The sequence below is a fragment of the Bombina bombina genome, chromosome 3, assembly GCF_027579735.1.
Source record: "Bombina bombina isolate aBomBom1 chromosome 3, aBomBom1.pri, whole genome shotgun sequence".
NCBI lineage: Eukaryota > Metazoa > Chordata > Amphibia > Anura > Bombinatoridae > Bombina > Bombina bombina.
The window spans coordinates 215,029,540-215,101,628 of NC_069501.1; the positions used below are offsets into that span (position 1 = coordinate 215,029,540).

General features: G+C 40.5%; 1 protein-coding gene across 1 annotated transcript; it reads left to right on the plus strand.

Moving 5' to 3' along the window:
- Positions 1–24,126: 24,126 nt before the first annotated feature.
- LOC128653066 (uncharacterized) lies at positions 24,127–51,290 on the plus strand. The gene is made up of 4 exons (XM_053706131.1): positions 24,127–24,498; positions 28,417–28,521; positions 31,152–31,221; positions 49,956–51,290. The coding sequence occupies exons 1-4, from the start codon at positions 24,196–24,198 to the stop codon at positions 50,243–50,245; spliced, it is 768 nt and encodes a 255-aa protein (XP_053562106.1). The 5' UTR covers positions 24,127–24,195; the 3' UTR covers positions 50,246–51,290.
- Positions 51,291–72,089: the final 20,799 nt, after the last annotated feature.

The following is a 72,089-nucleotide window of genomic DNA, read 5'->3' on the forward strand; positions in this document are numbered from 1 at the left end:
CATGGAGGAGGTGAAGTTTAGGAGTCTGAAGAAAAATGTTGATTTCATCTACAAGCAAGTTTTGGGGTATAGCCGTATTCTATGTCATTCCTTGCAAAACATTATAGACATATGTATAATATACCCACAATCCCCCTCTTATAGGTGTATTATTGATGTCCTAGTTTCTATATTGTATTGTAACCAAAGGTGTTGGGTTTCTGCTGACACATGTCAATTGTATTACCAAACAATACTGTCTAAAGGGATCATCTCCATTACACCTTCAATGTAGGTGACAATGCTGCTTTGAAAATGTCACCAGCATCACGACTCATAGAGAGTATAGTAAAACGTCTCTCAGCAAGACACTGATGTCAGTAGTTTTGAATATTTTACTAGCAATCTCATTCCAGTGATGGATTCCTTTTGAAAATATTGCCACATTGTAAATGTTTCATTCATCAGGGCCCATGTGTGTAACAAACATATAGGGGTTAACGCATACTGTAGGTCTAGGACTGTGCTGTTTTTTTGGGGGGGGGGATGTTTCTCTGTCTCCATATTGCACCCACAGATGACAAGTCTCCACCAGAACCCCGCACATGCAACAAACAGAACCCACTAACTTCTAATGAAACCTACTTACCTAACTCCCCACATCACCTGCTCCTTAAACAACCCCCTGCACTTTCCTACCCTTGTCAATAATCCTCAATATATTCACCCGCCCTTCCAAACCATAAAAATACAACTTACACGTCATTGCAATTCCCCAACAGATAACTTTTCTAAAGTAAAACCAATATGACCTTATTAAAATAAACAAGCAAACCCCTAAAATCTCCAGGTAAAGAATCTTCTCAAGTTTCATTATGGCTATAAATTTAATTTCCCATTTCTTTGGTCCCTCGCAGAGGTCTTGGTAATTACATGAATTTCTTTACCTTGCTAAAGGTTTTTTTGTCCTTTGTCATAATCACTATATGAAAGTCATAAAATAATCAAGCTGCGTTCCAACTATTGTATAACAAAATCTAAAAAGATTGTAACAGAGCCCATTGTGTAACTGGGATCTGCTAGTGAGACTTTAGTTTTGGTGCTACAATAGAGGCAGACTAGGCGACCTTTCAAGGGTACCCTTGCAGGTGGGGGGTGCAAATTTGGTGCATAACATAATTTTTTTCTTAATGTGCATATTTATGTTTTTGCTGCATAACTTGGGCTTCATAGTAGGAACCATATCTGGTGTCATAATGGCTAGAATGGGAGGAGACTCCTCTGAAATATATGGAGGCAGAGAGTAGAGATCAGCCTTTATAGAATATTGGTGGAGGCAGTGACAGCAGTGGGACCAACAGCCTAATGGGTATTACTGGGGCTGATAGGCACTCATTGGAGCACTGACAATCCTTCAACTTTTAATATACACTGTGCACGGTATCTGGTGTGTATGTGTATAACTATAAATATATGTGTGTGTGTGTTTCTATACATCATATATATAATTGCACAGAACAACATGTCGATTATCGGTTTACTTTACATGCATGTCTATACATTAAAGTATAGATTGCCATAATCATTTTTCTGCACAACATGTTCTATTTTATTGTATAGATCCTTGGCATAATTATACAATGCAATGTGTTCATTTTCAGTGTATAAATGTTTGGCATCATTATGCAGCACATCTTACGACCGCTGCTTCTTAATTCCTGATTCTGGTGATCCTGAAGGCTCGCGCAGAATAAGATGGTTGACATCTTAATAAATTGGCCCAAAATGATTTTTTCAATCAATTTTTCTTTGTTCTATTGCTATCTTTATTTGAAAAAGAAGGCATCTAAGCTAAGTTTTGGTTTAGTACACTGGACAGCACTTGTTTATTGGTGGGGGAATTTATCCACCAATCAGCAAGAACAACCCAAGTTGTACCCCATCTAAACTTACATTCTTGCTTTTCAAATAAAGATACAAAGAGAATGAAGAAAATTTGATAATAGGAGTAAATTTAGAAAGTTGCTTATAATTACATGCTCTATCTGAATCATGAAAGAAAAAATTTGGGTTCAGTGTCCCTTTAATTAAACATTTTATATTGCAATCTCAAAAGGTTTAATGTCTCTTTTATACAATCATCTTCTGTAATTAGCCTTGCACTTCTTTAATATAATGTGTATAATAATCTCTTTACTTTCCTGATGGACTTTTTGAATATATTTTAAAGCTTAGTGCAATTCATTTTCTGACTAAAAAATGACAGGTTATAGGGTATGTTTAACATTTTATCATAGAATCCCAAATGCCTTAAGCCTTAGGGATCTTATTCTCTGTTTTGTAATATCATGGCAAGTGTTGCTAAGTACAGCAGATAGACAAAGTATACCGCTTTACTCTCCCGGGACAGCTTGTTGCCATAATTCTCAAGCTTTTTGATTTGTGAAAAATCTATTTATTTTTATAGTCCTGTGATACACTTTGTCAATAAAATACAGTTAGATAAAAGTACAGTCAAACAAATTAAAATACATTTTAATAATAAACCTTGATTTCACTGATAAATACAGATTATATTATTTATTTTTAACAATATGGTGACCTTTAAAATATATATATATATAGTATTGTATATTGTTACATTCCATTTACATGATCTGGTGGTATAAGAACACACAGAAAAAATAAATTGCACACATGTTGTATCTAACAAATAATTGTTTACGAGTGTGTGTGCACGTGTCTTAAGCCATCTGACAGCAGTGTTTAACCCTTTCATGACAGGGTCATACACGTGATCGCGAGATTTCAATTATGGGATCGGGTCAGGGGGCGTCCCTATGACGCTAGGCACGGCCTCCAGACTGCGATCAAATCCAGGAAGGGCCGTTGGCTAAAGCCCAACTCTGTTTGGATGGAATACAATGCCATAACGGCGCTAAACGGTTAAAACATTGTTTATAGTCATGTTATATATAGTTACAAACACTGCTGCCATAGCCGCTATAGACACGTGCACACTCCTAAGCTCATATCAGCCTACCTAGGCTTAGTCTTCAAAAAATTATACCATGAGAACAAATCAAATTTGATATTAAAAGTAAATTGGAAAGTTGTTTAAAACTGTTTAATTTTGGCTTTACTGTCAATTGTTGTGTTTAGGTGATGGTAAGGGTTAACTTGCTTTACGGGGTCAGTGGGTTGGTGTTAGGGTTAGCATTGCAAAAAGAAGTGTTGTAGCATTTCATTATTGCACCTATGTTCAAATATTATGTCGTGTTTCAACTAGGGTTGCCAGATGTTTGCAACAAAAATACCGGACAGATAAGGGGGGGGGGTTTAAAAAAAGTGTATCTATCTATCTATCTATCTATCTATCTATCTATCTATATATATATATATATATATATATACACAGTGGGGGAAAAAAGTATTTAGTCAGCCACCAATTGTGCAAGTTCTCCCACTTAAGAAGATGAGAGAGGCCTGTAATTTTCATCATAGGTATACCTCAACTATGAAAGACAAAATGTGGAAACAAATCCAGACAATCACATTGTCTGATTTGGAAAGAATTTATTTGCAAATTATGGTGGAAAATAAGTATTTGGTCAATATCAAAAGTTCATCTCAATACTTTGTTATATATCCTTTGTTGGCAATGACAGAGGTCAAACGTTTTCTGTAAGTCTTCACAAGGTTGTCACACACTGTTGCTGGTATGTTGGCCCATTTCTGCATGCAGATCTCCTCTAGAGCAGTGATGTTTTGGGGATGTCACTGGGCAACACAGACTTTCAACTCCCTCCAAAGGTTTTCTATGGGGTTGAGATCTGGAGACTGGCTAGGCCACTCCAGGACCTTGAAATGCTTCTTACGAAGCCACTCATTCATTGCCCGGGCAGTGTGTTTGGGATCATTGTCATGCTGAAAGACCCAGCCATGTTTCATCTTCAATGCCCTTGCTGATGGAAGGAGGTTTGCACTCAAAATCTCACGATACATGGCCCCATTCATTCTTTCATGTACACGGATCAGTCGTCCTGTTCCCTTTGCAGAGAAACAGCCCCAAAGCATGATGTTGCCACCGCCATGCTTCACAGTAGGTATGGTGTTCTCTCTCCTCCAAACATGACAAGTTGTGTTTCCACCAAACAGTTCTACTTTGGTTTCATCTGACCATATGACATTCTTCCAATCTGCTTCTGGATCATCCAAATGCTCTCTAGCATACTTCAGATGGGCCCGGACATGTACTGGCTTAAGCAGGGGGACACGTCTGGCACTGCAGGATCTGAGTCCCTGGCGGCGTAGTTTGTTACTGATGGTAGCCTTTGTTATGTTGCTCCCAGCTCTCTACAGGTCATTCACTAGGTCCCCCCGTGTGGTTCTGGTATGTTTGATCACCGTTCTTGTGATCATTTTGACCCCACGGGGTGAGATCTTGCATGGAGCCCCAGATCGAGGGAGATTATCAGTGGTCTTGTATGTCTTCCATTTTCTAATTATTGCTCCCACAGTTGATTTCTTCACACCAAGCCTCTTGCCTATTGCAGATTCAGTCTTCCCAGCCTGGTGCAGGTCTACAATTTTGTTTCTGGTGTTCTTTGACAGCTCTTTGGACTTCACCATAGTGGAGTTTGGAGTGTGACTGTTTGAGGTTGTGGATAGGTGTCTTTTATACTGATAACAAGTTCAAACAGGTGCCATTAATACAGGTAATGAGTGGAGGATAGATGAGCCGCTTAAAGAAGAAGATACAGGTCTGTGAGAGCCAGAAATCTTGCTTGTTTGTAGGTGACCAAATACTTATTTTCCACCATAATTTGCAAATAAATTATTTCCAAATCAGACAATGTGATTGTCTGGATTTGTTTCCACATTTTGTCTCTCATAGTTGAGGTATACCTATGATGAAAATTACAGGCCTCTCTCATCTTCTTAAGTGGAGGAACTTGCACAATTGGTGACTGACTAAATACTTTTTTGCCCCACTGTGTGTATATATATACAGTATATATATATATATATATATATATATATACTGTGTGTGTATATATATATATACATACTGTGTGTATATATATATATATATATATATATATATATATATATATATATACAGGGAGTGCAGAATTATTAGGCAAGTTGTATTTTTGAGGATTAATTTTATTATTGAACATTATCAAAGCTGAATAGTTTTGGAAGTAGTTTTTAGTTTGTTTTTAGTTATAGCTATTTTAGGGGGATATCTGTGTGTGCAGGTGACTATTACTGTGCATAATTATTAGGCAACTTAACAAAAAACAAATATATAAGCATTTCAATTATTTATTTTTACCAGTGAAACCAATATAACATCTCAACATTCACAAATATACATTTCTGACATTCAAAAACAAAACAAAAACAAATCAGTGACCAATATAGCCACCTTTCTTTGCAAGGGCACTCAAAAGCCTGCCATCCATAGATTCTGTCAGTGTTTTGATCTGTTTACCATCAACATTGCGTGCAGCAGCAACCACAGCCTCCCAGACACTGTTCAGAGAGGTGTACTGTTTTCCCTCCTTGTAAATCTCACATTTGATGATGGACCACAGGTTCTCAATGGGGTTCAGATCAGGTGAACAAGGAGGCCATGTCATTAGACTTTCTTCTTTTATACCCTTTCTTGCCAGCCACGCTGTGGAGTACTTGGACGCGTGTGATGGAGCATTGTCCTGCATGAAAATCATGTTTTTCTTGAAGGATGCAGACTTCTTCCTGTACCACTGCTTGAAGAAGGTGTCTTCCAGAAACTGGCAGTAGGACTGGGAGTTGAGCTTGACTCCATCCTCAACCCGAAAAGGCCCCACAAGCTCATCTTTGATGATACCAGCCCAAACCAGTACTCCACCTCCACCTTGCTGGCGTCTGAGTCGGACTGGAGCTCTCTGCCCTTTACCAATCCAGCCATGGGCCCATCCATCTGGCCCATCAAGACTCACTCTCATTTCATCAGTCTATAAAACCTTAGAAAAATCAGTCTTGAGATATTTCTTGGCCCAGTTTTGACGTTTCAGCTTGTGTGTCTTGTTCAGTGGTGGTCGTCTTTCAGCCTTTCTTACCTTGGCCATGTCTCTGAGTATTGCACACCTTGTGCTTTTGGGCACTCCAGTGATGTTGCAGCTCTGAAATATGGCCAAACTGGTGGCAAGTGGCATCTTGGCAGCTGCACGCTTGACTTTTCTCAGTTCATGGGCAGTTATTTTGCGCCTTGGTTTTTCCACACGCTTCTTTCGACCCTGTTGACTATTTTGAATGAAACGCTTGATTGTTCGATGATCACGCTTCAGAAGCTTTGCAATTTTAAGAGTGCTGCATCCCTCTGCAAGATATCTCACTATTTTTGACTTTTCTGAGCCTGTCAAGTCCTTCTTTTGACCCATTTTGCCAAAGGAAAGGAAGTTGCCTAATAATTATGCACACCTGATATAGGGTGTTGATGTCATTAGACCACACCCCTTCTCATTACAGAGATGCACATCACCTAATATGCTTAATTCGTAGTAGGCTTTCAAGCCTATACAGCTTGGAGTAAGACAACATGCATAAAGAGGATGATGTGGTCAAAATACTCATTTGCCTAATAATTCTGCACTCCCTGTATATATATATATATATATATAAGTAAAGGAAAAACTTGCTTTTTACTGTAAGGATTTATTGAAAAGTTCCAGTGAGTGCAAGTTTTTCCTTTACTAATATTGATACCTACTAGCACCCTGGCAGTCAACCTGAAACTCTGTGTGTGTGTGTGTATATATATATATATACACACACACATTTTGTGTGGGTGAAGGAAGGGTGATATTAATATAACAATTTTTTAAAAGAACTGTCTGAGACTGAGACACATACCTCATGTATTATTTAGACTGACTTAGTCTAATCTAAGATTTCACTGCTTCAATTGCACTATTCTTATCTTGCAACCGAGTAAGCAGCATAGACTAACACTGTAGACAGCGCAGCCCGCCCCGCAGGTCTTCCTGCTGTCGTGACTTCACGAGCGTGTCTCAGTCTCACACACATTCACAGCAGCACGCAGGCACGCACGGCGATCAGCTGCTGTGAGACAAGTACAGTGTAGGGCTAAAAGGTGCCGGTGGACAAGGGCTGACTTAGTTGCTGGGTAGGTAGGGGATGCGGCTTGGACTCCGGCAATGGTAGGACAATGAAATAGATGCAAGTTTTGCAACATTAAAAAAAAATGTAAAACACTTTTAAACACACCTTAACTACCTAAGGTTATGTCCGTTTTTTTTAAATTGAATTACCGGGCAGTAGCCTGAAATACCGGACAGTCCGGTCTATTACCGGACACCTGGCAACCCTAGTTTCAACCCTGCAAAGAGGTTTAACACATAGGTCAAAACAACTTCAGAGCAGCAATGTACTACTGGGAACGAATTGAAACACATCTGGTGAGCCAATGGCAAGAGGCATATGTATGTAGCCACCAATCACCAACTAGCTCCCAGTAGTGCATTGCTGCTCCTAAGGCTAAACAGGTTTGCTTGCTAGAAACGATACCAAGAGAACTAATTACATTTAATAATAGAAGTAAACCAGAAAGTCCCTTAACATGAAATAATAATCAATAATGAAAGTTTAATTTTGATTTTTATGACCCTTTAACTTCTTCATTTTTTCCATAGAACATTAGATAATTTAGGGGTCATAAAAAGGTTGTACAACTGTTTAATGTAGAGAACAGAAACTATAGGAGTGAGAATATACAGCATTGTTGTGACAGCCAAACAATACTTTACCGCAATGCTGTGCTATAGTTTCTATAGGAGGTCACTCACAACCTTTTTCACTACCGAGTTGTTACGTCTGACTCAACAAGGTATGGTAGCTTGCAAGCTGCTTCTCTTTGTCCTTGTATTGTGCACAATGTGTATTAAAGGGACATGAAACTCAAAAATGTTCTTTCATGATTTAGGTAGAACAAACAATTTTAAGTTTACTTCAATTATCAAATTTGCTTCATTCTTGGTATCATTTTTGAAGGAGCAGCAATGCACTACTGGTTTCTAACTGAACACATCGGTGTGTTTATGCAGCCACCAATCAGCAGCTAGAACCTAGGTTCTTTGCTGCTCCTGAGCTTACATAGATAGACATTTCAGCAAAGGATAACAAGAGAAGGAAGCAAATTAAACAATAGAAGTAAATTGGAAAGTTGTTTAAATTCATATGCTCTTTCTGAATTAAGAAAGCATTTGGGTTTCATGTCCCTTTAAACTAAGAAAATAGGAAGTCAGACATCATTTCTTGAGCAACATTTACTGAACACAGTGTGCAATGTGTTGGAAACCTAAATATATGAGCTTATATTATTGTTTAGGAGAAAGAATGTGATTTTATTGCAAAATTTGTGTGTTGGGAAATACTGGTGAAATAGCTGAGTATGCAGAAAAGGATATATATATTTATATATATTACCTAAGTATCTCTTCAACAAAGAATACCATGGGAAAGAAGTAAATTTGACAATAGAAGTGAACTGGTCTGGAAACTATTTTTAATATTGTTTGCTGTATCCAGGGACAGACTGGGACCAAAATGAAGCCCGGACATTTTAAGCCAGAGCAGCCGACTCCGGTATATATTGTGTGTCTGCGTATGTATATGTCTGTATGTATATATATATATATATATATATATATATATATATATATATATATATATATATATATATATATACATATATATACATATATATATATATATATATATATATATATATATATATATATATACATATATATATATATATATATATATATATATATGTACAGGGAGTGCAGAATTATTAGGCAAGTTGTATTTTTGAGGATTAATTTTATTATTGAACAACCACCATGTTCTCAATGAACCCAAAAAACTCATTAATATCAAAGCTGAATAATTTTGGAAGTAGTTTTTAGTTTGTTTTTAGTTATAGCTATTTTAGGGGGATATCTGTGTGTGCAGGTGACTATTACTGTGCATAATTATTAGGCAACTTAACAAAAAACAAATATATACCCATTTCAATTATTTATTTTTACCAGTGAAACCAATATAACATCTCAACATTCACAAATATACATTTCTGACATTCAAAAACAAAACAAAAACAAATCAGTGACCAATATAGCCACCTATAACAAGGGCACTATACCCCGAGAGGTCAACGCAGAACCCAGAAGGAGGGCTATTGCAACAAGAGTGACGTGAGTTAAGCTGTAAAGCTTTTCGGCTTATTTTCTTTTCCTCTCTCACTGGACACACATGTTTGTATGTTTGCATAGATACTGTGTTGAACACCTTTGACACTCCACCACACTGAAGCAACTTTATAATCTCCACTGCTAGCTACATTATAAGAGACTTTTGTACAAATGCGCATGGAATAAAGTACATATACTTACAGCCAGCAGCAGAAGTAAGAGGACAGGCGCAGTCCTGCACTTATCACATTAGCATTTGTACTATACCGGTCTCCTGAGACTTTCCAGGTCAGCTACAACTTTCCCTTTTTTATGGTCTGTAGTGTACCAGACAGAGGTGCAGATCAAATGCTCCCCCACTAGACTACCAGAGAAGGAATACTCCCCATGGATTTGAAATTAATATTAATTGTACATTTATAATATTATATTTATATTATAATTTATTACATATTTATATAATCTTCAAGTTTATGCTATGTATGTGATTATTTTTTAGATGTGTATTAGAATCTGTGTAAGTGTATTAATCAAATTCAATCAATGTATTATTGTTCCTGCTAATTATACCCACAACTTAATAAAATGTGCTTAGCTTTTAGAGAGAGCAGACCAAAAGAGTCCTTATTTTATTTCTCACCGTTTACTTGCAGATAGCAATACTTAGAGTAGAGAAAATCCTAAAATGAAAAAGGAACATATTAGTACTTCACTGTATATGTTACAACCCCACTGGGAGCATAATCATGAAGACATCCCATGTAAACCTAAACTATTTTTTTTTTTTTAAATTCTTTTTATTGAGAGCCAACACATGAGTACAATAATCAACAATTCCACACAGTATCATGAAGGTTACATCCACAGATACAGTAGGCATACCATCCCCTGAGGGACGATATTATTCAGGACATAACAGAGATTCAGTAGATTAATACATGACAATTAAGATAATCCGGATGTTAATGACAATTTACATTTTTGGTATCTACATATGTTTAGCCCTCTCTTTTTACATTTTCATCCCCAACTAGTCCCCGAACCCGTCCCCCAATCCCCAAAGCACTAACCACCTTAGCAACCTGACATAACTAGACTAAGACAACAAACTAAACTAAAATAAAGCAAAACTAAACCCTTAACTTCTCGCGCTAATACCTTGGACATGTAGAGCACCTTGTGAGACAAGTGAAAAGCATGTCACCAACCTGGAATACCATGTAGTCTGTATAGTGTTGGCCAGTAAAGACAGCTAGATGGGCCACTCCCACACTCCTAAAAGTGATTGCATAAATACTTTGCATGGTGATTGATTAACAACCAGTTTTTTTTTTTTTTTTAAAGGATCTAAAATCAGGGCTGATAGTCGTAAGGACAGTGGTGAGGTGATTACCATGAAGTCAGTGTAGGAGTTGGCCAAATAAATGCCTCCGAGTTATGATGCGGTATTAAGAGAGAGAGGCAGCCCAGACCCCTCCCTAACCAGAGACTTTGTGCTAATTCAAAAAGGGGGTTTAAAGACTTGTAGGACACTGAAACAGAGATTAGGTCAAAATGTTGTGATGGTGTCTTAACTTGCTTTTGTTATTGTCAGTAATCAAATGGCTGCTGCAGAGGATGGGCATATGACAAGTAAACAATTTACATAAGAGGCGTTCAAAAGTTGCACAGAGTCTGAGTTTCCAGCAAATATTGCAAGATAAGCAGGTGATCTATAGCCAAAGAGAAAATGAGGCATGTATTTCAAGAATATGAGCAGTACTAGCTGATTTCATAACTTCATTACCAAGGATTTCTCACCATTAGCCTCCTAAACCCTCTAATTTTAAACTTAATTAAACTAAACCTAAATCAAATTAACAAAAAGTAATAAAACATAAAGCAAACAAACAAATAGAGCACACAGATGTACCCAATTCTACTCTAAGGGTAACAGTTACATATAAGCAGGGAGACGGGACACCTTCGATTTAAGATTGTAATATACATATAATATTGTTGGTATAGTTAGTGAGGAAGGCAGAGTGAATAAGCGGATGCTCAGGCTTTCCTAATGCCACGTATCAGTTAATGTATTCCTTGCAGGGATTAATAAGTTCGTTTAGATAGATAATTATTAGATCTAACATTTATGACATAAAATAACGGTTATATGACAGTAGCAAGTGTTTAGCACATAGAGGCAGTTATAGGGCTTAAGGTAAACATGATAGCCTTGTTACCAGAATTAGAGACAAACATCGCAGTATTCCATGCACTATCCAACTAACTAGGGAGCATTTTAAACTAAAATTAAAAAGTGATATTAGGAGCAAAAGGATGGCAGCTCAGCCAATTCCAGTGGAAAGGCGAAGTTCATGTTGCCTGGAGTTCCGAGAAAGCAGCAGCATCAAACCCAGGGCGTCCTCCCCAGACTGCTGCGTACAGGATAGTGTAGGCTGCCTAGGTTGTGATGTGTCCAGGGAGTTAAGCCGCAGCGTCTCCCACTCGCCACACAGGAAGATCAGTGATTGAACGGCACAATCCCCTTGCCTAGTGCCACTGCTAGCTGATGTTTCCGTGTGACTTTGCAGGAAAGTCATTGGACCATAGAAAAGTAGGGCCTTCAGCAGCGTCTCTAAGTCCGAACAGTGTGGCTGAGCTGCAAGCATGATAGCTGGGTCTACCTGCATCCCACAATGTGGCATCACTCCCCCCATGTCCGTCTTACATTCAGTCCAGGGTCGGTGCTCCACAGGGCAGGTTATCAGTTTGTCATCCAGTACCATAGGAGGAGTGTGGAAAGGTTCCCAGGGTTGGTCGTGTATCCATGAGCCCTCACTTTCTGGGGCTTGCGATTCTGGTGCAGAGCATTTTGCTTGGCGTTCCGGCTCTGTAAAACACTGTCGCCCAGCGGTATGGGCCAGCTGTATTAGTTTTCCACAGCTGTGAAGTAGGTGGTCAAATTTAGGTGCAAAAGTGGCTAGCAGTGTCTCAGCAAGATCTCCTTCCGTAATCGTTGCCACGTGGGCAGTGGAAGCCGGCACAGGCATGATACGACTATAGTGGGTGTTATAATGTTGATATGGGGTGCAGCCACTGTGTTAATATGAATCAGGATTCCAGTATCAGCTGTAGATCAGTTTTAACAGTGTCCGATTCAGCTGAACTGATGCGCCAACATGGCGGACCACAAGGGTTTCGTGAGTTGCTCCCGGGGGCTAGGGCCGGTGTAATGCCCTTCACTTTCAAAAAGTCGGCTAGCGATGACCGTTTCCAAGTCTCCTAGCAAGACACATAACGTGGGGAGCTGGATGGCGGTGTAAAATGATAAATAAATGTTATTTGTAGCTCAGACATGCAGAGCTCCCAGCACTTGCTTCCACCCAGTAGTCCCGCCCACCGGAAGTCAACCTAAACTATTTTTTAAAATAATTTTGAGAAAAATAAGTCGTTTTTGGTTTTCTGGAACCGGCAGCAGAGAGATAGGTTGAACTTGAAACCAGTCCACATCTGCTCTAAAAATATTTTTGTTTATTTTTTTTTTGTTTTTGTTTTTCTATCCGATTAATTGAAAAAATAATCGACCAACTAATCGATAATGAAAATAATCGTTAGTTGCAGCCCTAATAACATGCAATTATGAAATATAAAGTTTAGATCTGTTTTTTTTTAAAAGATGCAATTTTATTCTGAAGGTTTACTGTCCATTTAACCATGTGGCATATGTTTACGTTTTGATTTGGGGTGTATCCAAAAGAGCATGCTCCAATAGGTATAAGACATGTAGCTTGGGAAGCTTAGTTTACCTCTATGTGTACATGTTATGGATAGTCAATTGGTGTAATATCCTGATGACGCTTGTAACTTAACATGCTGATTACCTCACAGGGGCATGGCCGAATGACTGCACGGCACCAAATTTTAGAATGTAAGTAGTGTATATAAGCTCACTCTGGTTATTATGCAATCTTAATTGGGAACATGAAGTGACAATTAATTTGATATTGTATCCATTTGGTAAAGGTACAAGTTAGTACTGAAATGTCATGGAACTTCATTTTAACTATATAGAATAAATGTTATGTTTCATATAATCCAGTGAGTACAGTCTTCTTGGGAACTCTCTCTCTCTCTCTCTCTCTATATATATATATATATATATATATATATATATATTATATATATATACACACACACACACACACACACAAAGGCATACCTTATTTTATTGTGCTCTTTTTACATATTGAAGGTTTGTGGCAACCCTGTGTCAAGCAAGTCTATCTGCACCATTTTTCCAGCATATATACACATATAAACACATAAATACACATAAATATACATATACAGTGGGGCAAAAAAGTATTTAGTCAGCCACCAATTGTGCAAGTTCCCCCACTTAAGAAGATGAGAGAGGCCTGTAATTTTCATCATAGGTATACCTCAACTATGAGAGACAAAATGTGGAAACAAATCCAGACAATCACATTGTCTGATTTGGAAAGAATTTATTTGCAAATTATGGTGGAAAATAAGTATTTGGTCAATATCAAAGGTTCATTACAATACTTTGTTATATATCCTTTGTTGGCAATTACAGAGGTCAAACGTTTTCTGTAAGTCTTCACAAGGTTGTCACACACTGTTGCTGGTATGTTGGCCCATTCCTGCATGCAGATCTCCTCTAGAGCAGTGATGTTTTGGGGCTGTCGCTGGGCAACACAGACTTTCAACTCCCTCCAAAGGTTTTCTATGGGGTTGAGATCTGGAGACTGGCTAGGCCACTCCAGGACCTTGAAATGCTTCTTACGAAGCCACTCCATTGCCCAGGCAGTGTGTTTGGGATCATTGTCATGCTGAAAGACCAAGCCACGTTTCATCTTCAATGCCCTTACGAAGCCACTCTGTTGCCCAGGCGGTGTGTTTGGGATCATTGTCATGCTGAAAGACCAAGCCACGTTTCATCTTCAATGCCCTTGCTGATGGAAGGAGGTTTGCACTCAAAATCTCACAATACATGGCCCCATTCATTCTTTTCATGCACACGGATCAGTCGTCCTGTTCCCTTTGCAGAGAAACAGCCCCAAAGCATGATGTTGCCACCCCCATGCTTCATAGTAGGTATGGTGTTCTTTGGTTGCAACTCAGCATTCTCTCTCCTCCAAACACGACGAGTTGTGTTTCTACCAAACAGTTCTACTTTGGTTTCATCTGACCATATGACATTCTCCCAATCTGCTTCTGGATCATCCAAATGCTCTCTAGCATACTTCAGACGGGCCCGGACATGTACTGGCTTAAGCAGGGGGACACGTCTGGCACTGCAGGATCTGAGTCCCTGGCGGCGCAGTGTGTTACTGATGGTAGCCTTTGTTACATTGGTCCCAGCTCTCTGCAGGTCATTCACTAGGTCCCCCCATGTGGTTCTGGTATGTTTGCTCACCGTTCTTGTGATGATTTTGACCCCACGGGGTGAGATCTTGTGTGGAGCCCCAGGTTGAGGGTGATTATCAGTGGTCTTGTATGTCTTCCATTTTCTAACTATTGCTCCCACAGTTGATTTCTTCACACCAAGCTGCTTGCCTATTGCAGATTCAGTCTTCCCAGCCTGGTGCAGGTCTACAATTTTGTTTCTGGTGTCCTCCAACAGCTCTTTGGTCTTCACCATAGTGGAGTTTGGAGTGTGACTGTTTGAAGTTGTGGACAGGTGTCTTTTATACTGATAACAAGTTTAAACAGGTGCCATTAATACAGGTAATGGTTGGAGGACAGAGGAGCCTCTTAAAGAAGAAGATACAGGTCTGTGAGAGCCAGAAATCTTACTTGTTTGTAGGTGACCAAATACTTATTTTCCACCATAATATGCAAATAAATTCTTTCTAAATCAGATAATGTGATTGTCTGGATTTGTTTCCACATTTTGTCTCTCATAGTTGAGGTATACCTATGATGAAAATTACAGGCCTCTCTCATCTTCTTAAGTGGGAGAACTTGCACAATTGGTGGCTGACTAAATACTTTTTTGCCCCACTGTATACACACCACCAGCAAAAAGATTATGACTCAATGAAGGCTTAGATAAAGGTTGACTTTTTTTTTTTTTTTTTAAATTCACTTTTTATTAAAGGAAACGGAGTAAGTACAGTGATAATCTTAGTCCATTCATGCAATCGATATACATACAGGTAGTATCACAAATACAAATATTCATGCTTGACTTTGGGGAATAGTGTCCATGTAATACAGTGAGTCCAATGGGATGTTATGCACAGCTCCAATGATTGCTCTTGGTTTCACACTCCGTTCCTTTGAAGGTTTTTCTCTTATTTTAACAAATAAACAATAATATACAATTTACAACTCATAACTTAACCTGAATCTATAACAAAAACAATTAACTATCTGGTGCCTCTGTTCTACCAGTATCAACCAAATCAGAAGGCGTGAGGGGTAGGGGGGAGACAAGGGTGGAGAGAGAGGAGCAAGCAGAGAGAGAGAGAGGAGAAGAAAAAAAAAACAAAAACAAAAAAAAAAAACCTTTTTCAGAATAACATGACCTCTAAAGAGGCATTGGTCCGCTCTCTATCCGGTGGGTTCTGCCCTTCCCCTCTGATATTCATTTGTAAAACTGCCTCCAGATGAGCAAATGGTTTCATTATTTGATTCTGTATGGAAGGATCTAACGTGTCTATGTACAGGCTCCATTTGTGAAGGAAGGGGCGTAACCTATTAACTGTGTCAAGTTTGACATCATGCTGTTCCACAAAAAGCTGTTTAAGCACCATATGTTTCAACTGTGCTATGGTTGGCGGTTGTCTAGTAATCCATCTTATGAGAATGCATTGTCTGGCCAACATAGTGTATAGAGAGAGAAATTTATGCAGTCTCTTGTGTGTATCCTCCCATTTCAGTAGGAAAATTTCTAGCTCTGTGAATTTGATTTTTATTTGGAAAGTAGACTTTAGCCAGTATTGGCATTGAGCCCAAAATCTCCCGATCTTTGGACAGGTGTAAAAATAGTGTTGTAATGAGGGAGTAGTCATTCTGCATTTAATACAGTGGTCCAGAATTCGTTTGTCCCATTTAGAAAGTCTGTGTGGAGTGATATAATCCAAATGTAGAAGTCTAACCTGTGATTCTCTATGTGTGGTCGCTAGCGATGCCTGTCTAGCTTTCTCCAGGCTCTCTTTGATGTCTTGTGTTGTCAATTCCGTCGAGCATAAGGTATTGAGTTTTTGCAACATTTTTGCCAGAACCACAGGTTCTTTTTGTCGCAAAAGCCGCGTATAAATGTGTGATAGTGAGAATGATTCCATCCGGAACATGGTCTGGGTTATTGCGAAGGGGGATATTTCCCAGAAGCTCTCATTAGACGCTTGGATCGATCCTATATAGTGCCTTAGCTGTAAGTAGGCATAGAAATGGCCATTTGGGATTGAGAATTTGGATTTTAATTCCTGAAATGTGCGGACTGTGTGTTGCAGCGGGTCCAGCACATCTCCTATAATTTTGAGGCCTAACCCTTCCCAGATACGAAAGGGTTCCTGATCCATTCCTGCGGGGAAATCTGGGTTCCCCACCACTGGGATGAATTTCGCGGAGGGAGAGTCTACATGGAGATATCTGTGAATCTTGTGCCAGGCTCTCAGTGGGTCTCTATATGCTACATTATTAAGGATGTAAGGTTGACTTTTTTAAGCAATAAAGTATTTTTTAATTAAGGTATGTACATTTTTTTTAAGACATAATGCTATTTCACACTAAGACTACAATATAGTGTAAATATAATGTTTATATGCACTGATAAACAAAAAAGTAATGTGACTCACTTTATTGCTCTATTTGCTTTATTGCGGTGGCCTGGAACCGGACCCACAGTATCTGCCTGTATATATGTGTGTAACAGTTACACTCTCACCAAATTCTATAACTGCCAGGGTGCTGTCTTCAAATTGATATAAGGTCCATATAAAGCACTCACTGGTCTTTAGTCACCTCTGTAAAAAACTTTTATTTATATTATATATGAATAAAAGTTTTTTTACAGAGGTGACTAGAGACCAGTGAGAACTTTATATGAACTATATATATATATATTTACAAATCTATATGTTGAAACATGCTTATGCTGTAAAAGCATTTTGCAACAGTGGATTGTAGAAGGTATAGTCCAATATATTGTTTTGTAAGCTGTGTTAGTGGAAGTCAGGCTATGCACATACATTACACACAGAGAGTACATAGACTTGTCACACATACACTCTTTTGACACAGATACGCTTAACACAGAAATCACATACACACACACATATGTATATGTGTGTGTGTGTATATATATATATATATATATATATATATATATATATCTATATTTACAATACAAAAGTAAATTAAATGGGAAAAAAACGTATGTTAAGTTCCCAAAATAAGGTTTAAAAATCAATAAAAAAATCCCCTACACCAGAAATGTAATAATCCTATTATATAAAAGGCCAAGTGTGTTTGTCTGAAGCTGTCATGCGCAGTAGAGACAGCACGAGGACAAACACACCTGGCCTTTGAGTCCTGCTCCTAGCTGATCTGCCGCCTGCGGCAGAAGTGGGCGTGGACGGGCGTGAGCGGGGCGTGACTGGCGTGAAGGGGGTGTGGACGGCCGTGAATGGCCGTGGAGGGGGCGTGGCCGAGCATGAAGCGGCGTGGCCGAGCATACAGGGGGCGTGGCCGGGAGATAGAGAGGGGAGGGAGATAGAGAGGAGAGAGAGAGATAGAGAGGAGGGAGAGATAGAGGAGGGAGAGATAGAGAGGGAGGAGAGGGGGGAGAGAGAGAGGAGAGGGGGGAGAGAGAGAGAGAGAGGAGAGGGGGGAGAGAGAGAGGAGAGGGGGGGAGAGAGAGGAGAGGGGGAGAGAGAGAGGTGAGGGGGAGAGAGAGAGAGGAGAGGGGGAGAGAGAGAGAGAGAGGAGAGGGGGGAGAGAGAGAGAGAGAGGATAGGGGAGAGAGAGAGGATAGGGGGAGAGAGAGAGGATAGGGGGAGAGAGAGAGGGGGAGAGAGAGAGCTCAAAAGAGAGGGGGAGAGAGAGCGCAAAAGAGATGGGGGAGAGAGCTCAAAAGAGATGGGGAGAGAGGGGGGAGAGCGCGAAGAGAGGGGGGAGAAAGAGAGCAAAAGAGGGGGGAGAGAGAGAGAAAAAGAGAGGGGGGAGAGAGAGCGAGCAAAAGAGGGGGAGAGAGAGAGAGCAAAAGAGAGGGGAGAGAGAGCGCAAAAGAGAGGGGGGAAGAGAGAGCACAAAATAGAGGGGGAGAGAGAGAGCAAAAGAGAGGGGGGATAGAGTGCAAAAGAAAGGGGAGAAAGAGAGCACAAAAGAGGGGGGAGAGTGAGAGAGAGCAAAAGAAGGGGAGAGAGAGAGCACCAAAGAGAGAGGGGGGAGAGACAGAGGGGGAGAGAGGAGGGGAGAGAGAGAGAGGAGGGGGGAGAGAGAGGAGGGGGGGGAGAGAGAGAGGAGGGTGGGAGAGAAAGAGGAGGGGGGGAGAGAGGAGGGGGGAGAGAGAGGAGGGGGGAGAGAGAGAGAGGAGGGGGGAGAGAGAGAGAGAGAGAGAGGGGAGAGAGAGAGGAGGGGGAGAGAGAGGGGAAGGAGAGAGAGAGGGGAGGGAGAGAGAGAGGGGGGAGAGAGAGAGGGGGAGAGAGAGAGAGAGAGAGAGAGAGAGAGAGAGAGAGGGAGAGAGAGAGCTCAAAAGAGAGGGGGAGAGAGAGCGCAAAAGAGATGGGGGAGAGAGAGAGCAAAAGAGAGGGGGGAGAGAGAGAGCAAAAGAGAGGGGGGAGAGAGAGCAAAAGAGAGGGGGAGAGAGAGCGCAAAAGAGAGGGGGAGAGAGAGCGCAAAAGAGAGGGGGACAGAGAGCAAAAGAGAGGGGGATAGAGAGAGAGCACAAAAGAGAGAGGGAGAGAGAGAGCAAAAGAGGGGGGAGAGAGAGAGAGAGCACAAAAGAGAGGGGGGAGAGAGAGCAAAAGAGAGGGGGGGGGGAGAGAGCAAAAGAGAGGGGGAGAGAGAGCGCAAAAGAGAGGGCGAGAGAGAGAGCGCAAAAGAGAGGGGGGAGAGAGAGACAGAGAGCAAAAGAGGGGGAGAGAGAGCACAAAAGAGAGGGGGGAGAGAGAGAGGAGGGGGGAGAGAGAGAGAGGAGGGGAGAGAGAGAGAGAGGAGGGGAGAGAGAGAGGAGAGGGGGGAGAGAGAAAGGGGGGGAGAGAGAGAGCTCAAAAGAGAGGGGGAGAGAGAGCGCAAAAGAGATGGGGGAGAGAGAGCGCAAAAGAGATGGGGGAGAGAGAGCTCAAAAGAGAGGGGGAGAGAGAGCGCAAAAGAGATGGGGGAGAGAGAGAGCAAGGGGTGGGACCACTGTACTGCAAAAAAATGGCCCGTGTGAACGGGCTTTAGGACTAGTATTATATAAAATACAATGTATTGGGAAGTTACATTTAAAAAAAAAAAAAACTTACTTATTTAAAGGGACAGTATACGCTCATTTTCATATAACTGCATGTAATAGACACTACTATAAAGAACAAGATGCACATATACTGATATAAAAATCCAGTATAAAACTGTTTAAAAACTTACTTAGAATCTCACAGTTTAGCTCTGTTGAAAAGGGAGCTGGAAAGCCCACTGCAAGTGTGAAATAAGAAACTCCCCCCCTCTCCCCCTCCTTTTGCATATGAAAAGACCCTTTGCACAAACAGTAGCAAGCTGGAGAAGGTAGCTGACAGTATTCACATAAAACTTTGGGGCTTGGTTAGGAGTCTGAAAGTCAGAGCAATGTTATTTAAAAATAAGCAAAACTATACTTTTTTTTTAAAAAAAAAACTTTATGGGCTAATATAAATAGATCATCTGCAAAACATTTATGCAAAGAAAAAATGAGTGTATAATGTCCCTTTAAACCTTTTTATCTCAATATGTACATAATATGCACAAATATGTAATTATTGCCTATTATTATTAATTACTAAATGTAGTAAATTACGATTTCAATAAAAAGGATGTTTTATATTTGCCAAACATGGATTATAGGGATGTAGTATATGCACCTGCACCGCAAACTCACCTTAATAAACTTAATACACTGTATAACTCGTTCTGCTGATTTGTGCTACAATGTAACTACAGGACCCACCATTGTGACATGCTAAAAGAACTAAACTGGCTGTCGCTGGAATCCAGATGCACCCTCCATCTTTCCTGTTTCCTGCCTTGTGTTTAAGAGCCTTTCTGGGAAGCTCCCACCCTACCTGAGCAGAATGCCCCCCCCCCCGGCAATTCAGGGCCGGACTGGGAAATCAGACCAGCCCTGGAAATTTGTATAGACAGGCCCAACCTGCCCCCTCCAACATAGTCACGCCCCCTCCAAGCCAGCAAACTTTTCCCCTTCAACTATATATTTATATATATATATATATATATATATATATATATAATAAAAATACAAATATTGTGAGTTAAGCAGGCAGTTTATACACAAATGAAATACTTGCAGACATACTTACACATACTTGCAGACACACTACATACACATGCAGACACACTATATACACTTGCATACAGACGCACACCACAACATACACATACATGCAGACACAAAACCTACACATACAAACCGACACACACATACATGCAGGCACAAAACATACACACACCACAGAGTATAGGATTTTTAGGTGGCTAATTAAAATGCCTAGAAAAGCAAAACATAGACCTCTTTTGACACTGTGACTTGATGCCACATGTATGGGTCACTCACAGAGTACCCCCCTTGCTTTGATGCTGCATCAGCAGCAGCACCCAGACGTCCCAGCTTCAGATTTCACTCACTGCACAGTGCACACTGACTGACAGACACTGAAAGTGCAATAAAATGATGCGCCCAGCCCCACTGCAATAAAATGAAGCCCCATCTCCCCTGCAATAAAATGATGCCCCCTGCAATAAAATTATGCCCCCAACAAAAATATGATGCCCCCAGCACAAAAATTATGCACCATCTCCCCTGCAATAAAATGATGCCCCCTGCAATAAGATGATGCCCCCAGGCCCAGCCCCACTGCAATAAAATGATGCCCCCAGTCCCACTGCATTAAATGATGCCCCTAGCAATAAAAAAAATATGATGCCCCCAGCACAAAAATTATGCCCCTGCAATAAAATGATGCCCCATCCCCCTGCAATAAAATGATGCCCCATCCCCACAGCAATAAAATGATGCCCCATCCCCACAGCAATAAAATGATGCCCCATCTCCCCTGCAATAAAATGATGCCCCCAACAAAAATATGATGCCCCAAGCAATAAAAAGATGTCCCCGGCCCCCTGCAATAAAATGAAGCCCCCCTGCAATAAAATTATGCCCAGTCCCCCTGCAATAAAATTATGCCCCCAGCAAAAAAATATGCCCCAAGCCCCCCTGAAATAAATGATTCCCCCAGCCCCACTGCAATGATGCCCCCAGCTATAAAATTAAACCCCCAGTCCCCCTGCAATAAAATGATACCCCATCCCAACTGCAATAAATGATGCCCCAGAAATAAAATGAAGCCCCCAGCTCCCCTGCAATAAAATGATGCCCCAGCCCCACTGCAGTAAAATGATGCCCCCAGCCCCACTGCAGTAAAATGATGCCCCCAGCAATAAAATGATGCCCAGTCCCCCTGCAATAAAATGATGCCCCCTGCAATAAAATGATGCCCCCAGCCCCCCTGCAAAAAACAATGCCCCCAGCAATAAAATGATGCCTCAGATCTCCCCTGCAATAAAATGCCCCCAGCCCCCCTGCAAAAAAACAATGCCCCCAGCAATAAAATGATGCCTCAGATCTCCCCTGCAATAAAATGATGCCCCCAATAAAATATGATGCCCCCAACTCAGGCGCAATGACTGTTACATCATGTACACCAGTGCTTTCCAAACTGTGCGTCGGGACACACTAGTGTGTCGGCAGCAGTGTGTAGGTGTGTCCCTACTTCAGCACAAATTTTTTTAAATTTAATTTTTGTAAAAAAATGTTTTGGGTTTCTGACATCCCGCCTGCCTGCTTCGCATATCACATGGTTGACACATGATTGATACCTAGGGGGTCACAGATCTTCTTGACCTATTGGCACAGCTCAGTGTGAACTGAAACTATTCCAATTGGCGGCTTTGGCGGCACATTGGCTCGTGACTGCACGTGTAGTCAGTGAGTGGGACAGCAGTGTGTTTGCAGCGCGGGCAGTAGTCAATCGGACTCACCGAGCTCTGAGGGCGGCAGCTTAAACGCTGAGCTGAAGTCAGAAGTCAGTGGGGGTTTTTTTGCAGCTAACTCCCAGTAGTGCATTGCTGCTCCTGCTCTTGATATATGGATAGGAAGTGGAAGCTTAAAAATGCTTGATGATGAAATGCGAGTGTCTTTATCTAATATTCCACCAAATATTCAGAAATTGTGTTCATCCCATCAACCTCATACATCCCATTAAAATAGTAAGTAGTTATTATAAACTTTTTTTTTTAATTCTTGCACATACATACTGTTACTTGTAAATACATTTAGTTATTATATAATTTATATATGTGTCCGTATCTCTTAAAACAAGTTAGTTTAACCTCCTTTTTGCTAGTACAACTGAATTACTGTGTCGCGAAATGATGTAGGTCTAAAAAGTGTGTCACCAAGATGAAAAGTTTGGAAAGCTCTGATGTACACGTTTGTGTTTATATTGATAACACATACACACTACTGCCTAGATATTCCTATTATTCCACGTATTTTATGGTGGAACTGGGAAACTTAAGTTGAGAGTATATGATTTGTTCCACTCACTATAAACTACCCCTGTGCTGGCCTGCATCCTCCATACTCTGTACTGTAACAGAGTATGGACTCAGGGTGCCGGGGTAGTTTATAGTGAGTGGAACGTCTGAGCGGTCACTGAGTTGTTGTAAGCAATGTATTGTGTGCACAAACCCTGCTTACTTACCGCCCATCAGACTCAGTGTGATCTGGCTCAGACAGCCTCTGCAGCCGCGTGTGTGAAGGCTGTGGTTGCGTAACTTTCAGAATAAGTGGTAACTGGGTCACGTGACAGCGGGTGCTGACGTCACTGCCTGCCTGTCACTCACCTGTGCCGGGCGGGTAAAAAATTGTGGGAATTTGTTTTTAAAAAATTGCGCACAAAAAAAAAAAAATTAAATTAAAAAATATATATATATTTCTTTTGTTTGTTGGAACCGGTGTGGTGGGCACAGCAAAGGGAGCCTAACAGCCGCACTGATCAGGGCAAAAAAAAAAAAAAAGTGCTGCTCTCAGTCTCTGCAGCAGCTGAGCCAGCCCAGCTGAGCTGTCGGCCAGCGGCCCACCGGGATTTTTCCCGGTATCCCGGCTGCCCAATCCGGTCCTGCGGCTATTCCCACCTCCTATAACCTCCGATCCAGTACCAGCACATTATTTAGCTTGCCTCAATACAAAAAGAATACAGCTCGATCCTCCATTTCCTACAGAGCAACACAATTAAGGAAGACCTCCAACACACTTTCAAACCTTCCCCAAGCCTAAAATCATTTAGATATCCCTCTTTGCATATCTCAAAACATAATGCACCTGTCATGGTTGATTATATATTTCCTACCTGTTCTATGTTACATTTTTGCATATATTGTGTATTATTATTGTTTTTGTATTTTATTGTTACCCTATTGTATTAATGCAATGTTTTGTGGACCCAGGACATACAGTACTTAAAAACGAGAGAAATCTCAATGTATAAAATAAATAAATAAATATTTGAAAACTATTAGATGGCATGCAGTACTGAATATGACCAGCAGGTGCCAGTGAAACACTGTAATAAGGGGAATTAGCAGTCTTGTAGCACTTCCAGGTCTCTTACTTCCTGCAACTGAAGTGTGTTTTAGAGATCATGATCCTATAAAATAATAAGAAGCCTTTCAGCAGGTAATGGCTGAATTACCAGCTCCTGGACTGCAATTGAAGACCCTAGAGCAGAGAAAACACAAAGGCCAGAACCTGTATTATCAGATCTACTTATGGAAGGTTCAACAGCTGCCTGCGGATGTGCACAGATTTTGCGATCCACAGCTACCAGGGACCCGCAGAAAGGAGCTGCTGCACTCGCTAAGGAGCCTGGAGGAGGATTCCAGCTGCCAACGCCTGCAAATACTCTTCTCTTTCTCCGTGCCCAGCCCAGAGGTGCTAGACCTGCTGTGTGCCCTGCGCCTGCCTCTGGTGTCTGCAGGAGCTGTAAGTAGCAGGCACCAGCGGGACCATGCAGTGCAACAAACCTATGTCAAGTTTATGTTCCAATAGTGCTGCAGCTAATTGTTGTGTCTCAGAGCTCCTGTGTGTTCATCAGGTTGTAAAAAGGTCGTTTGTAAATGTACTCTGTGACAATTTTTCTAGTTTTTTTTCCGTTATTAAATATAATTCTGAAATATTTTAGCACGTGTTTAGAAATGTCCTGACCAAATAATATTGCACTACTGTACTGGCCACATCAAACGTTATTCTTATCCATGCTTTAAAGGGACACTAAACCCAAAAGTTTTCTTTCATGATTCAGATAGAGTATACATTTTTAAACAACATTCCAATTTACTTCTATTATCTAATTTGCTTCATTCTTTAGATATCCTTTGCTGAAGAAATAGCAATGCACATTGGTGAGCCAATCACATGAGGCATCTATGTGCAGCCACCAATCAGCAGCTACTGAGCCTATCTAGATATGCTTTTCAGCAAAGGATATCAAGAGAATGACGCAAAATAGATAACAGAAGTAAATTAGAAAGTTGTTTAAAATTGCATGTTCTTTCTAAATCATGAAAGAAAAAAATTGGGTTTCATGTCCCTTTTAAAGTTTATGAAAGTCAACATTAAACTTTCATGGTTCAAACACAACATGACATTTTAAGAGACCGATCAATTCACTTCTTTCATCACATTTCCATTGTTTTCTTGGTATACGTTGTTGGAATGCATACCTAGATATGCCCAGAAGCTGCAATTCGCTACTCGGAGCTAACTATAGCTGGTAACACACATTTGCCTCCTGTAATTGGATCACCTGAGTTTGTAGTTGTAGACAAGCAGTAATGCAATTATAAACTGCTATAAGTACAGCATTTTTATGTCCTGGATTTTGTAACATTTAAAGTGAAGGTAAAGTTGGGCTCTCCGGAATAGGTAGTTGTATTACAATAGTTACGTATACTAAAGTCTCTAACTTTTTTTATTTAAAGAAACGTATTCTTAAATGTTATAAAATCCGATGTTTTATATATTGTTCCTCTGCATTCCCCTCCAGTTCCAGCTTCAGACAGTCGGTGATGTAGAGATCGGTCTCGCCTGCTCTCTACGTAGGCATCCAGGTGCGCTCCCGAGATCGGCAAGGGTGCACGTGCGCAATTCACCACTATCTGCTCCGATGTAAACAATGAATCACGCGATTCATTGTTTACTGCTGGAGCAGAGAGCTGTGTAGCCGTATTGATCTCCCTGAACCAAACGAGCACACTCAAGTCAAGGGGCACTCAAGTCAAAACAAACTTTTATGATTCAGATAGAGCAGCAGTTTTAAGACACTTTTTCCAATTTGCTTCCATTATCAAATTTTGCTCAGTCTTTGTATATTCACAGTTTCTGGGGAACAAGATCCTTCTGAGCATGTGCACAAGCTCACAGGGTATACATATACTAGTCTGTGATTGGCTGATGTCTGGCACATGATACAGGGGGTCGGAAAATGGTAGAAAAAAATAATTTGCCAGAATTTTTTTTACTGCTTATTTGAAATTCAGAGTACGTATTATTGCATTGCCTTTTTATTATGCACATGTTATTATGTAATTCTACTGCATTGAGTGGTCCTTTAAAGGGGCAGTAAACCTAAACAATAATGTTATATAATTCTGCACATTAACTGTATATTACATTAATTTAGTGCCAACTTCATACTTCAAAGTATTTGAAAGATTTTTAATGCCAAAGTAGAAATTTGTAGAACGCCGCTCCTGGCTCTACTGAGCGGGTCTGGTCTTTTTAGAAGCGAATCTTGGCACGCTGTCTAGTCACAGCTAGCCCGATCGCGCCATTAAACTCATTGTAGCTTGCTCCTGCCCTGGTCTGGTAGTGGGAGCGAGCTACAGTGAGTTTAATGGTGCGATCGTGCCGGCTATGACTAGACAGCGTGCCGCAATTCGCTTCTGAAAAGACCAGAACCGCTCAGTAGAGCCAGGAGCGGCGTTCTACAAATTTCTACTTTGGCATTAAAAATCTTTCAAATACTTTGAAGTATAAAGTTGGCACTAAATTAATGTTATATAGTTAATGTGCAGAATTATATAACATTATTGTTTAGGTTTACTGCCCCTTTAAGCTTGTGTTTCTGTCTGGTAATCCTTTGACGTCATCCGAGATTCCCCGATATTCCTTCTGCGCACGTGTTCACCATAAACGCACATGGAGTCAGGGATCATTTAAAAAATAGGCACATGTGTAATTCATGAAAGGGGCGTTTGCTCTTTTGAGCTGGGTGCTTATAGGCCTGGAAATCAATTGGTTACTTGAATAAACATAATGAAAAAATAAAAAAAAGAGCACATCAGTGCCGGGTGGTAGAGCGGTATGAAAAATATAGATTGATTATGGACAATAAAAGTTTAATTAGTATATTTTAAAGTAATTGATGAATGAAAGTAATGTTTAACTTTAATAATAGCTACAAGGATATGTTCACCATCGCCATCACTAGACTTGAGAGACTAACATTTAAATATGATCTCCTTTACTTAAAGTGAAGGTTAAGTTTAGCGGTATTGTCGCCTGTAATATATTAGCTAAGTCCTAAATACCATGATCGCAAATTTTTTTTTTAACATTAGTATATAGATTATAGTGTTATAAACATATGATATTTACTCTCCCGGCCGTTTGTTGCTCCTCCCTCCATTGATTTCCGGATTATTCATTACATTACGTACAGAGCAGTCCCACCCGCTCTGTACGTCATTCAAAAGCGCGTTCACGTTTTCATGAGCAATTGCGCATGCGCACCACTCGCCGTAAGTTGTATTTGCGCCTGCGTGACCTAAACATTTGTTATTCATTCATTACTATGTTGTTAGAATAGAATATAAATGCAACAGCTTTTTTGAAGATCAGAATTTGTATCCAACACGACTGCAGCCCAAGATACTGTTGCAACTTTGACAAAACACAAGACGTAGCCGGAGGAATCGAGGAAAGCGCATGCGCAAAACTAGAACGCGCATTGAGACTAACACATAGGAAGTAAATACAACGCATGCGCATTTGTTAGAGTTTTGCGGTGACGTAATTTGACGGCCGCCTAACGGCCAGTGTCTCTATTGGCTTTGAAAAAAACGTGACCAGGATAAGGAAAAAAAAAAAAACGGGTTGTTTAAACTGTCTGATGAATAGGATAAAGAAGAGGTAATAAATACATTAATATAGCGAAACGAGCATTTTGATGAATTAAACTCACATTTATTTGGATACTATTTACAGGGAAAGAAGTGTAATAACTAAAACTTAACCTTCACTTTAATAGGCCATTCTATTGAAAAAAATGACATGATCTAATTCATGTAATATTAACACTTGTGACCTTACAACTCTGTGTTTAAACCCTGTGAAGGGCATAACATAGGTAAAGTACTACTTGGGAGCTACAGAGCACTGCTGGTGTAAATGGAATCTGTTGCTGTCCCAGTCAGCATCTGTAGTCACACGTCCTTACTGCTCGACTGCTGCTGCTGATTGGGTCAAAGGCATTTCCTCTCAGGACCAGCAGTTCCCTTTGCAGGGATTAAACACATAGCATTGCAGAGTGTCCAATTAGAACATGTCATTTTTGTACTAGAATAGCCTTTTAAAGTAAAAAAAAAATACACTACTGTGGCTCCCTCTATTTTTTCTTTAGGGCCCCTAGAGTGTTATTGGTCTTTATCAAATATTTATGCAACTTGTGATTCTAATAGTTATTTTTTAAACTGTGTAGTTTACAGTCTGGTGTTTAACCTGTAGAGGCCGCTGTAGTATAAGAACCATCTGAATGAACGTTGTATTATTACTACAGCTACTTATCACTTTCCTCTTCCTGTCCATCCATCATGTCTCACCTTCTCTTTGGTCTTTTAGGGCAATGGATACTGGGAGTTTTTACTGCAGAATCGTGGAGTTGATGTTGTTGCTTTTGACCAGAACAACACTTTCCCACCAGAAATGCATTACACAGAGATTATGGTAAGAACATAGTTACTAATAGACTTTATTGTGTTAGAAAGGTGACTGAAATTACCAGCCTGTCTGCTTATAAAATGCAAACACAAATAAAAGGGCTATAAAAATAAATGGCTCTTTCATTTGTGCCCAGTTTTTAATGTACTTTAAACATCACAGTCTACTATTTTGTTGCTGTGGGCTATATTTTTCTAAAAATGTAATATAACAAAATGTCATAAACATAAAGAGATATTTAGATAGAGCATACAAATTCACATATTCCTCTTGTTTTCTTGGATACAACTTGGACCTTTTTGTGGGGGGAATACTAAAGTAGGCTTAGGAGCATCCACATGTCTGGAGCCTTATGTGGCAGCAGTGTTTGTTGGAACTGCTGTACTTTTCTTGGATAATAAAATGTATCACAGCAGAGCAGCACACATTCTGCCTATAAATACTACTGCAGTCAAAACCACCGAATTAAAAAAACTATAGTACTTGAGCAGTATTGCAGAATGTAGATAACAAAGTCATTTGGAAGTATAATCATATTACTGCTTCATTACACTCAGGCTTAAAGGGCAAACTTTTTCTTTCATGATTCAGATAGAACATACCGTTTTAAACAACTTTCCAATTTATTTCTATTATCAATTTTACTTTGTTTTCTTGTTATCTTTTACTAAAAAGCAGGAAGGTAAGTTCAGAAGTACGCACGTGTCTGCAGTACTATATGGCCGCAGTTTTGCAACAATGTTATACATTAGCAAGAGCACCAGATGGCAGGCTATTTCCTGTCATGTAGTGCTCCAGACGTGCACGCTACCTATCTAGATATCTCTTCAACAAAGAATAACTAGAATACAGTGCATATTTGATAATAGAAGCAAATGATAAAGTTGTTTCAAATTGTATTCTGTATCTGAATCATAAAAGACCATTTCTGGGTTTCGCGTCTCTTTAATTTATTTGCAGGGTTTCCGGGGTTAGTATGTGTTTGTGTGTATATAAGTTTATGTAATAATATGATATGTGTTTCCACAGTTGCTTGATTTGTTAACTATAACCTAGAAATGGGCACTTAAGCCCTTCACTACTGGGAATTTAAGTGAAAAACTTGCCCAAAATACCAGAGAATATTTAGTGATTTTGCTATCACTCAATTAACTTTTTCACAAACTTTGGGTTTCTCACTGAAAGTATTTACATACCACTTGTGCAGTCATAACACAAATGGTTGTAAAAGCTTCTCTGGGATCCCCTTCATTCAGAAATAGCTGACATGTGGGGCTTTGTTATTGTTTTTTGATAATTAGAAGGCTGCAAATTTCAGCAGCGCACAACACTTCTGAAAATCCAGACAGTGAAGGGGTTGATAAATTAGTTGGTAAGGGTAATAGTATTGTAATGTAGGGATTATCCTCCAATCTGACACCTCCCAAACAGCTCTCCCACTCCTTATCACTATTTTAGGTATGAAGTTTTAGGGCTTTTTTTTTTTTTTTTAATTATTTTATTCATTTTTTAATCCCTCCAAACAGCTCTCTAATCCTTCCCCCTCCCAATGTTCTCCACCATTTTAGGTACCGTCAACTGTACCAATACCTGGTTTACATACATTTTTATTTTTTAAATGTATTTATTAATTAAAAAAAATGTTTCTGTAGTGTAGTGATCCCCCCCACATAGCCCACACCTCCTCACCCCAAGCGATCATATTGTAGCCCCTTTGCCGTGTAGGGATCCATCCCTCACTCTCTCCTAATCACTTTTTTTCTGTAGCATGGGGAACCCTCCTCTTTCTCCGCCTCCCTCCTTCCCTCCCACACCACCCACAGAATTACCGCTTCAGATACAGACAGTGACACTGTTTGTATTGGCGATCTGGTTTCTTATGGTAAATGGAGCATGATTATTGCTCCCTTACCATATGAAGGCAGATCTGCTGCAGACTCCGCTGTCAAAGCTAACAGCGGGGACTGCAGCATGTGTGTTGGATGTAGGTACTATAGCCACACAGTATGTGGGGCAAAGTACTGTGTGACGTAGTACCTACGTCCATAAGGGATGAAAGGGATATAAAACTCAAACATTTTATTTTGTGATACAGACAGAGCATACAATTTAAAAAAAGTTTCCAGTTTACTTCTATAATTAAATTTGCTTTGTTCCCATGGTATACTTTGCTGTAGAGTTACCTAGGTAGCTGTCTGGAGCAGTGCATGACAGGAAATAGTACTTCCATCTAGTGCTCTTGCAAGTGTATAGCTTTCTTGCAAAACTGCTGCAATAAAGTGCTCCAGACGTGCATGCTCCCAAGCTTGCGTCCCTGCTTTTCAACCAAAGATACCAAGAGAATGATGAAAATTTGACAATAGAAGTACATTTTAAAGTTGTTTAAAATTGCATGCTCTGTCTGAATCATGAAAAAAGGGTTTCATGACCCTTTAATATCCTAGAACTTTGAAGTTTTTTTTATTGTATCTGTCATTAAATGTAAAGTCTTTATATTCTTTATGTGAGCCAGGTCAATCTCAGATATTTTATTATGTCAGATTTATAGTTCTTTTTGTGATCGCTAATGTGTATTTGTTGTATTGCTATATTATAAGTAGAGCTTCTAGTAATTATACACATCTTTTTTTATCTAGAGTGCAGGCCCTGAAATACTCCAACAGTTCTCTGACAGGGCTTTATTCTTGGCTTGGCCTGACTCTGATGGTAAGCAAACTGTGAATGATGCAGCACACCGACAACAATGTTCTTTTAGAATTATAATGTTGCAGCTATTTTGAGGAACATTTCCCATTAGTTATGGAGACTGGAACTATCCTTATATAGGATCAAGTTTGACAGAGTCACATGACACCGCAGTGATCTCATGTCTAAAGTAACGTAGGACTTCTCTATAATATATAGGAGAACTGGTCTCTCTGCAGCCTTTTATGGTAACGCAGTACTACTTAATGTTTGATTCTCAGCCACTTATGGAAGAAAAGGTAGCGGTGTACATATAGAACACTTGTTGGCTATAAAGATCTGCATGGGGAACATCTGGTAAATTATGTACACTGGTTTATATTTGCTTTAACCATCCCTATAGGGACATCGTAATAATAGGATACATATTTTACATTGTTTAATTTTTTCCTAAACAAAATATAAATGCAATACTGATCCATTTATTTAAATCATTTATATTATACCTTTCTATAGTGATGGAAATTACATAGGAAATAGTCATACCTCTTCTTTATACATTTGTAGTAAGTAAAATATATACACTATTTTTTTTTTGTGCAGCGCACAGTAGAGAGTAGCATTCAGTTTACTGTAGAGTTTCTGCAAGAGTGAGTATATATTCATCTGCATATACTGAACATGACTCCTATAAATTGCTTTTTGGTTTTCCTAGTATTAAGTCATTTTTACATAATTTTGCCTGTAGAGAGCATTAGGTCTCTGTGTAGTTACATATGGATATCCCCAGTAGCTTTATCCAGTGCCATTAACAAGCTGAGGTTAGAAGATGGGACATATTTAATTGGACCAAACACACTAATAGCTATTTTCTTCTAATAAACTTTTTGGGACCTACTTTTTCTCTTGAAGAGCCACAAAGGTTTTTTTTTTTTAGGTCAAGGCCACATTTAAATATATGATCAGTAGTAAAATAAATGTGTATTTTACTTCTATATATAAACTAGATTCATATGAGCACTGTGTATGTCAGATCTATGCCATTACATATAGTAATATAACATAGTAGATGAGGTTGAAAAAAGACAGAAGTCAACCTATACAAATCTATTTACAAAAAAGCTCCAGTTGAGCTTATATTAATACCATTAAAAAAGTGACCATGTTAACATAATAATTTCCCTGAATTCTGTTTCTAGATAGAAATGTATCCAAACCATTTTTAATGTATCTAAGGTATTGGCATTCATTACCTCCTTTGGTAATGAGTTCCACAATTTTATTGGTCTTACAGTGAAAAAACGTATCTGTTGCAGGAGATTAAAGTGATTGTAAAGTTTAATCAATTACAGCCCAGTATCTAAAAGTACTTTTAAAACAGGGCACTTTAATTCATTAAACTTTACAAACACGCTTTTAAACCCCCCAAAAAAACTTACCTTTTTGTTAAAGTAAACAGACCGCCAGTCTTCTTCTGTATTTTGAAGATCGATGACGATTCCGGCTTCCTCCAATTGTTGCATGCCCCACGAGCTGGACGCCAATGGGGGCACGCAACGATTGGAGGAAGTCGGATTCGTCATCATTAGGCAAAATACAGTCAGAGATGCAGGCGGAGGATCGGTGGTCTGTTTACTGTAACAAAAAGGTAAGTATTTTTTTTTTTTAAAAAAAGTATGTTTGTAAAGTTTAATTTATTTCAGTGCCCCTGTTTTTAAGAGTATTTTTAAATACTGGGCTTTAATTGTTTAAACTTTAAAATCACTTTAAATCTCCTTTCCTCCAGCCTTAAATTGTGTCCTCTTGTCACAAACAATTTTCTTGGAATAAAGAGAGCTTCTGCCATCTCTGTATATAGGCCTTGAATATATTTTATATAAAGTAATCATGTCACCTCTCAAGCGCCTTTTTTTTTTCCAGAGAAAGCAGACCCAGTTTGGCTAAATTCTCCTCATAGCTTAAATTCTCCTTTCCCCTTATTAGCTTTGTGGCCCTTCTCTGAACTTTTTCTAGGTCTACAATGTCTTTTTTTTTAGAACTGCACTCCATACTCAAGGTGAGGTCTTACCAGGGATTTATATAGTGATAGAATTATGCTTTCCTCTCTTGTATCAATGTCTATTTTAATACATGCTAGTATTTTATTAGCCTTAGAACTAAAGTCGCTGCCCTGCATTGTGCACCCATTTTTAGCTTGTTATCTATTAATACTCCCAAATCCCTTTCCTCCTCTGTTTGGCTAAATCTAGTCCCATTTAAATAATACATTGCCTGCTTATTTTTACTTCCAAAATGTAGAACCTTTCATTCTCCCGTATTAAATCTCATTTTCCATTTACCTGCCCATTCTTCTAATTTTTGCAGATCCCCTAGTAACACAAGTTCATCCTGCTCTGACCTAATGACCTTAAACAATTTTGTATCATCTAACAAAATAGAGATGTTGCTATTTAATCCTATACAGGAATTTTTCTGATCAAATTATACAGCAAATAACTGTGTTATTGAAATATACTGATAGACCAGGCTAATTCTCAGGAGTTGTGCAATACTTCTTCTTACTAATTATATTTACAAAAATGCTTGTGAGAGGTTTTGGGGTTGATCACCATCTATCATTTGATCATTTTTGACATGTTAATGTCCACAGATGTGATATCACTTTTCAAATTATTATTGAGTACCCCAAAAAGTTTGCAAATGTACTATAGGGTTTACGTATGGCCAATACTCACTAAATTGAACCCCTTGCCATATTATATTAAAAATAGGACGCAACGTCCCCAAACAATTAAAGGGACACTAAACCCAATTTTTTTCTTTCATGATTTAGATAGATCATGCAACTTTCTAATTTACTCCTATTGTAAATGTTTTTCATTCTCTTGCTATCTTTATTTAAAAAGCAGGAATGTGATGCATAGGAGCCGGCCCATTTTTGGTTGAGAACCTGGGTTATGCTTGCTTATTGGTGAGTAAATGTCAGCCACCAATAAGCAAGCACTATCCATGGTGCTGAACCTAAAATGGGCTGGCTGCTAAGATTTACATTCCTGCTTTTAAAATAAAGATAGCAAGAGAATGAAGAAAAATTTATAATGGGAGGAAATAAGAAAGTTGCTTAAAATTTCATGCTGTATCTGAATCATGAATGAAAAAATTTGGGTTTAGTGTCCCTTTAAAGTTAAAACATAGTAATAAGCACTTTTACACTAATACAAATAAGCAAAATCAATAACCCAACAAACACACATGATCTCGTTCAATATACAGATACATATATCTCAATGGTTTTTGTTTTGGAGCATAACCGGTTAATAGCACACAGGTCACCCATTAGTATCGCTACACACAATTAAAAAGGATTGAAGAACAATGTGTGACGATATATTTAAACCCCTGTAATTGCCATTTCGTTTTTCCTTAAAGGGATAGTAAACACCAAAAATGTTATTGTTTAAAAAGAAAGATAATTCCTTTATTTACCATTCCCCCATTTTGCATAACCAACACTGTTACAGAAATATACGTTTTACCTCTGTAATTTCCTTGTATCTAAGCTTCTGCTGACTGCTTCCTTATCTGAAATCTTTTGACAGACTTGCATTTTAGGCAATTAGTGCTGACTCTTAAATAACTTCATGTGCATGAGCACAGTGTTATCTATATGAAACACATGAACTAATGCCCTCTAGCTGTGAAAAGCTGTCAAATGCATTTAGATGAGGCGGCCCTTTAAGGGCTTAGAGATTAGCATATGAGACTACCTAGGTTTAGCTTTTAACTAAGAATAACAAGATAATAAAGTTAAATTTGATGATAAAAATAAATTAGAAAGTTCTTTAAAATTACATGCCCTATCTGAATCATGAAAGTTTAATTTGGACTTTACTATCCCTTTAATCTTGCGATTTTCGCAATTGGAAAACCAAATGCACAGGATTAACGATGAAGATAGCATTCGTGTTGTTTTCCGGAGGTTACATTTTCCAGTTTCAGTGGTACAGGTACAAATCCCCAAATCCAGAATTTCAAAATCCAAACTTTTTCTGAAGTCCAAACATTTTAAATAATAATAATTTAAAATCTTCTCTGCCTGTGTCTTTGCTATTTAGAACACAAAATAAACACACAAAAAAACAAATAGTCTATATTTATTTAAAACAACAAATATTACCTTTCTGATTACAGTACTGTACTATCTTTCTGAGGGTACTATGTGTACAAAAGTAATAAAAATTATATACAACTACCTGTAGGTTACATGTAAAAACTGTATAATGACGTAAATGTTGTTTATATTTGATCCCATCCCCTCTCCAAACCATTTTACAGATTCAAATATTACAAAATACAAACTATTCCGAAATCTACAGCTTTTCCGGCCCAATCAGTTTGGATAAAGGGTTTCCTACCTGTATTAACAGCAGAAGCATTTTCTGATTGTGATCACTGCTAAAACATACTGACCAATGTACAAAATCCTTTAACTGCCAAAAACAAGTACAAGATTGCGATCGATTCCTTTATGGTTTTGTTATTAGCTTTTTCAGAACGGAATCAGAAACCAGCAACCAGTTTCCTAGAAACATTTGAGTTGCACACAGCAGTAAATATTTTTGCTGTACAAAGGTCCAGATTACGAGTGTAGCGGTAGTTTGTGCTTGCGTTTGAGCGTTAAAACCACTGGAACTATTTTTTTGCGCTTGGAGATTTACGCTCGTATTACGATTTGAAAGTAAAAAGTTTGTGCTGTGGCGTTTTCAATGTCACAGTAACAAATAGACTATAAGGAGTCGCAAACAAAAAATCGCATTCCCCATAGACTTCAAAAGTTGGAAAAAAAACACCCACAAGTTGCGCAAACATGATCACGGATATTTAAAAGTGCATCATAAGAAGATAATATTGCATATTTTATAATCCAATGTTCTTCACAAAGCAGAAAATGTTCTATTTATTCTTAAAGAAATATTTAAATACATATCTGATGGATTTTTGCACAAATATATATCTATACCTATAAATAGATTATTCTATGTATTTTGAGATATTCCTATATTATATACCTAAAGCTAGGGCGGAAACATTGGAGAATAAATGTTTCTTAAAAGAAAGAAAGTTGTAAGCTTTAGTCATTGATGGAATATTGAAAGTTTCTGACTAGCTCTGAAAAGTTTTTGAAAGTGTGCAGACCAGGGGTTTGATCCGATATGCAGCGTTGCCCGCAAAAGCCGGCAACGCCAAATTTTGCGCTGGTTTGGTATCCTATATACGGCAAAACATAGAAGTTACGCTCGTATATTTCTGCTTTCGCCCGTAGTTTTCCCCCCATAGACTGACATACAAAACACGCGCAGTTTGGTATCCAGTATACAGCGCAAGGCCTTACGTGGCGAAAATTGAGAAATCTTACTCCATTTTCACCTCGCCACAAAATGCACCCGTAGCAGGCCTTGCGCTGAGTATTGGAGCACCGTAACTCCCTAAAATGCCTGCAAAAAAAAAAACCTAACGCATGCGCAATGTCTATCTACCTGTCAACCGCAATCCCCCTCCGATATACCTAATAAAGTGTATTAACCCCTAAACCGCCGCTCCTGGACCCCGCCGCCACCTACATTAAATGTATTACCCCCTAATCTGACCCCCCTACACCGCCGCTACCTACATTAAATATATTACCCCCTAATCTGATCCCCCTACACAGCTGCCAGCTACATTAAATATATTAACCCCTAATCTGATCCCCCTACACCGCCGCCAGCTACATTAAATATATTACCCCCAAACCTAAGTCTAACCCTAACACCCCAAAACTTAATTATTATTTAAATAAATCTAAATAATATTATTACCTAAAGTATTCCTATTTAAAACTAAATACTTACCTATAAAATAAACCCTAATATAGCTACAATATAATTAATAATTACATTGTAGCTATTTTAGGATTTATATTTATTTTACAGGTATATTTGTATTTATTTTAACTAGGTACAATAGCTATTAAATAGTTATTTACTATTTAATAGCTACCTAGTTAAAATAATTACAAAATTACCTGTAAAATAAATCCTAACCTAAGTTACAAATACACCTAACACTACACTATCAATAAATTAATTAAATAAATTAACTACAATTATCTAATATAAAATACAATTAAATAAACTAAACTATATTACAAAAACAAACAAACCCTAAATTACAAAAAATAAAAAAATATTACAAGAATTTTAATCTAATTACACCTAATCCGATCCCCTCTTAAATAAACCTAACACTACCCCATTGAAGATCACCCTATCTTGAGCCGTCTTCACCCAACCGGGCCGAACTCTTCATCCGATGCGGGCACAAGTGGTCCTCCAGCCGGGCCGAAGTCTTCATCCGATCGGGGCAGAAGAGGTCCTCCATCCGGCCGAAGTCTTCATCCAAGCGGGGCAGAAGAGGTCCTCCATCCAGCAGAAGTCTTCATCCATTCGCGGCTCCATCTTCAAGACCTCCGACGCTGAACATCCAATTGGATTTTTCCTACCTTAATTCCGATTGGCTGATAGAATCCTATCAGCCAATCAGAATTCGAGGGACGCCATCTTGGATGACGTCATTTAAAGGAACCTTCATTCGTCTTTAGTCCATAGGACGATGTTCTGCGTCGGAGGTCTTGAAGATGGAGCCGTGGATGGATGAAGACTTCTGCCGGATGGAGGACCTCTTCTGTCCCGCTTGGATGAACACTTCGGCCGGATGAAGGACCTCTTCTGCCCCGCTTGGATGAACACTTCGGCCGGATGGAGGACCTCTTCTGCCCCGATCGGATGAAGACTTCGGCCCGGCTGGAGGACTACTTGTGCCCGCATCGGATGAAGAGTTTGGCCCGGTTGGGTGAAGACGGCTCAAGGTAGGCTGATCTTCAATGGGGTAGTGTTAGGTCTATTTAAGGGGGGATCGGGTGGGTTTTAGAGTAGGGGTGTGTGGGTGGTGGGTTGTAATGTTGGGGGGGGTATTGTATTGCTTTTTTTTTTACAGGTAAAAGAGCTGATTACTTCGGGGCAATGCCTCGCAATAAGCTCTTTTAAGGGCTGGTAGGGGGCTTAAATTAGGTGTAATTAGATTTAAATTCTTGTAATATTTTTTTATTTTTTGTAATTTAGGGTTTGTTTTTTTTGTAATATAGTTTAGTTTATTTAATTGTATTTTATATTAGATAATTGTAGTTAATTTATTTAGTTAATTTATTGATAGTGTAGTGTTAGGTGTATTTGTAACTTAGGTTAGCATTTATTTTACAGGTAATTTTGTAATTATTTTAACTAGGTAGCTATTAAATAGTTAACTATTTAATAGCTATTGTACCTAGTTAAAATAAATACAAATATACCTGTAAAATAAAAATAAATCCTAAAATAGCTACAATGTAATTGTTAATTATATTGTAGCTATTTTAGGGTTTATTTTATAGGTAAGTATTTAGTTTTAAATAGGAATACTTTAGGTAATAATATTATTTAGATTTATTTAAATAATAATTAAGTTATGGGGTGTTAGGGTTAGACTTAGGTTTGGGGGTAATATATTTAATGTAGCTGGCGGCGGTGTAGGGGGATCAGATTAGGGGGTAATATATTTAATGTAGCTGGCGGCGGTTTAGGGGGTCAGATTAGGGGGTAATAAATATAATGTAGGTGGCGGCGGGGTTCGGGAGCGGCGGTTTAGGGGTTAAACACTTTATTTAGTGGTGGCGGGGTCCGGGAGAGGCGGTTTAGGGGTTAATACATATAATGTAGGTGGCGGTGGGCTCGGGGAGCAGCGGTTTAAGGGTTAATACTAGGATAGGTTTATTGCGGTGTGGGCTATGGCGGTTTAGGGGTTAATAATTAGGCTTATTGCCTTGTGGGGGGTTGTCGGTCTATGGGTTAATACATTTATTATTAGGAGTGAGAGGGGGGATTGCGGATATAGGGGTATACGTATCGGGTTATTTTTGGGAGGCGTGTTAGACAGTTACGGGAGATTTAATATTTAGTTAGTTTTTTTAGGCGCTGGCAGTTTCTAAAGTGCCGTAAGTCACAGGCGACTCCAGAAATTTGTAGTTACGCTTATTTCTGGACATCGCTAGTTTGTCCGACTTACGGCACTTTAGCAACTGCCGGTGCCATATATGTAATACCCCGATGTGCAAGGTGAAACTACGAACAGCGCTGGTTCCCTCGCTTGCGCAGAAAATGACGCCGTATATCGGATCGCGCCCCATATCTGGGTATATATTTATTAAATATGAATATTGCATAAATATGATTTTCATGTTTTCATCTTCTTGACTGCAAAGGGCTCCAATGAAACATATATACAGGTGACCCTCATTTTACAACGGTTCAATTTACACCGTTTCAGAATAGCAACCTTTTTTTCCAGTCATGTGACTGCTATTGAAAAGCATTGAGAAGCAGTGCATTTATTAAAATAGCGAGTAGGTGGAGCTGCCCGCTTGTGTTGCAGCAAAGCCAAGCAAGCTGAAATTAATCAGTTTAACCAGACCTGAGCAATCGAGCAGATTTTAAAGGAACAAGATCTTCCTGTCTATAAATCAGTCCAGATTGGAATGCATAGAAAGAACTGTTTGCAGAAAAATGCAAGTGAAGTCTGTGTTGTGTGATTATTTTATTAGGTTTATAATGCTGTTTAGCAAATGTTTTTGTTCATTTAACTTAGTTTAATTATATATTCTGTGTTGTGTGATTATTTTATTAGGTTTATAATGCTGTTTAGCATTTAAAGTCTTCATTTCAAAGCTTTAAAAATAATGTATTAGGTGTTACTTATGACAATTTTGAGAGGGGCCTGGAACCTATCTCCCTCACTTCCCATTGACTTGCATTATAAACTTGGTTTCAATTTACAACGGTTTCGATTTACAACCATTGCTTCTGGAACCTAACCCCGCCGTAAAGTGAGGGCTACCTTGTATGTATGTATGTATGTATATATATATATATATGTATATATATATGTATATATATATATATATATATATGTATATATATATATATGTATATATATATATGTATATATATGTGTGTATATATATATATATATATATATATATATTTTTTTTTATACAAGGGATAGGGTGCACACAGATAGAATAAAAGGGTAAAGCGTATTGTGCTGGCAATCCTAAATGAATATAATCAAATTAGTTAGAAAAGAGCTCTAACATATCAAAAGAGCTAAAGCGGATACCTGGCCGCACCAAAACACCCCTACAGTATACTAAGGAATGACATCCTAAACAGGTGTGCTGAACATATACATTTTAATAAAAACATAGCCAAAAAAGGTACATGCTGAGAATGATGGCAACAACAAGATTACAGCACACAAACATATAGCAAGCGTAGTGCACTACTGATAACTGTGAGCTAGCATATGCAGGGTTAATGTTAACTCATGAGAAAGTCCATCCTTAATACCGGGCACTTGAGTGTTAAGAACACGCTCCGGTTTTAGATTAGACAGAATACCGTCCTTGATATCTCATTAGTGTGTATTTGATCCGGTACCGGATTAGAGAATGTAATATGAGAGTGCAAGAATGGTACTAGTACTGTTGCAAGCTTGATCCCATGTGCAAATGACAGCTCAAACTTCAAACTTTCAGAGTGCAAGACTTATTACTGCATGGCTTACCTCCGCTCTCTTCACACACTCTACGGTATTACCTGACAGGATCTCATCCGTGGTGTGGCTTACAGCGATATATTCCGCCTATGCAGCTCTTCACTTGCTTGTTTGTGTTCACTTGATATCGTCAGATTCACAGCATATCCACCACACCAGCATATATATACACCTACATATACATATTTAGACATGTATATGTATGTATCTCTGTGTTAAAACGCTTTGCAGTCCTCCTTTTTTTTCTAACCTAAGACCTCATATCTGGGCCCTTATAACTTTTTTTATGCAATTTTCTAAAATAATTTTTATTAGATAGTGTTATTATGAGTGTAACTGTACTTTTACCTGTATTTTTTATGTGTTTTGTGACACTTTTTTTGTCGAGCATCACAGTAAACCAGAGCTCTGAGGCCACAGTAATCATTCTAGTGTAAATCCCAATTGCGCTCACGCATTCGCATTGTAATATGAGCGGACTTTAACTTGCGTGCAACCGGCCATGAAAACCCGATAGCGCTCCACCTGTAATCTAACCCAAAATTGTAAAAGCATTTAGAAAGTATCTATAACAACCTTGAAAGTCAGTTTTGTGTCTTCAGTGGTTTTATATTTGAATAAGCAATGCACTGTAACTTGTGCTAGATTAAGCTTTTAAAAAAATCTAGGTTGATTCAAGGCACATAAATTCAAATAAAATCTTTAAAAAAAAACCCCTTAATTATGCATAGTAAAAGTAATGTACCATATTTCTATTTTGCTCTCTTTTTCTGTAACTCTGAAAATTGTGGATTTTCAAATTCCTATGAGAGGTTGAAGTGTATACACTGGCCTAACACTGCTACATGCTACAAAGTGATTGCTTGATCCATGTATTTCTTAATCGACCATAACAGAGGAGATAAGATAAATAATAGTCAAGAGGCTTTTCTCTGAAACAAATCAATGAATTCTTGGGCAGGGTCAAACCTTTAGGTTTATTCTTGTAGTTGATAAATAATTTTCCTCACTGAACCCTCCACTGATAAGGAAAATGTCAGAATCAAAGTTTTGGCCTTTGCGTAGAGAGAAAGAGAGAAGATAATCGGGTCTGCTGTTCCTTTCAGCTAAACCCATTTGAATAGGCATGCTCTTGACATTGGAATTACTTTTATATTTGAAATGGCTGTTTTTGCTAATTTAAACCAAAGGAATTTCCCATATTTAATACTACAGCTGATATAAAAAGTAATTGAAACACATTAAAGGGACAGTGTACAGTTAAATTGTTATTCCCTCAATGTGTTTCCAATGACTTGTTATACCAGCTGCAGAATATAAAATGTATGAGACATTGCTTCTTTGGGTTTATTTTTGTATATGAAACAACCATTTTTTCTCTTATAAGGTGTATCCAGTCCACGGATCATCCATTACTTGTGGGATATTCTCATTCCCAACAGGAAGTTGCAAGAGGACACCCACAGCAGAGCTGTAATATAGCTCCTCCCCTAACTGTCATAGCCAGTCATTCTCTTGCAACTCTCAACAAGCAAGGACGTTGTAGGAGAGAGTGGTTAAATATAGCTAGTTTATTTTCTTCAATCAAAAGTTTGTTATTTTTAAATAGTACCGGAGTTGTGCTATTTTATCTCAGGCAGTAAATAGAAGAAGAATCTGTCTTAGGTTTCTATGATCTTAGCAGGTTGTAACTAAGATCCATTGCTGTTCTCACATATGTCTGAGGGGATTACACAGATGAGGTAACTTCAGCGAGAGAATGGCGTGCAGTTTATTCTGCTATCAGGTATGTGCAGTTATAATTTTTTCTAGAGATGGAAAACACTAGAAAATGCTGCTGATACCGGATTAATGTAAGTTAAGCCTGAATACAGTGATTTAATAACGACTGGTATCATGCTTACTCCCAGGGGTAATACCCTTATGATATTGCAATATAAAACGTTTGCTGGCATGTTTAATCGTTTTTATATATGCTTTGGTGATAAAACTTTATTGGGGCCTAGTTTTTTCCACATGACTGGCTTAAATTTTGACTAGAAACAATTTCCACTGTTGTAGTATAAAAGTTACAGTTGGTGCAGTTAAAATTACAAACTGTGACATCCAGCTTCCCTCAAAGGCCCTCTGAATGCTATAGGACATCTCTAAAGGGCCCAAAGGCTTTCCAAAGTTGTTTATTGGGGAAGGTAGGGCCACAGCTTGCTGTGGCAGTTGGTTGTGACTGTTAAAAAACGTCTTTCGTTTTTTTGATCCGTTTTTTGAACTAAGGGGTTAATCATCCATTTGCAAGTGGGTGCAATGCTCTGTTAGCCTATTATACACACTGTAAAAATTTCGTTTGATTTACTGCATTTTTTCACTGTTTTTCAAATTCTGACAAAATTTGTTTCTCTTAAAGGCACAGTACCATTTTTTTTATATTTGCTTGTTAACTTGATTTAAAGTGTTTTCCAAGCTTGCTAGTCTCATTGCTATTCTGTATAAACATGTCTGACATAGAAGAAACTCCTTGTTTATTATGTTTAAAAGCCATGGTGGAACCCCCTCTTAGAATGTGTACCAAATGTACTGATTTCATTTTATGCAATAAAGATCATTTTCTGTCTTTAAAAAATTTATCACCAGAGGAATCTGACGAGGGGGAAGTTATGCCCCACGTGTCAGACCCTTTGACTCCCGCTTAAGGGACTCACGCTCAAATGGCGCCAAATACATCTAGGGCGCCCATAGCGTTTACTTTACAAGACATGGCGGCAGTCATGGATAATACACTGTCAGTGGTATTAGCCAGACTACCTGAACTTAGAGGTAAGCTAGATAACTCTGGGGTGAGACAAAATGCAGAGCATACTGACGCTTTAAGAACCATGTCTGATACTGCCTCACAATATGCAGAAGCTGAGGAAAGAGAGCTTCATTCAGTGGGTGATGTTAATGACTCAGGAAAGATACCTGATTCTAATATTTCTACATTTAAATTTAAGCTTGAACACGTCCGCGTGTTGCTTAGGGAGGTTTTAGCTGCTCTGAATGACTGTGATACCATTGCAGTGCCAGAGAAATTGTGTAGACTGGATAAATACTTTGCAGTGCCGGTGTGTACTGATGTTTTTTCCAAATACCTAAAAGGTTTACAGAAATTATTAATAAGGAATGGGATAGACCAGGTGTGCCGTTCTCTTCCCCTCCTATTTTTAGAATTTTTTTTCCAATAGACGCCACCACACGGGACTTATGGCAGACAGTTCCTAAGGTGGAGGGAGCAGTTTCTACTCTAGTAAAGCGTACTACTATCCCTGTCGAGGACAGTTGTGTTTTTTTTTTTTTTAGATCCAATGGATAAAAAATTAGAGGTTACCTTAAGAAAATATTTATTCAACAAGGTTTTATCCTACAGCCCCTTGCATGCATTGCCCCTGTCACTGCTGCTGCGGCGTACTGGTTTGAGTCTCTGGAAGAGGCTTTACAGGTAGCGACTCCATTGGATGACATACTTGGCAAACTTAGAGCACTTAAGCTAGCCAATTCTTTTATTCTGATGCCATTGTTCATTTGACTAAACTAACGGCTAAGAATTCTGGTTTTGCTATACAGGCGCGCAGAGCGCTATGGCTTAGATCATGGTCAGCTGACGTGACTTCAAAATCTAAGCTACTTAACATTCCCTTCAAGGGGCAGACCCTATTCGGGCCTGGTTGAAGGAGATTATTGCTGATATCACTGGAGGAAAAGGTCATGCCCTTCCTCAGGACAGGTCCAAATCTAGGGCCAAACAGTCTAATTTTCGTGCCTTTCAAAACTTCAAGGCAGGTGCGGCATCAACTTCCTCTAATAATAAACAAGAGGGAACTTTTGCTCAATCCAAGACAGTCTGGAGACCAAACCTGACCTGGAAAAAAGGTAAGCAGGTAAAAAAACCTGCTGCTGCCTCTAAGACAGCATGAAGGAACGGCTCCCTATCCGGGAACGGATCTAGTAGGGGGCAGACTTTCACTCTTTGCCCAGGCGTGGGCAAGAGATGTTCAGGATCCCTGGGCGTTGGAAATTATATCCCAGGGATATCTTCTGGACTTCAAAGCTTCCCCCCCAAAAGGGAGATTTCACCTTTCACAATTATCTGCACACCAGATAAAGAGAGAGGCATTCTTACACTGTGTACGAGACCTCCTAGTTATGGGAGTGATCCATCCAGTTCCAAAGGAGGAACAGGGACAGGGTTTTTACTCAAATCTGTTTGTGGTTCCCAAAAAAGAGGGAACCTTCAGACCAATTTTGGATCTAAAGATCTTAAACAAATTCCTCAAAGTTCCGTCGTTCAAGATGGAAACTATTCGTACCATCCTACCACTGATCCAGGAGGGTCAATATATGACTAGAGTGGATCTAAAGGATGCTTATCTTCACATTCCGATACACAAAGATCATCATCGGTTTCTCAGGTTTGCCTTTCAAGACAGGCATTACCAGTTGTAGCTCTTCCCTTGGGATTAGCTACAGCCCCAAGAATCTTTACAAAGGTTCTAGGGTCGCTTATGGCGGTCCTAAGGCCGCGGGGCATAGCAGTAGCCCCTTATTTAGACGACATCCTGATACAGGCGTCAAACTTCCAAATTGCCAAGTCTCATACGGACGTAGTACTGGCATTTCTGTGGTCGCATGGGTGGAAAGTGAACGAGGAAAAGAGTTCTCTATCCCCACTCACAAGAGTTTCCTTTCTAGGGACTCTGATAGATTCTGTAGAAATGAAAATTCACCTGACGGAGTCCAGGTTATCAAAGCTTCTAAATTCCTGCCGGGTTCTTCATTCCATTCCGCGCCCTTCGGTGGTTCAGTGTATGGAAGTAATCGGCTTAATGGTAGCGGCAATGGACATAGTGCCGTTTGCACGCTTACATCTCAGACCGCTGCAACTATGCATGCTCAGTCAGTGGAACGGGGATTACACAGATTTGTCCCCTCAACTGAATCTGGACCAAGAGACCAGGGATTCTCTTCTCTGGTGGCTATCTCGGGTCCATCTGTCCAAAGGTATGACCTTTCGCAGGCCAGATTGGACAATTGTTACGACAGATGCCAGCCTTCTAGGTTGGGGTGCAGTCTGGAACTCCCTGAAGGCTCAGGGATCGTGGACTCAGGAGGAGTCTTTCCTTCCATTAAATATTCTGGAACTAAGAGCGATATTCAAGGCTCTTCAGGCTTGGCCTCAGTTAGCAACTCTGAGGTACATCAGATTTCAGTCGGACAACATCACGACTGTAGCTTACATCAACCATCAAGGGGGAACGAGAAGTTCCCTAGAGATGTTAGAAGTTTCAAAAATAATTCGCTGGGCAGAGATTCACTCTTGCCACCTATCAGCTATCCATATCCCAGGTGTAGAGCACTGGGAGGCGGATTTTCTAAGTCGTCAGACTTTTCATCCGGGAGAGTGGGAACTCCATCCGGAGGTATTTGCACAACTGATTCATCGTTGGGGCAAACCAGAACTGGATCTCATGGTGTCTCGCCAGAACGCCAAGCTTCCGTGTTACGGATCCAGGTCCAGGGATCCCAAGGCGACACTGATAGATGCTCTAGCAGCGCCCTGGTCTTTCAACCGGGCTTATGTGTTTCCGCCGTTTCCTCTGCTCCCTCGACTGATTGCCAAGATCAAGCCGTAGAGAGCATCGGTGATTCTGATAGCACCTGCGTGGCCATGCAGGACCTGGTATGCAGATCTAGTGGACATGTCATCCTTTCCACCATGGTCTCTGCCTCTGAAACAGGACCTTCTACTTCAGGGTCCTTTCAACCATTCAAATCTAATTTCTCTGAGGCTGACTGCCTGGAGATTGAACGCTTGATTTTATCAAAGCGTGGCTTCTCCGAGTCAGTTATTGATACCTTAAGACAGGCACGAAAGCCTGTCACCAGGAAAATTTACCATAAGGTATGGCGTAGATATCTTTATTGGTGTGAATCCAAGGGTTACTCATGGAGTAAGGTCAGGATTGCTAGGATGTTATCTTTTCTCCAAGAAGGTTTGGAAAAAGGATTGTCAGCTAGTTAAGCGTCTGGCAGATGTTCCAGACGTTCAGGCATTTTGTCAGGCTTTAGTTAGAATCAAGCCTGTGTTTAAACCTGTTGCTCCACCATGGAGCTTAAACTTGGTTCTTAAGGTTCTTCAAGGAGTTCCGTTTGAACCTCTTCATTCCATAGATATCAAGCTTTTATCTTGGAAAGTTCTTTTTTTGGTAGCTATTTCCTCGGCTCGTAGAGTCTCTGAGCTATCTGCCTTACAATGTGATTCTCCTTATCTGATTTTTCATACGGATAAGGTAGTCCTGCGTACCAAACCTGGGTTCTTACCTAAGGTGGTATCTAACAAGAATATCAATCAAGAGATTGTTGTTCCATCCTTGTGTTACACAATCTGGACGTGGTCCGTGCTTTAAAGTTTTACTTACAAGCTACTAAATATTTTTGTCAAACATCTGCTTTGTTTGTTGTCTACTCTGGACAGAGGAGAGGTCAAAAGGCTTCGGCAACCTCTTTTTCTTTTTGACTAAGAAGCTTAATCCGCTTAGCCTATGAGACTGCTGGACAGCAGCCTCCTGAAAGGATTACAGCTCATTCCACTAGAGCTGTGGCTTCCACTTGGGCCTTTAAAAATGAGGCTTCTTTTGATCAGATTTGCAAGGCGACGACTTGGTCTTCGCTTCATATTTTTTCAAAATTTTACAAATTTGATACTTTTGCTTCTTCGGAGGCTATATTTGGGAGAAAGGTTTTACGGGCAGTGGTTCCTTCCATTTAAGTTCCTGCCTTGTCCCTCCCTTCATCCGTGTACTTTAGCTTTGGTATTGGTATCCCACAAGTAATGGATGATCCGTGGACTGGATACACCTTACAAGAGAAAACACAATTTATGCTTACCTGATAAATTTATTTCTCTTGTGGTGTATCCAGTCCACGGCCCGCCCTGTCATTTTAAGGCAGGTAATTTTTAAATTTAAACTACAGTAACCACTGCACCCTATGGTTCCTCCTTTCTCGGCTTGTTTTCGGTCGAATGACTGGCTATGACAGTTAGGGGAGGAGCTATATTACAGCTCTGCTGTGGGTGTCCTCTTGCAACTTCCTGTTGGGAATGAGAATATCCCACAAGTAATGGATGATCCGTGGACTGGATACACCACAAGAGAAATAAATTTATCAGGTAAGCATAAATTGTGTTTTTAAAACATTTTTTTAACCATAATCCATTAAGGACCAGATTACGAGTGGAGCGCAATATCGCGCTTACGCTAGCGCGATGTATTGTGTAAATTAAAGTCAATTTCATATGTGTTTTTTTTTTATAACACTCCACATCCCCTCACTTTAACCCCTTATAACTGCTTTGTGCAGTTTTTTTTTTTTTTACATATAGATGCTAATATTTTTATTTTATGTTGCTGTACTTTTTATTTTGGGGGCATTTGGTGCAACTTTTTTTCATTAACCAGAAGTCTGATCTGGTTAATGATTTCTAGCGTTAAAGGGACAGTCTAGTCAAAATTAAACTTTCATGATTTAGATGGGGAATGCAATTTTAAACAACTTTACAATTCACTTTTATCATCAAATTTGCTTTGTTCTCTTGGTATTCTCTGTTGAAAGCTAAACCTAGGTAGGCTCATATGCTAATTTCTAAAACCTTGAAGGCCGCCAATTATTTCAATGCATTTGGCAGTTTTTCACAGCTAGAGGGCGTAAGTTCATTTGTGCCATACTGATAACATTGTGGTGACGCCCGTGGATTTACAAGTGAGAGGGCACTGATTGGCTGAATGCAAGTCTAACAAAACAACTGAAATAAGGGGGCACTCTGCAAAGGCTTAGATACAAGGTAATCACAGAGGTAAAAAGTGTATTAATATAACTGTGTTGATTATGCAAAACAGGGGAATGTAATAAAGGGATTATCTACCTTTTTAAACTATAACAATTCTGTAGTAGACTGTCCCTTTAAGTGTAAGAGTGAGCTCTTGTAATGGCTGGTTATTTAACCATCGCTGGTAAAGGGACAAGTTTGCCTCTTTACCAGCGTACGTTTAGATAGCGCCTAACTTGTAATCTAGCCCTAAAATAGGTTGAGCTTGCAGGGAAATAAGAGGAACCATGGGAAATTAACATTAGCTCTTCTACCTCCTACTGGGAGTATCATTTCAACTGCTGGCTATGTTTATGCAGCTTTTCTTTAGCCTATCCTATCCTTTTTTTTTTTTTTTTTTTTTTTTTTTTTTAGTATGATTCAGACAGGGCATATAATTTTAAACAAATTTCCAATTTATTTTTATCACCAATTTGTGTTTTGTTCTCTTGGTATTCATAGTTAAAAGCTAAACCTAGGAGGTTCATATGCTAATTTCTTAGACCTTGAAGGTCGCCTCTAAGCTGAATGCATTTTGACAATGTTTCACCACTAGAAGGTGTTAGTTCATGTGTGTCATATAGATAAAACTTTGCTCACGCACGTGGAGTTACCTAGAAGTAAGCACTGATTGACTGAAATGCAAGTTTGTCAAAAGAACTGAAATAAGGGGGCTGTATGTAGAGGCTTAGATTATACAAGATAATCACAGTGGTAAGAAGTGTTTTAATATAACAGTGTTGGTTATATAAAACTAGGGAATGGGTAATAAAGGGCTTATCTATATTTTTAAACAATAAAAAGTCTGCTGTAGACTGTCCCTTTAATACACTCCAGCAGGTAAAGTGGATGAATGGGAACACATTTATGGAGAGAAAATGTAGGGTACACTGTCTTTTTAAGGGAAACACGGGTCAGGTATTCAGAGAAGCAGAAGATAAGAGTTTATTGTATTCTGCGATTCTCTGCCACATCTAAATTGTGAAGTAGATTACCGGTCCAAAGTACACAAGTACATAATACGTTCTTAATACCACCTACAGCATTTTATGTACTTTGTTGGGAAGCATATATTCCATTGAACACACTCCCCTTAGCTCTGTCACAATATAAATATATATATTAATTTGATGTGCTTTTTAATTTGAAATCTCTTTTGCTTTGCCCTTAGAGTCTTCACACTTTTCTCTGGATTGTCTGGCCTACTTCAGGGGTCACACCCTCTTCCATGTTGGTGAGCTTCTTGGGGAAACAATGTCTTCCAATCCCTGGGGTCAGTCAACCTCACGTGACTTCCAGATGGCTCTGGCAGAGGACTTCTGCTGTGTGAAGCGAACAAGACTTCCCAGCTGGCCTGGCCACGTAGACTCTTTTAGTATATGGAAGAGAAAGTGCTCTCAGCCGGTTCTATGTGACGGTGCTCATTTCCAGTACGTGGAAACACAGATACAAACAGACTAATGATTCAAGTGTTTCAGATCATGCAGTTCTCCGCAGTCTGTTCAAAAATGCACTTAATTCTCACCTCAACCTTGGATCCTTTTCTGCTCCAAAGGGAAATAAGCACTTTAATTTATAATTGTAACTAAGTCAACATGTTTTTTTTTTTTTGTATGGTGCTTCAGAGTATAATGTTGGCAGCAGCCCTAGTGACTATTTTTCAGCACTTAGCCATCTTTGACACAAACACGAGTTAAAGAAACAGTAACACTCAAGCAGGTTTGGTTTTTGTTCCTATGACCTGAAGCAGTTTGTATTTGTGCTTTGGGCTTTTGTACAAAGAGATCAGTTAAACTTGACAAGGAAAATCATAATGCTGTATAACTATTATGTGAGTACTTGTGTTTGCTAAAACAATGTAAAATATATTGAACATATACTTCTGTACTTCTTTACAAATACTGTATTTTACTGCTGCTATTTAAACGTATCTCTGTTGTGAGTACAACTAAATCAGTCAGAATGGAAACTAAATGAATTATTTACCTGATGCTAAACAGAGTGATTCTGAAATCTTGACCTGTTTGTGTACCCAGAGGACTGCAGATAAAAAAACACTTTCTCAGATGCTTCAACCTTTTTTGGCAGTTAAAAGCACAGTTAAATGAATACAAGTGCTTAGTGATTTTTCCTGTAAATGAAATTCTCAGTAATGCATTCCCTGACTGCAGGTCTGGGCTGATTAATATTTGGTATTCTACATGATTAGACTGCGCATGCGCGCGCACACACAGCTCTAATCCTAATGATAGCAATGAGCAAGCGCAGAGAAATCTCTTGCAGACTGTTTTCCTTCTCAGTGTTTGAGATGAAATCGAAGAGCTTCAATAAGAACCTAAAATCTTATTTTGTTTTGCTTTTTTTTTTTAAAAAAAAGAGAAAATAGATTTTATTAATATTTTATAATGAAATATTTGTTGACAGATCATTGTTTTAAAGACATTGATGTGCTGGTGATGTTTTCATTTTTTTTTTTTTTTTGTACCTATAAATTGTTTTCAATGAATATTGACTGATGCCATAATATTATTTACCAACAATTATCATGGTTCATTGAGCCCTAAAGCCATATGTATATCCCTATTTACACAAAATAGTAAGAGGAGCTCTGAAATGTACATCAGTGCATTCACTTTTGAAAATTAGCATTTTTGCAATATACTTGCATTAGCTTCTAGTAAAAGCTATAATAGTTTTAAGCAAGAGATTTTACTGTGCATGTAGATGGGAAATATCATATACAAATATATACAGGAATTCAATAAATTCAGAATACTTTAGCAGGGCATATGAATAGACCGGTCCGATCGTCAATGGCGACCTACATTTCTTGCGGGCAAGTAAAATTTTGAAGTTGCCAGCCCGAGCGTCGACCTGACATTTTAAGTGGGATATAAGAAGCAATATTAAAAAATCTCAAATCGCCTTTCAAATATGCGCACACACCGTAAGGGAGGGTAGAAAGGGGAGGTTCTTTCTGTTAAATGCATTCAAAGACCTCCCCTTATCTCCATGGCTCTTGGTCTCTTCCTTGTCAGTTGCTACTTCCCACCCCTAAGGTTGTCTGCACGGGAAGACATCCTGCTAGAGCGGTGAGTGTTTCTTCTCTGTGTGTGTATGAATGAAGTATGGGTTAAAGTGACTATATAGTTATGGTAGGCAGCTTGCTCACGTACATTATGCCGACGTACTCCAGGGTCCTCTGCAGAACTTCAGCACAATGTACACGAGCAAGCTGCCTACCATAACAATATAGAGCACTGCACAATTTTTCTGGACGCTACTGATGCTTCAAAAACTGACTTTACCAATTTGTAGAGAATATACCATCTCTATGCACCCAGTCAAATCTGCTAGTGCGGCACTGAGTCGTGCGAGTAGTTGAAAGGCAGTCGGGCAGAAAGGGGGAACAAAGTGTTTTTAACATGCTCGTTATGTCAAAGCGCTATAGGTTGAAGGGTGACAGCATTAAATATACTTAGTCAATCGTGACCCCCACATATGCTGAAGTAAAAAAAAACAGCTCAATTATCTCTTTTTTTTTACCCTTAGTGGAAAATAAATCAAGACTGTACATAAGTATTACAAAGAAAGTATCCCTGTTTTTTTTGTAGCTGGTAATAGAAAAATATTTTCTAAAGTTAAAGCCTTTTTATTAATACTCAAATCCCAAGTAGTAAGCAGCTCGCAAAGCATTCAAATTGGGACCTCTGTCTCCAATGCTTTGTGAGATTACAATAACACTATTTATATTGCCTTTTTAAATAATACTGTATATATACACACACTACATGCAGATACGCACGGGCGACTAAAGTTTCTTGCGGGCTGGTAAATTTTGTGATTTACTCGCTCGGTGGGCGAGGGAAGTTTTTGGGTATTCATAGGCCCTGCTTTAGAAGGGTACTAATGTTTAAATTGTGCAGTAGATGGTGAGACTGCTGGTTTAAAGAACACTGGTTTAGCAGACACAGGATACCCAGCGGGTACTGTTGGTAAGACTGTCACCGAATACCAGATAGGCATAGCTGGTTTGAGGAAGGCTGTCACGGTAGACACAGGATTCTTAGCAGGCACAGCTTTAGGAACAAGGTAAGCTTACACAGGTATCGGGGAAATTTGCTTGGCTTTCAGGAACTAGGTGAGCATACACAGGTGCAAGGTAAGTATGTCAAACTTAAGGAACAAGGTAGGTAAGGCAATAACTCAGCCCAGAGTGGTGCCTTTTATAGGATCTCCCACTCCAAAAGCCTACAGGTGGAAGTTCCAGTAATTAGGACATGTTCCCTTTAAATCTAGGCAGTGCGCGGCTGCGCTCGTCAAGAGAGCAGCAGCAGCTTTTGGAGTTGAGTCTCGGCATCCCTCCACGTGGGACACAGAGATTTGCCACCCGCCGTTTGCCAAGTCCAAACAGCGACGTTTCGGGGTCACAGCCCCTTATTCATGCTCAAGGGGCTTTGACCCCGAAACGTCGCTGTTTTTCTATAATAAATTGCTGAAAATAGTTTGAGTGCTGAGGAGTCTTCACTTATTTGAGCTTATTGTCTGGGGACTTTGCAGTGTCCCCCTGTCCTACGCTCACCCCTCCATTGCTGTGCTGTTCCCTTACTCACTTTACTGGGTTTGCCAAGACCAGGGAGCCGAAGTAAGTACCTGACAATATGCCTTGCTTTACATCTTAGGGCTCACCCTTTGAAAAGCCTTTTGATTATTATGTATCTCAAATATTTTACTATGGACCGTTAGGTTCAGTTATAAATGAGTTCACTGTGTAGCATGTTGTTGGGTCAGTGTTTAGATCGTCAAAGATGCACTCCAGTGGAAGAACACATATTTCAAAGTTAAATTACAGGAATAAAGGAAAAAGCAAACAATGAAAATTGTATTATACATTTTTTTACATTACACAATTAAACATGAGCTATTGGAAATTCAATTTAGAGTTTTAATTGTCTGTAAAGGGGCATGAAACCCAACATTTTTCTTTCATGACTTAGAGAATAAAATTTTAAACATTTTTTTAATTTACTTCTGTTATCAATTTTGCTCCATTCTCTTGGTATCCTTTTTGGAAGGTGCAGCAATGCACTTCTAGGAACTAGCTGAACACATCAGTAAAGCAATGACAAGAGGCATACATGTGCAGCCACCAATCAGTAGCTAGCTTTCAACTCCTGAGCCCACCTAGGTCTCATTTTCAACAAAGGATACCAAGAGAACTAAGCAAATTATATAAAAGTAGTAAATTAGAAAGTTGTTTAAAATTGTATGCTGTATTTGAATAAGAAAGAATCTTATTGTTGGGGGGTTTCATGTTCCTTTTTATATATGGGATTAACTGTGTAAAAAACAGCGGGATATGTGTGCTAAAGCATCTCATCTCCATCCGCTTATCCGGGGTCGGGTCGCAGGGGCAGCAGTTCTAACAGGGGACCCCAAACTTCCCTTTCCCTGGCCACATTAACCAGCTCCGAATGGGGAATCCCGAGGCGTTCCCAGGCCAATGTGGAGATATAATCCCTCCACCTAGTGCTGGGTCTTCCCCGATGCCTTCTCCCAGCCGGACATGCCTGGAACACTTCCCTAGGGAGGAGCCCAGGGGGCTTCCTTACCGGATGTCTGAACCACCTCAACTGGCTCCTTTCTACGTAAAGGAGCAGCGGCTCTACTCCGAGTTCCTCGCGTATGACTGAGCTCATCCTATCCCTAAGGGAGACGCCAGCCACCTTCCTGAGAAAACCCATTTCGGCCGCTTGTACCCGCAATCTCATTCTTTCGGTCATGACCCATCCTTCATGACCATAGGTGAGGGTAGGAACAAAGATTGACCGGTAGATCAAGAGCTTCAGCTTCTGGCTCAGCTCTCTTTTCGTCACAATGGTGCGTTAAAGCGAATGCAACACCGCCCCCGCTGCTCTGATTCTCCGGCCAATCTCACGCTCAATTGTCCCCTTACTCGCTAACAAAACCCCAAGATACTTAAACTCCTTTGCTTGGGGTAAGGACTCATTCTCTACCTGGAGTATGCAATCCACCAGTTTCCTGCTGAGAGTCATGGCCTCAGATTTAGAGGTGCTAATCCTCATCCCAGCCGCTTCACACTTGGCTGTGAACCGATCCAGTGAGTGCTGAAGGTCACTGACCGATGATGCCATCAGGACCACATCATCTGCAAAAAGCAGTGATGAGATCCTCAGCACACCGAACTGCAACCCCTCCTCTCCATGGCTACGCCTCGATATCCTGTCCATGAGTATCACGAAAAAGGATTGGTGACAAGGCGCAGCCCTGGCGGAGACCAACCCCCACCGGAAACAAATCAAACTCATTGCCGAGAATCCGGACACAACTCTTGCTTTGAATGTACAGAGATTAGATGGCCCTGAGAAGAGACCCCCTCACCCGATACTCCCGCAGCACCTCCCACAGTATTTCCCGGGGTACCCGGTCATACGCCACAAAACACATGTAGACTGGATGGGCATACTCCCAGGCCCCCTCCAGGATCCTTGCAAGAGTAAAGAATTGGTCTTTTGTTCTCCGGCCAGGACGAAATCTGCATTGTTCCTCTTCAATTTGAGGTTCGACAATCGCCCGAACCCTCATTTCTACCACCTTAGAGTAGGCTTTACCAGGGAGACTGAGAAGTGTGATACCCCTGTAATTGGCACACACTCTCTGGTTCCCCTTTTTGAACAGGGGAACCACCACCCCGGGCTGCCACTCCTTTGTCACTGACTCCTACGCAATGTTGAAGAGACGTGTCAACCAAGACAACCCCACTCAAAGCTTTCAGGATTTCTGGACAGATCTCGTCAGTCCCAGGGGCTTTGCCACTGTGGAGTTGTTTGACTACCTCAGTGACCTCCGCTAGGGAAATTTACGACCCTCCATAAGCCTCTAGCTCTGCCTCGCTAATAAAAGATGTGTGAGTCAGATTCAGGAGTTCCTTAAAATGTTCGTTCCACCGCCCGACTACATCCTCAGTTGAGGTCAACAGTGTCCCATCCTTACTATAATCAGCTTGGATGGTTCCCCGTTTCCCCCTTCTGAGGTGCCGAACGGTTTTCCAGAAGCACCTTGGTGCCGACCAAAAGTCCTCCATAGCATCTCCAAACTTTTCCCACACCTGCTGCTTTGCCTCTGACACAGCAGCAGCTGCAGCCCTCCGGGCCCATCGATACCCTGCAACTGCCTCCGGAGACCTCTGGGATAACATATCCCTAAAGAACTCCTTCAGTCGGACAGCTTCCCTGACGACCGGTGTCCACCACGGTGTTTGAGGGTTACTGCCCCTTGAGGCACCTAAGACCTTTAGACCACAGCTTACCACTGCAGCTTCAGCAATGGAAGCTTTGAACATTGCCCCCCAGGTTCATTGCCCCCAACCTCCCCAGGGATGCCAGAAAAGCTCCGTCAGAGGTCAGAGTTGAAGATCTCTTGGACAGGAGCCTCCTCCATAAGTTTCCAGTTCACCCACACTACACGTTTGGGCTTACCAGGTCGGTCCAGAGTCTTACCCCACCCTCTGATCCAACTCACCAACAGATGGTGATCAGTTAACAACTCCACCCCGCTCTTCACCCAAGTGTCCAAAACATACGGCCTCAGATCCGATGATACGATCACAAAATCAATCATTGACCTTCGGCCTAGGATGCTCTGGTACCACGTACACTTATGAGCATCCTTATGCTCGAACATAGTGTTTGTTATTGACAATCCATGACTAGCACAGAAGTCCAACAACAAACGACCACTCGGGTTTAGATCAGGGAGGCCGTTCTTCCCAATCACACCTCTCTAGGTATCTCCATCGTTGCCCACGTGGGCATTGAAGTCTCCTAGCAGAACAGAATAGAGTCCACTACTGGAGCCCCGTGCAGGACTCCATTCAGGGTCTCCAAGAAGGCTGAATACTCAGAACTGCTTTTAGGTGCATATGCACAAACAACAGTCAGAGTTTCCCCACCCCACCACCCTCTCATTCCCCGAGGTAAACTCCAATGCAACGGCACTCAACTGGGGGTGTGTGAGTATCCCCACACCTGCCCGGCGCCCTCTCACCCTGGGAAACTCCAGAGAAGAATACCCCTATCCAGGAGTACGGTTCCAGAACAGAGGCTGTGCGTAGAGGTAAGCCCCACTAGATCCAACTGGTAGTGCTCCACCTCCCGCCCAAGCTCCGGCTCTTTCCCCCACTGAGAGGTGACATTCCACATCCCCAGAGTCAGCTTCTGCTGCCCGAGTCTGGTCCGTCGGCCCCTGACCTTCACTGCCACCCGTATGACAGCGCACCCGACCCACATGGTTCTTCCTGTGAGTTGTGGGCCCACAGGATGAAGAGGAGTGAGATGCCACGTAGTTCTTTCGGGCTGTGCCCGACTGGGCTCCGTGGTAAACCTGGCCATCAGGTGCTCGCTGACGAGCCTGCCGTCTGGCCTGGCTCCAGACGGGGGCCCCGGGCTTCCTCCAGGCTGGGTCTCATTTCCTCTACCAGTTTTCTTTATGGGTCTTTTTTTTACTAAAAAAGTGTGCTAAAGCATGATACATTTTATTTCTGGCTACACATGTAGTAGGTCTGCAAATGTCTTCTACTAGGAAATTACAGCTATAACATGTACTTATAACGTGTTACATCAGCTAATGCCCCAAGAGAGAGACATTATCTAATATGCCACGTGGGCTTCACAAGAAATACAATGTTGTACTGTAATCTGACAGCAGTGTGTCATGCATGAATAAACTACGTGCTACGTCATCCTGACTCATGCAAAGACATGCCTTGGGTAAAGTTGTTCATTAAATCTGTAGCCTTAGGGCTATTCATGTCACCTTCACAGGTAACATGTAATGAGGACAGAAAGGTGAGCTGATTTTTATTCAGCTACAACCTAGTATAACTATCAAGCATGCAGAATATGCCGGTATGTATTTACACTGCACTGTGCTCTAGGTCTAAAGTCAGTTTTATGTGCATTTATGTACAAGCATACATATTACTCCTTCTCTCCTTACACACTCTTTTGTTATTATCTCACGTCAGTTCTCAAGATCTTCTTCACAAAAAAATCAGCCCACCATTACCCACAAATATAAAGTTTGCTAGCTATATGACAATAGACGCCATAAAAGACTCATGTATTCATGATATGCCATATAACCCAGGTCAGGCCCAGAGGCATCTACATCCCTGGTATACCAGCTATATGATACCAGCTATATGACCATAGACCCCATATCAGGCACCTACATCCCTGGTATGCCAGTTATATGACCATAGACCCCATATCAGGCACCTACATTCCTGGTAGGCCAGTTATATAACCATAGACCACATATTAGGCACCTACGTCCCTGGTATGCCAGTTATATGACCAAAGGCCCCATATTAGGCACCTACATCCCTGGTATGCCAGTTATATGACCATAGACCCCATATCATGCACCTACATCCCTGGTAGGCCAGTTATATAACTGTAGACCACATATAATGCACCTACATCTCTGGTATGCCAGTTATATAACCATAAACCACTTATCAGGCACATACATCACTGGTATGCCAGTTATATAACCATAAGCCACATATTAGGCACCTACATCACTGGTATGCCAGTAATATAACCATAGACCACCTATTAGGCACCTACATCCCTGGTATGCCAGTAATATAACCATAGACCACATATTAGGCACCTACAATCCCTGGTAGGCCAGTTATATAACCATAGACCACATATTAGGCACTTACATCCCTGGTATGCCAGTTATATAACCATAGACCACATGTTGGGCACCAACATTCCTGGTATGCCAGTTATATAACCATAGACCACTTATCAGGCACCTACATCCCTGGTAAGCCAGTCATATAACCAAAAATCCCATATCAGGCATCTACATCACTGGTATGCCAGTCATATAACCATATATCCCATATCAGGCACCAACATCCCTGGTATGCCAGTTATAAAAACATAGACCACTTATCAGGCACCTACGTCCCTGGTATACCAGTTATATAACTATAGACCACATATTAGTCACCTACGTCCCTGCTATGCCAGTTATATAACCATAGACCACTTATCAGGCACCTACACCCCTGGTATTCCAGTTATTATACCATAGACCACTTAGCAGGCACCTACATCCCTGGTATTCCAGTTATATAACCATAGATGCCAAATCAGGTGCCTACATCCCCGGTATGCCAGTTATATAACCATTGACTACTTATCAGGCACTTACGTCCCTGGTATACCAGTTTTATAACAATAGACCACTTATTAAGCACCTACATCCCTGGTATGCCAGGTATATAACCATAAACCACATATCAGGCACCTACACCCCTGGTATGCCAATTATATAACCATAAACCACATATCAGGTGCCTACATCCCTTGTATGCCAGTTATAAAACCATAGACCAATTATCAGGCACCTACATCCCTGGTATGCCAGTTATATAAACATAGACCACTTATAAGGGACCTACATCCCTGGTATGCCAGTTATATAACCATAGACCACTTACCAGGCACCTACATTCCTGGTATGCCAGTTATAAAACCATAGACCACTTATCAGGCACCTATATCCCTGGTATGCCAGTTATAAAACCATAGACCACTTATCAGGTACCTACATCGCTGGTATGCCAGTTATATAACCATAGATCCCATATCAGGCACCTACTCCCCTGGTATGCCAGTTATATAACCATAGACCACTTATCAAGCACCTACATCCCTGGTATGCCAATTATATAACCATATATCCCATATCAGGCACCTACATCCCTGGTATGCCAGTTATATAACCATAGACCACTTATCAGGCACCTACATCCCTGGTATGCCAGTTATATAACCATAGAACACTTATCAGGCACCTACATCCCTGGTATGCCAGTTATAAAACCATAGACCACTTATCAGGCATCAACATCCCTTGTTTGCTAGTTATTTTACCATAGACCACTTATCAGGCACCTACATCCTGGTATGCCAGTTATTTTACCATAGACCACTTATCAGGTACCTACATCCCTGGTATGCCAGTTATTTTACCATAGACCACTTATCAGGCACTTATATCCCTGGTATGCCAATTATATAACCATAGATCCCATATCAGGCACCTACTCCCCTGGTATGCCAGTTATATAACCATAGACCACTTATCAGGTACCTACATCGCTGGTATGCCAGTTATATAACCATAGATCCCATATCAGGCACCTACTCCCCTGGTATGCCAGTTATATAACCATAGACCACTTATCAGGCACCTACATCCCTGGTATGCCATTTATATAACCATATAACACTTATCAGGCACCTACATCCCTGGTATGCCAGTTATTTTACCATAGACCACTTATCAGGCATCAACATCCCTTGTTTGCTAGTTATTTTACCATAGACCACTTATTAGGCACCTACATCCTGGTATGCCAGTTATTTTACCATAGACCACTTATCAGGTACCTACATCCCTGGTATGCCAGTTATTTTACCATAGACCACTTATCAGGCACCTATATCCCTGGTATGCCAGTTATATAACCATAGATCCCATATCAGGCACCTACTCCCCTGGTATGCAGTTATATAACCATAGACCACTTATCAGGCACCTAATTCCCTGGTATACCAGTTATATAACCATAGACCACTTAGGCACCTACATCCCTGGTATGCCAGTTATATAACCATAGAACACTTATCAGGCACCTACATCCCTGGTATGCCAGTTATAAAACCATAGACCACTTATCAAGCATCAACATCCCTTGTTTGCTAGTTATTTTACCATAGACCACTTATCAGGCACCTGCATCCCTGGTATGCCAGTTATTTTACCATAGACCACTTATCAGGAACCTCCATCCCTGGTATGCCAGTTATATAACCATAGATCCCATATCAGGCACCTACTCCCCTGGTATGCTAGTTATATAACCATAGACCACTTATCAGACACCTACATCCCTGGTATGCCAGTTATATAACCATAGACCACTTATCAGGCACTTACATCCCTGGTATGCCAGTTATATAATCATAGACCAATTAGGCACCTACATTCCTGGTATGCCAGTTATATAACCATAGACCACTTATCAGGCACCTACATCCCTAGTATGCTAGTTATATAACCATAGACCACTTATCAGGCACCTACATCCCTGGTATGCCAGTTATATAACCACAAACCACTTATCAGACACCTACATCCCTGGTATGCCAGTTATATAACCATAGACCACTTATCAGGCACCTACATCCCTGGTATGCCAGTTATATAACCACAAACCACTTATCAGTCACCTACATCCCTGGTATGCCAGTTATATAACCATAGACCACTTATCAGGCACCTACATCCCTGGTATGCCAGTTATATAACCATAGATCTCATATCAGGCACCTACATCTCTGGTATGCCAGTTATATAACCATAGACCACTTATCAGGCACCTACATCCCTGGTATGCCAGTTATATAACCATAGATCTCATATCAGTCACCTACATCCCTGTTATGCCAGTTATATAACCACAAACCACTTATCAGGCACCTACATCCCTGGTATGCCAGTTATATAACCATAGACCACTTATCAGACACCTACATCCCTGGTATGCCAGTTATATAACCACAAACCATTTATCAGTCACCTACATCCCTGGTATGCCAGTTATATAACCATAGATCTCATATCAGGCACCTACATCTCTGGTATGCCAGTTATATAACCATAGACCACTTATCAGGCACCTACATCCCTTGTATGCCAGTTATATAACCATAGACCACTTATCAGGCACCTACATCCCTGGTATGCCAGTTATATAACCATAGATCTCATATCAGGCACCTACATCTCTGGTATGCCAGTTATATAACCATAGACCACTTATCAGGCACCTACATCCCTGGTATGCCAGTTATTTTACCATAGACCACTTATCAGGTACCTACATCCCTGGTATGCCAGTTATTTTACCATAGACCACTTATCAGGCACCTATATCCCTGGTATGCCAGTTATATAACCATAGATCCCGTATCAGGCACCTACTCCCATGGTATGCCAGTTATATAACCATAGACCACTTATCAGGCACCTACATCCCTGGTATGCCAGTTATATAATCATAGAACACTTATCAGGCACCTACATCCCTGGTATGCCAGTTATAAAACCATAGACTACTTATCAGGCCCCTAGATCCCTGGTATGCCAGTTATATAACCATAGACCACTTATCAGGCACCTACATCCCTGGTATGCCAGTTATATAACCATAGACCACTTATCAGGCAACTACATTCCTGGTCTGCCAGTTATAAAACCATAGACCACTTTTCAGGCACCTACATCCCTGGTATGCCAGTTATTTTAACATAGACCACTTCTCAGGTACCTACATCCCTGGTATGCCAGTTATTTTACCATAGACCACTTATCAGGCACCTATATCCCTGGTATGCCAGTTATATAACCATAGATCCCGTATCAGGCACCTACTCCCATTGTATGCCAGTTATATAACCATAGACCACTTATCAGGCACCTACATCCCTGGTATGCCAGTTATATAATCATAGATCACTTATCAGGCACCTACATCCCTGGTATGCCAGTTATAAAACCATAGACCACTTATCAGGCACCTACATCCCTGGTATGCCAGTTATATAACCATAGACCACTTATCAGGCACCTACATTCCTGGTATGCCAGTTATAAAACCATAGATCCTGTATAAGGCACCTACTCCCATGGTATGCCAGTTATATAACCATAGACCACTTATCAGGAACCTAAATCCCTGGTATGCCAGTTATAAAACCATAGACCACTTATCAGGCACCTACATCCCTGGTATGCAAGTTATTTTACCATAGACCACTTATCAGGTGCCTACATCCCTTGTATGCCAGTTATAAAACCATAGACCAATTATCAGGCACCTACATCCCTGGTATGCCAGTTATAAAACCATAGATCCCGTATCAGGCACCTACTCCCATTGTATGCCAGTTATATAACCATAGACCACTTATCAGGCACCTACATCCCTGGTATGCCAGTTATATAATCATAGACCACTTATCAGGCACCTACATCCCTGGTATGCCAGTTATAAAACCATAGACCACTTATCAGGCACCTACATCCCTGGTATGCCAGTTATATAACCATAGACCACTTATCAGGCACCTACATTCCTGGTATGCCAGTTATAAAACCATAGATCCTGTATAAGGCACCTACTCCCATGGTATGCCAGTTATATAACCATAGACCACTTATCAGGCACCTACATCCCTGGTATGCCAGTTATAAAACCATAGACCACTTATCAGGCACCTACATCCCTGGTATGCAAGTTATTTTACCATAGACCACTTATCAGGTGCCTACATCCCTTGTATGCCAGTTATAAAACCATAGACCAATTATCAGGCACCTACATCCCTGGTATGCCAGTTATATAACCATAGACCACTTATCAGGCACCTACGTCCCTGGTATGCCAGTTATATAACCATAGACCACTTATCAGGCACCTACATCCCTGGTATGCCAGTTATAAAACCATAGATCACTTATCAGGCACCTACATCCCTGGTATGCCAGTTATATAACCATATATCACATATCAGGCACCTACATCCCTGGTATGCCAGTTATATAACCATAGACCACTTATCAGGCACCTACATCCCTGGTATGCCAGTTATATAACCATAGAGCCCGTGTCAGGCACCTACTCCCATGGTATGCCAGTTATATAACCATAGACCACTTATCAGGCACCTACATCCCTGGTATGCCAGTTATATAATCATAGACCACTTATCAGGCACCTACATCCCTGGTATGCCAGTTATAAAACCATAGACCACTTATCAGGCACCTACATCCCTGGTATGCCAGTTATATAACCATAGACCACTTATCAGGCACCTACATCCCTGGTATGCCAGTTATATAACCATAGACCACTTACCAGGCACCTACATTCCTGGTATGCCAGTTATAAAACCATAGACCACTTATCAGGCACCTATATCCCTGGTATGCCAGTTATAAAACCATAGACCACTTATCAGGCACCTACATCCCTGGTATGCCAGTTATTTTACCATAGACCACTTATCAGGTACCTACATCGCTGGTATGCCAGTTATATAACCCTAGACCCCATATCAGACACCTATATCCCTGGTATGCCAGTTATATAACCATAGACCACTTATCAGGCACCTACATCCCTGGTATGCCAGTTATATAACCATAGATCCCATATCAGGCACCTACATCCCTGGTATGCCAGTTATATAACCATAGACCACTTATCAGGCACCTACATCCCAGGTAAGCCAGTTATATAACCATAGAACACTTATCAGGCACCTACATCCCTGGTATGCCAGTTATAAAACCATAGACCACTTATCAGGCATCAACATCCCTTGTTTGCTAGTTATTTTACCATAGACCACCTATCAGGCACCTACATCCTGGTATGCCAGTTATTTTACCATAGACCACTTATCAGGTACCTACATCCCTGGTATGCCAGTTATTTTACCATAGACCACTTATCAGGCACTTATATCCCTGGTATGCCAATTATATAACCATAGATCCCATATCAGGCACCTACTCCCCTGGTATGCCAGTTATATAACCATAGACCACTTATCAGGTACCTACATCGCTGGTATGCCAGTTATATAACCATAGATCCCATATCAGGCACCTACTCCCCTGGTATACCAGTTATATAACCATAGACCACTTATCAGGCACCTACATCCCTGGTATGCCATTTATATAACCATATAACACTTATCAGGCACCTACATCCCTGGTATGCCAGTTATTTTACCATAGACCACTTATCAGGCACCTACATCCCTTGTTTGCTAGTTATTTTACCATAGACCACTTATCAGGCACCTACATCCTGGTATGCCAGTTATTTTACCATAGACCACTTATCAGGTACCTACATCCCTGGTATGCCAGTTATTTTACCATAGACCACTTATCAGGCACCTATATCCCTGGTATGCCAGTTATATAACCATAGATCCCATATCAGGCACCTACTCCCCTGGTATGCCAGTTATATAACCATAGACCACTTAGGCACCTACATCCCTGGTATGCCAGTTATATAACCATAGACCACTTATCAGGCACCTACGTCCCTGGTATGCCAGTTATATAACCATAGACCACTTATCAGGCACCTATATCCCTGGTATGCCAGTTATATAACCATAGATCCCGTATCAGGCACCTACTCCCATTGTATGCCAGTTATATAACCATAGACCACTTATCAGGCACCTACATCCCTGGTATGCCAGTTATATAATCATAGATCACTTATCAGGCACCTACATCCCTGGTATGCCAGTTATAAAACCATAGACCACTTATCAGGCACCTACATCCCTGGTATGCCAGTTATATAACCATAGACCACTTATCAGGCACCTACATTCCTGGTATGCCAGTTATAAAACCATAGATCCTGTATAAGGCACCTACTCCCATGGTATGCCAGTTATATAACCATAGACCACTTATCAGGAACCTAAATCCCTGGTATGCCAGTTATAAAACCATAGACCACTTATCAGGCACCTACATCCCTGGTATGCAAGTTATTTTACCATAGACCACTTATCAGGTGCCTACATCCCTTGTATGCCAGTTATAAAACCATAGACCAATTATCAGGCACCTACATCCCTGGTATGCCAGTTATAAAACCATAGATCCCGTATCAGGCACCTACTCCCATTGTATGCCAGTTATATAACCATAGACCACTTATCAGGCACCTACATCCCTGGTATGCCAGTTATATAATCATAGACCACTTATCAGGCACCTACATCCCTGGTATGCCAGTTATAAAACCATAGACCACTTATCAGGCACCTACATCCCTGGTATGCCAGTTATATAACCATAGACCACTTATCAGGCACCTACATTCCTGGTATGCCAGTTATAAAACCATAGATCCTGTATAAGGCACCTACTCCCATGGTATGCCAGTTATATAACCATAGACCACTTATCAGGCACCTACATCCCTGGTATGCCAGTTATAAAACCATAGACCACTTATCAGGCACCTACATCCCTGGTATGCAAGTTATTTTACCATAGACCACTTATCAGGTGCCTACATCCCTTGTATGCCAGTTATAAAACCATAGACCAATTATCAGGCACCTACATCCCTGGTATGCCAGTTATATAACCATAGACCACTTATCAGGCACCTACGTCCCTGGTATGCCAGTTATATAACCATAGACCACTTATCAGGCACCTACATCCCTGGTATGCCAGTTATAAAACCATAGATCACTTATCAAGCACCTACATCCCTGGTATGCCAGTTATATAACCATATATCACATATCAGGCACCTACATCCCTGGTATGCCAGTTATATAACCATAGACCACTTATCAGGCACCTACATCCCTGGTATGCCAGTTATATAACCATAGAGCCCGTGTCAGGCACCTACTCCCATGGTATGCCAGTTATATAACCATAGACCACTTATCAGGCACCTACATCCCTGGTATGCCAGTTATATAATCATAGACCACTTATCAGGCACCTACATCCCTGGTATGCCAGTTATAAAACCATAGACCACTTATCAGGCACCTACATCCCTGGTATGCCAGTTATATAACCATAGACCACTTATCAGGCACCTACATCCCTGGTATGCCAGTTATATAACCATAGACCACTTACCAGGCACCTACATTCCTGGTATGCCAGTTATAAAACCATAGACCACTTATCAGGCACCTATATCCCTGGTATGCCAGTTATAAAACCATAGACCACTTATCAGGCACCTACATCCCTGGTATGCCAGTTATTTTACCATAGACCACTTATCAGGTACCTACATCGCTGGTATGCCAGTTATATAACCCTAGACCCCATATCAGACACCTATATCCCTGGTATGCCAGTTATATAACCATAGACCACTTATCAGGCACCTACATCCCTGGTATGCCAGTTATATAACCATAGATCCCATATCAGGCACCTACATCCCTGGTATGCCAGTTATATAACCATAGACCACTTATCAGGCACCTACATCCCAGGTAAGCCAGTTATATAACCATAGAACACTTATCAGGCACCTACATCCCTGGTATGCCAGTTATAAAACCATAGACCACTTATCAGGCATCAACATCCCTTGTTTGCTAGTTATTTTACCATAGACCACCTATCAGGCACCTACATCCTGGTATGCCAGTTATTTTACCATAGACCACTTATCAGGTACCTACATCCCTGGTATGCCAGTTATTTTACCATAGACCACTTATCAGGCACTTATATCCCTGGTATGCCAATTATATAACCATAGATCCCATATCAGGCACCTACTCCCCTGGTATGCCAGTTATATAACCATAGACCACTTATCAGGTACCTACATCGCTGGTATGCCAGTTATATAACCATAGATCCCATATCAGGCACCTACTCCCCTGGTATACCAGTTATATAACCATAGACCACTTATCAGGCACCTACATCCCTGGTATGCCATTTATATAACCATATAACACTTATCAGGCACCTACATCCCTGGTATGCCAGTTATTTTACCATAGACCACTTATCAGGCACCTACATCCCTTGTTTGCTAGTTATTTTACCATAGACCACTTATCAGGCACCTACATCCTGGTATGCCAGTTATTTTACCATAGACCACTTATCAGGTACCTACATCCCTGGTATGCCAGTTATTTTACCATAGACCACTTATCAGGCACCTATATCCCTGGTATGCCAGTTATATAACCATAGATCCCATATCAGGCACCTACTCCCCTGGTATGCCAGTTATATAACCATAGACCACTTAGGCACCTACATCCCTGGTATGCCAGTTATATAACCATAGACCACTTATCAGGCACCTACGTCCCTGGTATGCCAGTTATATAACCATAGACCACTTATCAGGCACCTACATCCCTGGTATTCCAGTTATATAACCATAGACCACTTAGGCACCTACATCCCTGATATGCCAGTTATATAACCATAGAAGACTTATCAGGCACCTACATCCCTGGTATGCCAGTTATAAAACCATAGACCACTTATCAGACATCAACATCCCTTGTTTGCTAGTTATTTTACCATAAACCACTTATCAGGCACCTACATCCCTTGTTTGCTAGTTATTTTACCATAGACCACTTATCAGGCACCTACATCCTGGTATGCCAGTTATTTTACCATAGACTACTTATCAGGTACCTACATCCCTGGTATGCCAGTTATTTTACCATAGACCACTTATCAGGCACCTATATCCCTGGTATGCCAGTTATATAACCATAGATCCCATATCAGGCACCTACTCCCCTGGTATGCCAGTTATATAACCATAGACCACTTAGGCACCTACATCCCTGGTATGCCAGTTATATAACCATAGAACACTTATCAGGCACCTACATCCCTGGTATGCCAGTTATAAAACCATAGACCACTTATCAGGCATCAACATCCCTTGTTTGCTAGTTATTTTACCATAGACCACTTATCAGGCACCTGCATCCCTGGTATGCCAGTTATTTTACCATAGACCACTTATCAGGTACCTAAATCCCTGGTATGCCAGTTATTTTACCATAGACCACTTATCAGGAACCTCCATCCCTGGTATGCCAGTTATATAACCATAGATCCCATATCAGGCACCTACTCCCCTGGTATGCTAGTTATATAACCATAGACCATTTATCAGACACCTACATCCCTGGTATGCCAGTTATATAACCATAGACCACTTATCAGGCACCTACATACCTGGTATTCCAGTTATATAACTATAGACCACTTAGGCACCTACATCCCTGATATGCCAGTTATATAACCATAGAACACTTATCAGGCACCTACATCCCTGGTATGCCAGTTCTAAAACCATAGACCACTTATCAGACATCAACATCCCTTGTTTGCTAGTTATTTTACCATAAACCACTTATCAGGCACCTACATCCCTGGTATGCCAGTTATTTTACCATAGACCACTTATCAGGCACCTACATCCCTGGTATGCCAGTTATTTTACCATAGACCACTTATCAGGTACCTAAATCCCTGGTATGCCAGTTATTTTACCATAGACCACTTATCAGGAACCTCCATCCCTGGTATGCCAGTTATATAACCATAGATCCCATATCAGGCACCTACTCCCCTGGTATGCTAGTTATATAACCATAGACCACTTATCAGACACCTTCATCCCTGGTATGCCAGTTATATAGCCATAGACCAATTAGGCACCTACATCCCTGGTATGCCAGTTATATAACCATAGAACACTTATCAGGCACCTACATCCCTAGTATGCTAGTTATAGAACCATAGACCACTTATCAGGCACCTACATCCCTGGTATGCCAGTTATATAACCACAAACAACTTATCAGGCACCTGCATCCCTGGTATGCCAGTTATTTTACCATAGACCACTTATCAGGTACCTAAATCCCTGGTATGCCAGTTATTTTACCATAGACCACTTATCAGGAACCTCCATCCCTGGTATGCCAGTTATATAACCATAGATCCCATATCAGGCACCTACTCCCCTGGTATGCTAGTTATATAACCATAGACCACTTATCAGACACCTACATCCCTGGTATGCCAGTTATATAACCATAGACCACTTAGGCACCTACATCCCTGGTATGCCAGTTATATAACCATAGACCACTTAGGCACCTACATCCCTGATATGCCAGTTATATAACCATAGAACACTTATCAGGCACCTACATCCCTGGTATGCCAGTTATAAAACCATAGACCACTTATCAGACATCAACATCCCTTGTTTGCTAGTTATTTTACCATAAACCACTTATCAGGCACCTACATCCCTGGTATGCCAGTTATTTTACCATAGACCACTTATCAGGCACCTACATCCCTGGTATGCCAGTTATTTTACCATAGACCACTTATCAGGTACCTAAATCCCTGGTATGCCAGTTATTTTACCATAGACCACTTATCAGGAACCTCTATCCCTGGTATGCCAGTTATATAACCATAGATCCCATATCAGGCACCTACTCCCCTGGTATGCTAGTTATATAACCATAGACCACTTATCAGACACCTTCATACCTGGTATGCCAGTTATATAGCCATAGACCAATTAGGCACCCACATCCCTGGTATGCCAGTTATATAACCATAGAACACTTATCAGGCACCTACATCCCTTGTATGCTAGTTATATAACCATAGACCACTTATCAGGCACCTACATCCCTGGTATGCCAGTTATATAACCACAAACCACTTATCAGACACCTACATCCCTGGTATGCCAGTTATATAACCATAGATCCCATATCAGACACCTACGTCCCTGGTATGCCAGTTATATAACCATAGACCACTTATCAGGCATCTACAATCCTGGTATGCTAGTTATATAACCATAGAGCCCATATCAGGCACCTACATCCCTGGTATGCCAGTTATATAACTATAGACCACTTATCAGGCACCTACATCACTGGTATGCCAGTTATTTTACCATAGACCACTTATCGGGCACCTATATCCCTGGTATGCCAGTTTTTTTACCATAGACCACTTATCAGGCACCTACATACCTGGTATGCCAGTTATTTTACCATAGACCACTTATCAGGTACCTACATCCCTAGTATGCCAGTTATATAACCCTAGACCCCATATCAGACACCTATATCCCTGGTATGCCAGTTATATAACTATAGACCACTTATCAGGCACCTACGTCCCTGGTATGCCAGTTATATAACCATAGAGCCCATATCAGACACCTATATCCCTGGTATGCCAGTTATATAACTATAGACCACTTATCAGGCACCTACGTCCCTGGTATGCCATTTATATAACATAGATCCCATATCAGGCACCTACGTCCCTGGTATGCCAGTTATATAACCATAGACCACTTATCAGGCACCTACGTCCCTGGTATGCCAGTTATATAACCATAGACCACTTATCAGGCACCTACATCCCTGGTATGCCAGTTATATAACCATAGACTACTTATCAGGCACCTACGTCCTTGGTATACCAGTTATATAACCATAGATCCCATATCAGGCACCTACATCCCTGGTATGCCAGTTATATAACCATAGACCACTTATCAGGCACCTATGTGCCTGGTATGCCAGTTATATAACCATAGATCCCATATCAGGCACCTACACTCCTGGTATGCCAGTTATATAACCATAGATCCCATATCAGGCACCTACACCCCTGGTATGCCAGTTATATAACCATAGATCCCATATCAGGCACCTACATCCCTGGTATGCCAGTTATATAACCATAGACCACTTATCAGGCACCTACGTCCCTGGTATGCCAGTTATATAACCATAGATCCCATATCAGGCACCTACACCCCTGGTATGCCAGTTATATAACCATAGATCCCATATCAGGCACCTACACCCCTGGTATGCCAGTTATATAACCATAGACCACTTATCAGGCACCTACGTCCCTGGTATGCCAGTTATATAACTATAGATCCCATATCAGGCACCTACGTCCCTGGTATGCCAGTTATATAACCATAGACCACTTATCAGGCACCTACATCCCTGGTATGCCAGTTATATAACCATAGAGCCCATATAAGGCACCTACATCCCTGGTATGCCAGTTATATAACTATAGACCACTTATCAGGCACCAACATCACTGGTATGCCAGTTATTTTACCATAGACCACTTATTGGGCACCTACATCCCTAGTATGCCAGTTATATAACCCTAGACCCCATATCAGACACCTATATCCCTGGTATGCAAGTTATATAACTATAGACCACTTATCAGGCACCTACATCCCTGGTATGCCAGTTATATAACCCTAGACCCCATATCAGACACCTATATCCCTGGTATGCCAATTATATAACCATAGATCCGATATCAGACACCTATATCCCTGGTATGCCAGCTATATGATCATAAACACCGGATCAGGACTGCAGGGCCCTATATCTCTGACATCCCATTTATATTATCATATACTTCAGATCAGACCCACAGTCTCCTAAATCCCTGATGTGCAACTTTATGTAACTAAAGACCTACAGGCTATCATATCTTTGATATGGCAACTATGTCACTTTAC

What these genes read in the sequence shown, in the direction of transcription:
- LOC128653066 (XM_053706131.1), top strand. Translation starts at nt 24,196, where the DNA reads ATGGCTGAATTACCAGCTCCTGGACTGCAATTGAAGACCCTAGAGCAG. An exon ending in CTCTGGTGTCTGCAGGAGCT is followed by an intron (nt 24,499 to 28,416) that starts GTAAGTAGCAGG and finishes TTGGTCTTTTAG; the next exon opens with GGCAATGGATACTGGGAGTT. An exon ending in TGCATTACACAGAGATTATG is followed by an intron (nt 28,522 to 31,151) that starts GTAAGAACATAG and finishes TTTTTTATCTAG; the next exon opens with AGTGCAGGCCCTGAAATACT.